The sequence below is a fragment of the Quercus robur genome, chromosome 2 (genome assembly GCF_932294415.1).
Source record: "Quercus robur chromosome 2, dhQueRobu3.1, whole genome shotgun sequence".
Taxonomy (NCBI): domain Eukaryota; kingdom Viridiplantae; phylum Streptophyta; class Magnoliopsida; order Fagales; family Fagaceae; genus Quercus; species Quercus robur.
The window spans coordinates 85,507,801-85,579,889 of NC_065535.1; the positions used below are offsets into that span (position 1 = coordinate 85,507,801).

The 72,089-nt window shown below is 33.8% G+C and overlaps 5 protein-coding genes across 6 annotated transcripts; 2 read left to right on the top strand and 3 right to left on the bottom strand.

The window, feature by feature from the left end:
* Positions 1-1,267: 1,267 nt before the first annotated feature.
* Positions 1,268-6,839, bottom strand: LOC126715508 (uncharacterized methyltransferase At2g41040, chloroplastic). Of its 2 annotated transcripts, XM_050416136.1 has the most exons (9): positions 6,515-6,839; positions 4,671-4,771; positions 4,414-4,554; positions 3,697-3,778; positions 3,114-3,307; positions 2,866-2,977; positions 2,214-2,318; positions 1,491-1,625; positions 1,268-1,390 (listed from the first exon to the last, which is right to left on the bottom strand). In XM_050416136.1, the coding sequence occupies exons 1-8, from the start codon at positions 6,680-6,682 to the stop codon at positions 1,497-1,499; spliced, it is 1,032 nt and encodes a 343-aa protein (XP_050272093.1). In that variant the 5' UTR covers positions 6,683-6,839; the 3' UTR covers positions 1,268-1,390; positions 1,491-1,496. The 2 variants fall into 2 exon arrangements, with proteins under 2 accessions (XP_050272093.1, XP_050272092.1); XM_050416135.1 differs by having other exon boundaries at positions 1,268-1,625; positions 6,515-6,837.
* A 4,030-nt stretch (positions 6,840-10,869) lies between these two features.
* Positions 10,870-15,357, bottom strand: LOC126715509 (probable flavin-containing monooxygenase 1). Its single transcript, XM_050416137.1, has 6 exons — positions 15,136-15,357; positions 13,973-14,470; positions 12,789-13,026; positions 12,239-12,414; positions 11,805-12,163; positions 10,870-11,365 (listed from the first exon to the last, which is right to left on the bottom strand). Exons 2-6 carry the CDS (start codon positions 14,408-14,410, stop codon positions 10,987-10,989), a joined length of 1,590 nt encoding a protein of 529 aa, XP_050272094.1. The 5' UTR covers positions 14,411-14,470; positions 15,136-15,357; the 3' UTR covers positions 10,870-10,986.
* Positions 15,358-28,964: 13,607 nt separating this feature from the next.
* Positions 28,965-32,256, bottom strand: LOC126715510 (probable flavin-containing monooxygenase 1). Its single transcript, XM_050416138.1, has 5 exons — positions 31,717-32,256; positions 31,001-31,238; positions 30,445-30,620; positions 30,001-30,359; positions 28,965-29,535 (listed from the first exon to the last, which is right to left on the bottom strand). The coding sequence occupies exons 1-5, from the start codon at positions 31,942-31,944 to the stop codon at positions 29,157-29,159; spliced, it is 1,380 nt and encodes a 459-aa protein (XP_050272095.1). The 5' UTR covers positions 31,945-32,256; the 3' UTR covers positions 28,965-29,156.
* A 4,567-nt stretch (positions 32,257-36,823) lies between these two features.
* On the top strand, positions 36,824-39,606 carry LOC126715511 (protein CHLORORESPIRATORY REDUCTION 6, chloroplastic). Its single transcript, XM_050416139.1, has 4 exons — positions 36,824-37,148; positions 38,443-38,574; positions 38,659-38,867; positions 38,949-39,606. Exons 1-4 carry the CDS (start codon positions 36,935-36,937, stop codon positions 39,153-39,155), a joined length of 762 nt encoding a protein of 253 aa, XP_050272096.1. The 5' UTR covers positions 36,824-36,934; the 3' UTR covers positions 39,156-39,606.
* Positions 39,607-52,318: 12,712 nt separating this feature from the next.
* On the top strand, positions 52,319-54,156 carry LOC126715512 (uncharacterized). Its single transcript, XM_050416140.1, has 5 exons — positions 52,319-52,541; positions 52,647-52,699; positions 52,806-52,884; positions 53,358-53,422; positions 53,653-54,156. The coding sequence occupies exons 1-5, from the start codon at positions 52,481-52,483 to the stop codon at positions 53,863-53,865; spliced, it is 471 nt and encodes a 156-aa protein (XP_050272097.1). The 5' UTR covers positions 52,319-52,480; the 3' UTR covers positions 53,866-54,156.
* The last annotated feature ends 17,933 nt before the right edge of the window (positions 54,157-72,089 follow it).

Sequence of the window (72,089 nt, forward strand, 5' to 3'; positions counted from 1 at the left end):
AAAGAGAAGCTGAAGAAAAGGGAAGATTAAACAATATTTTGATTTAGCAAAAGGGTCCAGACAGAACTTTACCATTGTTGCACCATAGCAGGAGCCTACCACCATGCTTGAGTCTACCACCATGTCTCTGTAGTGAATTGAAGAAAGAACAGAGACATGTGACTTAGAGAGAAGAGAAAGGCATGGCCATGGTCCATGGGACTCAGAGAACGAAAAGAAAAGAAAAGAATGAGGCGGCTGGACTAAGAAGGGCAGAGACCAGAGAGAAAATTGGGGAAGGAACGAAGGGTAGAGAGAAAAAATTGAAACGAGAAAGGAAGAGACAAACAGAGAAAAAATTGAGAGAAAAAAATGGGGAGAGCGGCGGCTGAAGAAAGAAAAGAGAAGCTGAAGAAAAGGGAAGATTAAACAGGGGTATTTCGGTATTTATGCTACTACTAGGGTTTTAAAAAATTAAATAGCAAAAAATACAAACGTTCCGCGCGAAGGCTCGAACCTGGGATCAGTTAGCTAAATCATAAGGAGCATACCATTAAGGCCACTGATCAGTTATGTATTAATATTACATAAATATATATATATTCGGTTTGTTCGGTTCGGTTTCGGGTGAAAAAATCCAACACCGAAACTGAAACCGAAAATTTCGGTTTTTAAAAAATGAAACCGAAACCGAACTGAACCGAAACCGAACCGAAAATTTAGCAACAGTTCGGTCGGTTTGTTCGGTTCGTCGGTTTTTTGCACACCCCTATAGACAAGACACTGAGCTCATTGGACTTTATCACATCCAACTGTTATCATTTTGGGAAATCTTCGCATTATTTTGTTAAGAATGATCTTGCACTATTCAATAAATTCTTCATGGACCTGATCTGGAATTCATCACAGAAATATGTCCGATAATCTTATCATACCCCAAAGTTATAAATAAATAAATAAAATTTTCTTTAGTAGCCAATGCAGGAACCATTTCAACTTCAAACATCATAGATTATGCAGAAATACTTGATCCAAGTATATTGGGCAAGATCCAATATCACAAAACTAGATATACTTTTGAAATCATGAATTTGGTAGAAAAATTGGGTTCGTTTAGTCTTCTTATCAACACAAAAATGAACCGAATTTTCCAATCCACCCTCGGTTTTACAACAGGTATGAGATTATATCGTTTTACCAACATTGAGCACCTCAGGTTCATCACTTTTCACACCATAACCAACACAAACTACCGCTTGAAAGGCTGTTGATCACTATAGACCTCTACTCAGACCATTACCACAGTTATTTTATTTTATTTTTTCTAAATTACACACTTAACTATACTTTTCACCAATTGTAATACTGTACATCTGCCCCATGTCATCAGCACCTTTTCAGGCTAGTTTATCTACAACGTAATGGGCAGATTATATACATTGTACAAAAATATCAACAAAGGAACAAAATAAAGACGGGTATGGATAAATGATATTACAAATAGATCAAACCTAATGTCATGGCTTCTGAGCAGAAAACATGATGAAATATTGCTGAACTTTGCTTGAGTAGTTTGTAAGACCACATGATGTGCACACGTCCTTGATCTCTTCCTCTGTCAAGTAGATATAGTTCTGCCGAGAACTCTGCACATAAGTGGAGTCATGCAAAATACTCTTCATAAGTCTCAGATCCTATGACCACATGCAATACACTGAAAAGACTTACTGCTAATGTTATAGGTACACTATCATGATACTCTATGGGACAAATAATTAAGAACAGCATTAGATTTAAGATGGACTTTTAACAGACAAATAGATCAGACCCCACAGACCTAGTTAAATTTCTTATTAGCTAATGGAGTATCATGGCCAGTTTAGGAATATATTGCTATTGCATATCAATTAATTTTTGGGGGTAAAGTGGGGATCCAATTTATTAAATGAAAATGTTTCTGATTTTTTGGGTAACTTCATTCAATGGCATGAAAAAATTTCAGTCAAGAACCCTTCACATTTATTAGAAAAGACACAATCTAACTCTCGACAAGGATAATAAGTTTCACCTTTTGAACTGATCAAATAGGAAGAGTAGTGTGACATTTACAGATTCTCAGTCAAATAGAAAAGTCACAATGCAAATGAGCTCATTCCAGAAAAGTTTAATAAATTCACCCTGGTGGGATTATATCTATCATTTATCAGACTCAGAAATCATTGAACGAGTATTACCTCCCTCAAAGTACGTATTATCCAAGGAGTAGATGAATTGTATCGCAGAAAAGTGGTTCCTACAAAGACACCACCACTTCGCAATATGCGAGTGATTTCCGCAATCTGACAAATATATGCATTGTTATTAGTTCAAGAAGCACCTTAAAAATATTGACACATCCATTTAAATGGAGCAAAGAGAACTGTCAAACTACAGTGACAATCACAATCTTTTTTTTCCTGGTATCTACGTGGATAGTGGGCAGGAATACTGATAAATCCGGTTTTTTCCTGGTATAAACCATGACAAAGTAACCTTTTCTGACAAGGTATCCAGGGTTATCTGAAAATTCGACTTATCTCCAGACAGATGTAGTCATCCCTTCCACACATGCTAGGTAATTATGAAAGAAAACCCTTATGGCCACCAAAGTGGTTGTAGTAGGATTCATGAGGCAACGTTTCCTGAGGTTTTGTGCATCCAAGTCAAGGAGCCAGTCAGATCAACCCAGCTCAAGAATAGTGTGGAAACCTCAGTATAGGCTTGGAGTAGAAGAAGGGTTGTGTTATTTCAGATAGTCAGATCCATATTTTGGGTTGTCCAAACCCAATCATTATGGAAAATCTGGAAAATTTTTAGAAGAAAATCAGAGAAAGAAACAAAACTTACAGCATTCGAAGGAGATGGCCAGCAATGCAAGGCTGCACCAGCATGAACAGCATCAACTGAACCTGATGAGAAGGGAAGTCTAGAAACATCTGCCCTTACAAGAGCAAGATTACTGCACATTCTCCAATAAAATGTGAATCAGGATAGCAATGTCTTTTCTTATACAATAATTACAGAAAACATAATTATTGAATGCAATCATGTCATAGAGGCTGTAACTTAATTGCCTACAGAATAGTCTAACTTACGTAGTTAAAAGAGTATCATCACTCTTAATGAAATCATAACATTGGCGAAGCATATTTTCAGAAAAATCAAGTGCGATAACTCTAGAATAGGTCCCAGATTTGGCAAACTTTCTGGAAAACAAACCACTCCCACAGCTAACATCTACCAGAAGACCTCCTTCAGCAGACTTAAAGTAATCTTGAGCCATATTGAACTGCACTTGATATCAAAGGTAATGTGATTAATATAGTATCACTGGCGTATGGAATTCGTAAACAATCTCACAAGGATAGATGATGATACAATCTAAACGAAAGATTATCTTCCCAAGATCATGAAGAGTCTCCACAAACCAATGCAAAACAATCTTGCTTCCACTGCAGGCTCATTCTTTTTAATTCAGATTTCAGAATCACCCCCATGAGGCATTTTACAAATACTGATAATTAATAGATACAACAATTGGAGGAGGGGGGTTTAATTTGAACCCTGGATTTCTCTGTTGAAAACACTAGGAAGTTCCAGTTGAACTACAAGACTCTTGGCAGCATTTTATAAAAATTGATGCATTTGAACCAACACTAAAAGCCAAGGAAGACATACCTCTTCATCAGGCCCAGGGAAACCACTTTGGTTAAAATTCTGACGCCAGCCTCTTTCATACAAGAATGACACAAGTGGACTCCTAACAAAGGTGCAAGCACCAAAGGTAAACATACCCAAACAATTAGCTATCTTATGAAAGCTCAAATATAATTTCAAAGCATTGTCTGATTTTTTCAGTTTGTAATATCTTGACCAAAATCCAGGATGAACTTAACCAATATGGGACACCCCTTAATCAACAGAAAACAAGATTTGGAAGAAGTATCTAAAGGAGGGTCTCATGTACCAATCCTGGGTTCATGCGTATCTAGATCTATAAAAAAGTGTAAAATGAAAGCCTTTGACTTTTTGTTGACTTCTTCTAATATTGCCACATAAACTTTTGAAAGGCCACATATTTAAGCATCATTCTTCTAGTATATATTTTTTTAATTTGCTAGTTAAAGTTACAAATAGTGCTAAACTATGTTAGTTTAAACTTTTTGGATAAATCAACCCAATACTAAACAAATTCTAATTAAATTAGAAAATTTTTTTTCTACAAATTTGTTTTCAAACTTGCCCGTGCATTACACAGGTTGAATATCTGAATTGACAGATTCTATTCATCAATTATACATCTAAAGATGAATATAAGTGCCAATTTGACAAACAACAATATTCATGAAGTTCCATGCATGCAATTGTCTGGAGAGAAAAGTAGTTCATACATACCGGAATAGCTCAGTCCCAGTTGGTTTGACTTCAGAGTACTCCCTCAAACCAGCAGTAATCGTGAGATCCAGATATATGTCTTTGCTGGAGTATGATTTATTGCATCGTTTACACTTGAAGCCAGACCTGTAGATTGCTGGCCTGCGGGTTTCACAGTTATCAAGTCCGACCTCAGGCTAACAATTAAGTAAAATCATAACCGGATAAATGAAATAAATAATATGTACCTGCAAGTATTATTATGTATTGTAACTTACAAGTTAAAACCTGGAGGGCCTTTTCTTATCAGTGGTTCATAACATACAGGGCAAGCAAACAAATCTACTTCTAATTTCTGATTCTGCAGTGTGCCTAAATCCTGAAAGCAAATATTTTTGTTAATCTCTATACACTACTGAAAAAGGGAACCAGACATTTGATAACAAAAAATAGTGTTGAAGTTCTTGCATTTTTTATTATTTATAATTTCCTCAATTATTATGAAGACAAAAAAAAAAAAAAAAAAAAAAAAAAAAAAAAAAAAATCTGCATTAAGAAATTTATACATAATAAGGAACAAACTGCAATACTTGTGCACTGCAAAATTAAGTTGCTGTGATCCTCAACCATATGTTAAGCTATTAAAGGTCAATTACAAACTTTTATTTAATGAAAAAAAAAAGGTCAATTTCAACCATTTACAACCTATATAGAAATGCTATTTTAATATAACTATAAAGTATAAACTCATCTCTGTGAAGTGCACATTGAAACATCTCATTCATAAGACAGTCAATCCATGTCTCTGTTTCTCAATAAGGCCTTTCTGCTCTACACATGGCTTAACATCAGGATTAGGAATAAGCATCAAGTCAACAATCACAAACATCTTTCAGTGACATGAAGAAGAGGGAAGATTTCTCACTCATCGAGCATATTGCCCAATATTTGGCTATTTCTTTCCAGAAATGAATTAAAATACATTAGTTGATGAGTCATGGAAACCAAAATCTTCCATTTTAAATCAGCAAAAAAATATCAGCATTTATGGCCTGTTTGGATTGGGGGGGGGGGGGGGTGGGGGAGTGGGGTAGTGTTTTTTAAAAATAAGCTAATTTTATGCTAAATCTACTTTACTCTACTCTACTCTCCCCCCCTCCCCCTCAATCCAAACGGACCATTAGGGAAGTAATGCACATATAAGCATATATATGCAGTCTATGGTCTATACATCTAGCAGCAGAAGGGGTCTTGTGACTTTATTTGTGCTATTCATATTTCACCCCTTAAGTATGCCTAACCTCCTAGCATATTCAAAGTAAAAGCTCAGGATGGAATATTATTATGTTTCAAATATCTGTTAGAGATAGTAGCTCATATTTTGAATAATAAAGTAAAACAGGTCTCTAGTTTAATGGTATATTGGGAAATTCAACATACCAGGTCAGGCGTTTTTAACAAGGGCAGACAGGAAGTATAAATGTGTTGCAACCCCTAAAATTTTCATATAATGAAATGATTAGCTGCGCCCTCACCGTGGACACAGGCACATTGCTGAACCATGTAAATCTATATTGACGTCTCCCTATTTATCACTAAAAATTGCGTAAACAGAAATCTTCAACAAAATTTCTCCATAAACCCCAAAGGCAGCACAATCAACTGGGGATTGCACCTCATAAAGTGGTGATCACTAATTCAAATCTCGCCTTCCCCCTTATAAATTTTTCTAACTAAAATTTTCAAGCATTATACTTAAATTTTAGCTTTCTGCCCAGCCTTGGTTTTTCATGACCCAATACTAATAGGACTGACCTCACAGCAATTACCAAATAGTTACAATAAACTGAGCACAGTTTTATCATTTTCTTGCATTGCAAGTAATGAAAATTTGCGACTTCTTACAAAATTTCTTCTTAGCAGTCAAACATAGTCTTACTTCCAAGGCCAATTAAAAATAAAATAAAAATAAAAACATAAAAACAAAGACTTGTAAAGTTATGATGCTAAGCAACACAGTGTCCTGTCGTTTTGGGTAAACGACATGTGTTACGGTCGTTTAAGCTAAAAGTAGAAAATAATGAAATAGAGAGAGAGAGAGAGGGAGTGATTGGGTATTTACCGGTTCTACGGCAACCGCTGCGGTGGCACGAATGGCGGAGGAGGAGAGGCGGAGAGAGGAAAAGTGGAGGCGGGGACGAAATCGGGAATAATGAGAAAAGTTGGGGCATTTAGGGAATGAAGAAGATTGGTGAAGAGGGCGAAGGGATGAGGTGGAGACTATGGCCATCGAGCTCAATGATGAGCTCCGATAAGACACGACACGACACTTCAATCTTGGAGTTGAAGTTGGAGTTGTACTTCTTTGTCTTGGTCTAGTTCTTTTGTGATTTGCTTTTGTTGTCGATGTTCTAACTAGTGTTCTACTTCTAATAATCGCGGGGCTACGTTGGTGTGTTGTTTCGTGCTGATAGGACAAACTAAGTGTACAAACGTCCTCCTCATATTATTACCGAACCAAATATATATATATATATATATATATATATAAAATAAAACAACTCATGTTTTGAGTTTTGACTAAGGGATCAGATTTAATAATAATCACGTTTTTGTTTTTGTTTTTTCTCTTAAGTTGCATGATTTAATAATAATTTAAAACAAATTTAATTTCTATTCAAACTAAAAGTATATTATAAAAATTTTCTAAACTTAAATCTCACACAACCCACGCATTTGTTTTTTGCTTTTTTTTTTTCTTCAAGTTGCATCTTTTTAAATTAATATTTTATTAAGCTATAAAGCTTTTGACTAAGGGATAAAATTTAACAATATTTTAATTTAGATGAAGTTTTATTATCTAAGTTTTAGAAATTTAAATTCTACTCCAACTAAAAGTCTATTATCAGGATTTTCAGAATTTATATATATATATATATATATATTCAACCATGACTTTTCGATATAATCCTTCTTAACCTAGTCATCCCTATAATGAATTCCACACAATACACTCCATGTTGTTGTATTTTTTTTTTTTTTAAATGCAACTTACATTTATGTTTTAATCTAATAAATCCATCTTACTTATTGTTCTTTGCTTCTGAATTTGCGTGCAAGATATTATACTAAAGGAAGTTTACTATAAAGAAGCAAAATAATGGATACACATTTAAGTTATTGGTTCTCTTATGTACGTTTTTTTTTAATTCTCAATTTTTGAACTTTTTTGTGTATGTTTTGATTTTTGGTTTTGGTTATTGTATTTAATTTGTGAGTTTGTTGATTTTTTTCAATTAGACTATCACTAGGAAAAAAATTGGTATTAAGAAACTATTTGTTTATTATTGTTTGTGCTAGTTAGGACATAGATTAAATATGACTCAAATAGGAATGATCAAACTCATTACATATCTCATATTAAGAAATTAACACAAAGCATAAAGAGAAATTTAAAATATAAAAATAGATAAATACTGATAAAATCTAAACTCTAAACCATCAGAACTTAAGGTAATTTTTTTTATTAAAATTATTTACTTATTTTATAATTTATTGTCACTATTTATTTAATAATTTAGTTTTAATTATTTTAAAAATTTTGAGCTTACATATGAGTCTTTATCAAGCTGTGCATCACACGAAAATAATACTAATATATATAAAATAAAAAATAAAAAATAAGGATTAAAATAAAACATTTAGAGCTCTCACAAAATAGCACTAAAATAAACATTTCATGTGAATAGTAACATGTCTACTATAGCAACAATGTAAATTTACACACTTTTAGATTGATTAATATAGGTGATTTGAATTATTGAATTATTAGAAATACTAAAAAGTGTCAATTGAATTACAAGACTCTTAGCAAACTATGTAATTAAGCTACAAGACTATTCAATCAATTTGGGTATATTTCAAACTGACTTTTTGTACTACTATTTAAACTTGACAAAATGGGATTTGGACCTGTTCACTCATATGACCTTAAGGATAAAACGGAGAAATGATTTTTTTTGTTTTTGTTTTTGTTTTTTGCTTATTAAAAGAAAACGGGTTAATCTAAAGCCAACTCATTAAAACTGAAAGCTTGAATTTGTGCTAAAAACACAAATTGTTTTTACTCTTACTTAATCAAAGTGCGGAACAGGTGTAATTGTGTGCAATGAACCAATACTACTTTAGTGCATAAATATGAACAACAAACAATAAAAGTAAAATACAAGAGTAAGGGAAGAGAGATGCAAACACAAGATAACATCAAGACGTGTTATTGAAGAGGAAACTGAAGAACTCGGTGAAAAACCTCTTTGCGACCCTCCAAGTCAAAATCGAACCACTAGAGAATAAAGTTGGAGTACACGAATAACAAAAGACCCTTCAAGCCTAGTTTACCCAATGTTCTTGAGCCCTCCAAGCTCTTGCTATGAACAAACTTCTCGGAATCATGTCTTCTCTAGCTTTCCGGATTCCGCAATATGCTCAATTGCATCCACCAAGCCTCATCGGCTTCTTTTGGCAATTTCTCAAAGCTTCCCAAGCTCCAACACACTCTTTACACTCTGAAAAGGTGTGGGTTGTGTTTGGGTATAAATCTCCTCTCAAGATTTGACAATGGGAGAGGGAATGAGAAGGGGCTAGAATGATTTCTCACTAAGGATGAGTAGCTCTCTCTCTCTCTAAAAGATGGGTGTGTGTGTTGTAGAAAATCTAATTAGGGTTTTTCTCTCTGAATGACATCTCATATTTTTGTGGGTAACGAGGGTATATATAGTATGGGTGAAGGGTAAGAAAGTCACACTTAAAATCCTCTAGCCTAGAGAGTTTCATGGGTATCTCGCAAGAAGGCCTTACCCACGAGACACTCGCAAAATCCTCCAAGCTAGCACTCTTCAACTTCCAACATGTGCTTCTCACGTGCCCTTTTTGCTGGAACCCTTTTCGTGAGCTATTCGCGAGCCAATCAGGAAACTGCACTGATTCTTCATTTCATGCTCGATTCTTCACCAACTTAATACTAAACCCAATACAATAAAATCCCACAAAATACAAGAAAATAAAATTAAAGCAAATACAAAACTTTTTGTCATGGAATAAAACCAACATAAAACATAGTTGTAAATCACAACTTTACAAAAACAATAGGTTGCGTCGGCTTGGCCTATCTCTTTTTCTCATTTGTTTATGGATTTATTTATTTATATATAATTTGAGATAGGTACATAGTAGGGGAGGAAGAGTTGGAGTTTAAACCACATATATAAAACACCACAAACTAACCATTAGACTAACACTCAAACCTGTTTATGGCTTTGTTAATTTTACAATTTCATACTCTCAAAATTTTCTCTCTTACTCTGACTTTCTTAATGTTTGTTTGTTTGTTTTTTTTTTTTTTTTTTTTTTTTTTTTTTTTTTTTTTTGTGGGTATTCTTCCCTTTTTGGGCTTTCCAATCTTTCAATTTCTTTGATTCAAATGAGTGTCACTCTCCCTCTATTAGCATTACAACTCATTTTTGCCTCTTTAATTTTTCACCCTCCCTTAGCACCAATTGATCTAAAGATATTTGCTTTCCGTTTGTTAGCTTGCCAGCTAGCGACTATTAATCTATCATTGGCCATTGCATTAAACCATTAACGCGCGTGCTCAAAAGCTCTTCTATTTTTGTTGGGTAAATGTTAATAATTTGCATCCATTATAATTTAAAAATGTATATTTTTTATTTTTCAAACAAATAAAAAGGATAAACTTTAGAGATAAGCGGTAACTATAATTTTTTTTTGAACGGAAAAAAGTCCTAAATTTTAGGAGTTCTCTTTTTGAATTCAAAATGAAATTTGTTATTTGACATTTATGACTCTATTTCTAAATAAAGTTTCCCTTTATTAATGAGGATATTTTTGAATACATAAAAGTCCAGTTGAAAGAGGGGAATCCTCTTATATGTAGTACAGATAATGATAATTTTTTTCCATTAAAAACATTTACAAATTTGAATTTGTTTCTCCTTAATTTTTTTTTTCAAATTATTTTTTAACTTTGCTTACAAAAAGAAGGAAAATTATTTTTCATATCATATTTTGTTTAGTCATCTATATTATATAAAAATCGCTAGAAATTATTATGTGAATTTACTATTTATAAAACGTGCACACACACACACACACACACACATATATATATATATATATATATATATTAAATACGATTAAGACTAAGATATGATTTTGTTTTTGGTAATAACTTTATTTAGTGCTTAAGTGATTTTCTGAATTGCAGTAAAAATTTATCTACATATATATTTTAAGTGTAAAACGTATATATTTATCTACTATGAAGTCTATGATATATGGAATAGAGTTACACCAGATGTAACTTGAATTCATCTCATATATATATATATATATATATTTTTATATAATTAGGTGCATTCCATTTCCAGAAATACACTAAACTTCGCATTGTTCAGGATCTTTAAAAAGGAAAAAGAGTAGCTGCTTTGCAATAATGTCTGTGTTTTTTCTGATATTATTTGAAGAATGGGGAGAGAGAGCAAGACTCAATAAACAAACTTGTGCAATCATTTCCAGTTAGTCGATCTTCATTCCTCGCTGTTGGTCCAAACTGGTGAGACCTGCATAATCTGTTGGTCCATATGGTTGAAAATACTCTGCAAATATTCCCTTCTTTCTTTTATGCTTAGTTCCCATGTCTTTGCACAATTGATCATTGTACCAAATATTTACGTTCCCAATACATGACCTCTGGAAATACCTTCCAGCATATTGCTTCATGTTATTTTCCCACATTATGACATCCTTTTCCATCTCTCTTATACTAGGCAATTCAAAGTTCCCATCAAGCAAATGTGCTAGCCATTGACATCTAATTTCAGAGGTACACAAATTGGAGAAACCCTCTGCATATCCTATTATGGCTAGTTGTGGAATTCGAGGATGAATAATCTGTCTGCAGTTTTATAAAGAAAGCATATTATAAAATGAATCAGAATGATGCAACGCTGAATGGACTAAGGTAAGCTTTGATCTGTCAAGAACATTATAAAGATAGCTACCTTTGACCATTATTTTAAAATCGTTCGTATATTTTAAATTATTTCAAAAGGGTCCTTATCGTCATCTACTTGATAGAAAATGTTGACATAGCAAACAGAATTCATGATATCAAGATCATTTTGGTGGCATAGACCTATGACATGGCATAAATTTCATTTTTCACGTCATCATTTTCCATCCAACAAATGACGATAAGGATCTCGTTGAAACAATTTTAGAAGGATAGGAGATTATGGGGAAATATTTTAAAGTACAAAGATGATTTTTGAGATAAAGATTAGAGATTGAGAACAAAATATGCAATTTAACCTAACTTTAATAAGCTGACAAACCTGTAGAGGGGAACTATTGAGCTTGCTGAACCGACAATGTACTTCTGGAAGATTTGAGATTTGAACATTTTCTTAAGCTTTTGGTCACCTTTGTATCCTGTGGCTAGAATTACAAGATCTGCTTTTAGTGGCTGAGGTTCTCCATTAATGATCAGACCATCTTTACAGAAGCTAAAGCTCTGTGATTTCTTTAAAACAATGCTTCCTCCTTCCACTTTGTCATAAAAATTTTCGGGCAAAAATCCAACCCGACATGAAGAGAGATCTTGAAGAAAGCTTTGTTTTGGTATCAGTCCATGTTTCTTCAATGGGAGTTTCCATCTAAGATAGCTCTCAGCAAATTTTGAGACTCCCCATCTCTGAAAATAAAACTTCAGCATCATACACATATTGGTTTAAAAACATGCACATTCAAAGGATAAGAAAAAGAATACCAGGGGTGAAAGCATGGTAGCCAAAAACTTGAGTAGGAATGGTTCACCAGGCTTATGAACCAGAAGCTCCGAAAAACGATTGCAGTACAAGAAGCCAAGGCTTACTCCCCAGAAAGTGCTACTGGGGAGTAACCAATGTGCAGTCCTTAGAATCATTGTGCAAGGGTACTGAACTCCTATATTAAAAGAGCTAAGATATCTATGAGCAGGCTTAACAGCGACTTTTCAAAGTATAGCTTTTTTAACTTCACTTAGGTACAACTTTTCTAACAACCTCACTTTCAAAAAGTTGAACAATAAGTTATACCAAGCAGACACCTAATCAGAAAGTGAAAATTAGAGGCCAATGTGAAAAAAGAATGTTGAGAATCATTAGCATTTTTGAGAGACAACTACTGGAGTATTCTGAACTTCACATCAAAACTATAGAATCAAAACATCTACTTTGTGCTGGTATTCAAATGATAAGCTCAATTAAAAATTTTGAGCTGGGGAGTCCTTATTCCTTGAAGTTGCCTCTACATGATATTCTTATATAAATTTTCCTTACCATTTGCATTTGCACATTCTGCTGCAATGTCCACCGCAGATTTCAGTGAACCAATGATTACAATTCTCTTTCTTCTGATCAATTCTGCTGCACTGGCACTGCCCATTTCAGAGTAGTCCATGGAATGGATCACCTTACCTTCGAACATTTCAGGGCCTTGATCTGGAGGGAACTCGGGTATGTTTGGAACACCACTGAATCGTCCAATACAAAGAACCACAAACTCAACTTGGTGAACCTGGCCGAATAAAACATAAGCTCAGAGTCTATGTATTCAAGAATGAATTCTTTCTTACCTTTTGGTTAGTATTTGGTCCTGATCAATTCTATTGAAACTAAAATTAGGATTATGCATCATTTTGAGTATGATTCTGCATTAGGTGTGTTATTGACCATGGCAATGGAGCATGCCATTAGTATCAAACTGCAAACTGCATAATACATATAAAGATTGAATGAAGTGGGCAAATATAGTTAGCTTACATTTCTTGAAAAGAACTGTAATTGGTTTTGAGAAGACAAGTTGTTTGCCTGTGTTCTGAGATCTCTTAGATGAATTACTTCCTACATGGATAGGTCTGATAAATGATCACGTCTTAAGACTTGTGGTACATCATAGCTAGGGAATAGGGGATTAAATCCTAAATATCTCCGTTGGAAACACTGCACAAAGAAGGCGTTTGGATTGCGTCTGCGTTTTCACGTAAACACGTTTCAGCTTTTTTTTTAACCAGCGCCTATTGCATTGTTCATGGAATATGAACAGTATAAATAGGCAAATAAACAATGTTTTTGATGTGGACAGTAATTCAAAATTTTTTTTTTATTATTTTCAGTTTTTAGCAAAATAAGTGGTATTCAATAAGTTTTTTTTTTTTTAATCATAATTATAACACTCTCCCTCTCATATAAATGGGTTCCAACACATCTTGTACACTCTCCCTCACATTTTTAATCATAATTAATCATTTGGGTAAGGTCTCTTTTACACATTTTGTTGGCACACCATACGCAAATTATTTTTTGAACTGAAATCGTGACTTCAAGACATGATTTCATTTCAAAAACTAAATCGTGTACTTTATGTGTAATAGACGCTGCACTAATAATTTAACCATAACTCTAACAAATAACAATGCCTTACACGGTACTAAACAGCAAATACCGACATAAATGATAACTACCTCTGTGGAGCAACATTTAGTATCTTGCACGACAATGTGCCATTTCCCTTTAGAGCAAAAAGGCTTGCTAGTTCCTCCCCATAGATCCCATGACTCCATCTCTTCAGAAGGCTCTCCAACATAGTCTATATCAATGACTTTGGAGTTGAATTTGATGTAAGGAATGATGCCAAAGTGCTGAGCATAGGATTTAAGATACTCCAGCACTTGAGTGTGAGTAGGACACACTTCTTGCACTGAAGCAGGCCATGGGAAATCTGTAAATTGGTAAGATTCTTTGGAATTTTGGAGTTTGGTGGACTCTATAGTATGATTCCATAGTCCTCCTACGCCCTCTTTAGCTTCAAAAACAATGGGATTAAAGCCCTTCTCCAATATGTACTTGCAAGCAAGAAGGCCACTCGTTCCTGCCCCAATGATCGCCACCCGTTTCTCCATTATTCAATTTCTCCGTCTAGAAGTTTACAGAGAGAGTTTGTGTGGCTTTCAGCACTGAGCCTGCTTTACATAAAGTGTATGAGAAGCACATGAGCTATTTTTTGAAGCAGAAGAAGCACATGAGCTAATTTTGAGGATATATTTATTGGGAAAAAAACAAATGAGTGATCACTACTTGATTTATTCAATGTTCCACATCCAAAAGAAATAATAAACAAATTGGGTGATCCTTACATGAAATCCACTTTCAAGATTGTGTGATCTTAGCAGCTGGATGTGGGTGAAAATCGCCAAATACTATGTTTTGGCAAAATTTATGACAAACTAGCACTGTTTCGGAAATATTTAGTAATCTACTACTTTTTTAGTACTCGAGTTTCACAAAATCGAGTTCTAAATAGTACTCGAGTTCAGTGAACTCGAGTTTTTAGGTGAGTCGCCAACATGGCATTGTTGACCTGGAATCTGTGTGACTAAAAAAGTAATGCGGTACTCGATATTATGGAAATCAAGTACTTCTTTATAGTACTCGATCCTAAAAGAAGTCGAGTACCTTGTTTTTTTTTTTCATAGTAGAAGACTGGTTCCCACCAACTCTACTAAAACTTCCAAAGAAGTGATAAAATGTAAATGTAAATGAAAAAGAAGATTTTTCAAAAAAAAAAAAAAATGAAAAAGAAAAAAAGAAAAGAAATGGAAGTTGGAAGAACTGGGTTTTGAAATACCTGTTTCAACGGAAGAGCTGAATAGTAGTAGTGGGTAGTAGGGAGCTTCAAACAAACAAACAAAAAGACAGCAAGTTCTCTAACTCTCTCTTAGACAAAGTAAAATTGGATTTTGGTTCTAAAAATGGAAACGCTAAGACAGAAAATATATATTAAAAAAAAATGGAGCAATGGCCATTTTTAAGCTCAAGGTGACTTAAAAATGAAGTCGTTGACTGCAATGTAAAGAAAGAGAAAAGAAAAAAGAGTTTTTAATAATTCTAATAATGACTTTGAAAAGTTAGTTGTCGTGTGAGTGTGGTATGGAAGGATAAAAAGGCAAAAAGAAAGTAGGGGCGGCGCCACCTTATGGCCAAGGTGATCCCAGGATCACCTTGACCTAAAAAAAAAAAAATTATACATAATAAGTTAAAATTTTATATTCATCTACCTTTAAAAAAAAATTTGGGAACACCTTGAATTTTTTTTATGCCAATAAAATTAAATTTTGGTCCATAATTTGAGCAACTTAACAATATATTAAGGTCTTTCAAGCAAAAAGAACCACATACTTTTTTATTATTCATTTAAGTCTATACTACGACTTTACTTTTAGTTTTTGCTTTACTTGATACATTGTCATTGTACGACTACTTTTCCTCAAAAACATTATAATATATATTATACAACTAATTGGTCAAATTCACGTAAATTTAGATTTTTTTCATTGGACAACTAATTTTCTTTTTTCTTTTTTCGATAATTTTGATTAAGAAAAAAATAGTAATTTTAGTTAATTAAGTTAATAAACTTAAAAAGTTACTTCATTTTTATATAACATCAATTAATTCATTATATATATTGTAGGGATAAGGGATCCAAGAAGGTGTGTTTTGTCATTCAGAGTAACATTTCAAGAAATTCTATTGATAAGAATATGCATTATGAACATACAGGACAAATGGGAGCTGTGAAATATCTAAGAGAAAGCTGCTACCACTGCATTGAATGCTCTATAGTTAACTCTTTGGCCGCATTAATGAGAAAATGATATTTGAACAGTACTTTTCAGCCTTACAGCTACTCCCAAAGATTTCAAGAAGGTGTTAATGGGACAAGGATCAACACTAGCAATCTAATGTACACGTGGAGAGTGGAGATGAAAAAAAGAAGAGAGTATAAATTAGAAAGAAGACCTAGATGGGAGGAGATCGGAAAATTAAGAGAAAAACACTGTAACAATAAGAATTGTACTTGTAATCAAATTCAAAGAATATATACAAGAATCGATCTCCTCGGATTGTGCTGAGGACGATTTTCTTTAGATAAAACTAGTCTATTTTTGCTTTTTTGTCATTTGGGCCAATTATAATTGTAGTTTAACTCATTAGAGCCTAGTTTTCCAATCCACTCTCTATAAATTCATTATATTGGGCTCTTTGGGCCTAGATCCTTTTACCTCTTGGGCCTGGGATTTAAATTGGGTCTTTACATATATATAAAATAAACTTTTTATTTTTATGATTATAATTAAACATGTGATTGTCCATTCTAAGGAAATTTGATTAAATTTACATGAAAAGTGTCACTAAGATTATGTTTTTACATTTTTCTATCATGTTATTAGTAATAAACGTATTATATTTTTATTTATATAATTTAAAATTTTATTAATTATATTATTTATGACGTCACTGGTTTGATCATTGGGCAGATCTCAGTTCGACCAAAAAACCAGTAACCAATCCCTTTTCCAATTTCACCATACTGGTTTATAAAACCATGGAAAAAACCCCCAAAAAAAAAAGAATGAAAATATGGAAAAAGGAAATTATAATAAAACCACTAACAAGGCCCAAACCAAATGCCAATAGAAAAGCCTAGTACAAGATCAATCTCATCTCAGACTAAGACTATCACTACTCCAACACCAACATGATTACGTTTTTAATTCAACAAATATTATTTAAAAAAAAAAAAAAAAAAAAAAAAAAAACCTCACTGCCTCAGTGCCTCGCGGATTCACAAATCATTAAACAATTTAAACTAAAACTAAATCAAACCTAAAGGCTAAAAAGAAATAAGAAACTCACTTACTCTCCCTAGCCATCGTCGTCCATCCCTGTTTAGCAACACTAACAACAACCACAATTGAACTCCACAAGTTTTATGTTGTAAAACTTTACGTATTTGCGTGTTTTTTTTATTGTTGTTGTTGTTGTTGTCAATATATAAAATTTTCTTTTTATTGGATTGTATAATTTATGCTTCTTGAGGAACACCTTGGAAAAAATTCTTGGAGCCACCACTGAAAGAAAGGGTTTGCTGTTTGTTTACATTTACATTTCATCACTTGCTTGGAAGTTTCAGCAGAGTTGGTGGGAACCACTCTTCCATTATGAAACAAAAAGTAGAAACGAAAAAAGAAAAAAAAAAAAAACAAGGTACTCGATGTTAGTAAGATCGAGTACTGTAAAGAAGTACTCGATTTCCATATTATCGAGTACCACATTACTTTTTTAATTATATAAATTCCAGGTCAGCAGTGCCACGCTAGTGACTCACCTAGGAACTCAAGTTCATTGAACTTGAGTACTATTTATAACTCATTTTTTTGAAACTCGAGTACTAAAAAAGTGGTAGATTGCTAAATATTTCCGAAACAGTGTTAATTTGCCACAAATTTTGCCAAAAAGTGGTATTTGGCTATTTTCGCCACTGGATGTGATCAGTAAGGTTGTGTAGTGTATAAAGAAAGAGGTTTCTAGAAATTGGAAGAGAGAGCTTTTGAGAGAAAAGAAAAATTCTCATTCATCAATTTCAGAAAATGTACAAAAGTGCCTAATTAGATAAGCCCCTGTTCTATATATACAATAACAGAGGAGTTAAGAATAAAATAGAAAATTAACTAACTCCCTAATCTGACGGAAATACATCTCCACCATTAGATGCGTGCCAAGTGTACTTCCTATACAACTAATTGGAACTTAAGTTACTCTGACATGCTATGCACGTGATTTCATTAATTCACACTTTGTCGTTTTGTTCTTTAGCTTGTTCTGTTCTTTTAATCACACGCATGTCATTTTTCCTTGCACTTGACAATTGGTTTTGTCGTTTTCATTTAACTCAATACCAACTTCAATACTCCCCCTCAAGTCTTGAATTTTAAGTTCTGAGACTTGACCTTCTTGATCTGAAACTTGATCTATGATTTGTGCCTTTACATCCCTGAGAACAAAAATGTCCTTCAAACCCAATTTTCTAGAAAGCCTTGTAAAAGCTGAGAAACCCAATGCTTTGGTAAAGATATCAGCCACTTGTGAATTACTAGCAATATGGAATGTTTTAATCATACCCTCCATGATCTTATCCCTTACCAAATGACAATCTACATCGATATGTTTTGTCCTCTCATGGAAAATTGGATTTGTAGTTATATGCAAGGCTGCTTGATTATCACAAAACAACATAGCTGGCTTGCATGATTCACCTTTAAATCCTTAAGTATTTGCAGCACCCAAGTGATCTCACACGCCATACTTGCCATAGCTCTGTACTCAGCCTCAGTTGAGGGCCTTGAAACAACACCTTGCTTCTTAGACCTCCAAGAAATTAATGATTCCCCTAAGAAAACAGCATAACCAGTTAAGGACCTCCAAGTGTCAGGGCATCCAGCCAAATCTGCATCACAAAAGGACTTAATATGTAGATCAGATTGGCAAGAAAATGCCTCTTCCTGGTGAGCCTTTTATATATTGAAGTAGTATGTTGGCAGCTAGTAAATGGGGCTCTCTTGGCTGTGATACAAACTAGCTCAACCTATGCACAACATATGTGATATTTGGCCTTGTCAGAGTGAGGTACAAGAGTCTCCCAATAAGCCTTCTAAACTGAGCAGAATCTCTCAATGGCTTTCCCTCATATTTGGACAGCTTTAAGTTCTACTCCGTGGAGAACTTGACTGGTTTGGAACCTAGAAGACTTGTATCCTCCAAAATTTCCAAGGCATACTTCCGTTGGTTCAAACTTATACCTACATCAGTTCTAGCCACTTCAAGTCCTAAGAAATACCTTAAAGATCCCCGGTCCTTTAAACCAAATCTGTCATCAAGAACCTTCTTCAAATGTTGGACACAAGTTGGATTATTACCAGTCAACAATATATTATCTACATAAACCAAAAGCACTGTAAATGAAGATCCTTGTGTGTGTGTAAACAAAGAATAATCAGATTTTGATTGAATGAAGCCCATTTGCAGAATGGTGGATGAAAACTTCTCAAACCATTTTCTAGAACCTTGTTTCAGTCCATAAAGGCTCTTATTCAATTTACATACCAAATGCTCCCCCTTGCTGTGAAAACCAGGTGGTAAACACATGTAAACATCCTCAACGAACTCACCATGGAGAAAGGCATTATTCACATCCATTTGGTGAAGAAACCACCCATTCATAGCAGCCAAAGACAAGACAATCCAGATTGAAACTGACTTAGCAACAGGACTAAAAGTTTTTGAATAATCCAAACCAAGCTTTTGGGTAAAACCCTTAGCTACCAAACGAGCTTTGTACCTTTATATAGAATCATTTGAGTAATACTTAACCCTATACACCCATTTACAACCAATGGGAGACTTACCTGCAGGTAAAAGGGTTAGTGTCCAAGTATTATTGAACTCCAAAGCTTCAATTTCCTTGTCCATGGCAACTCTACACTCAGGAAACTTAACTGCCTGAGAAAATGAAACAGGTTCTGATGGGACAGAACTAACAACCATGACAAAGGAGGCAAACTGAGGCCCAAGATGTGAGTAACTAATAACCTTTGAAATGTTATAAGGCGAGCCAAAAGCAGGCTTGGTACTAACTACTTTACAAGAATAATCAGATAGGTAAGCAGGTGGGTGATGAGGCTTGGTTGATCTCCCTAAGGCAGGTAAAGAAGATGAGGAAATAGGTAGAGAGTGATCAATGGAAGGTGGTGAGGGAGGAACAACAGAATCCAAAACTAAAGGTAAATGCACATTAGGGTGGGAATCACATTGGGAAGAATTAGAATCAAATGGAGTAGGAGCAATGGTTGAATCAGGTTGGGAAATGGCCAAGCTTGATTCAACCAAATGAGGGTTAGGAGGATTAGAAACATAAGGTGTATTAGGAACATGAGATGCACCAGAAACACAATGTGGGGACACAGATGAATCAAGATAAGAAGTGGAAGGGTGATTTGATTTGAAAAAAGGAAAAATATGTTTATAGAAGATGATATCTCTTGAAATATGAATAGGATTGGTGTAACGACCCAAGGAAAAGCGTTAGCCATATCTGCGCTATATCTCAAAAGGACTAGTCACAATTGAGACTCCTTGTAGTTGTTAATAAAGCCCAGATCTACCTAGTAAATACCCAATGTGGGACTCATCACACACCCATACACATCACACAATCAATCAAATTAGGGCATCACAATTGGATTCAAGGTCAAGAACCTTGTAATCTTTAATGCCATGAGGATAGCCAAAGAAAACACGTTTTTTGTCCCTAGGTGCAAATTTGTGCCTATTATGTGGTAAAGTGGATATGAAACCCAAACAAGCAAAACACTTTAAATGATTATAAGGTGGAGAAGACTTGAAAAGCAATTCATAGGGACTTTTGTTGTGTAGAGATTTGGAAGACAGTTTATTAATAAGATAGATAGCAGTAAGAATGCAATCACCCCATAAGCACAAAGGCAAATTGGATTGAAATTTTAGTGCTCTTGCAACATTGAAAATGTGATGATGCTTCCTCTCAACAATGGCATTTTGTTGAGGAGTATCAACACATGACAATTGATGCAAGATGCCTTTGAATGAAAGAATTCCCTCAAGAAAAATTTTGTACCATTGTCACTCCTAATAGTCTTAACAGAAGCGTGAAATTGAGTATGAACCATGTTAACAAAATTAGGAATGAAAAACTGAGTATCAAATTTATTCTTAAGAAGATAAACCCAAGTACAATGAGAGAAGTCATCAACAATTGTTAAAAAGTACCTAAAACCTTCAACAGTACAAGTGAAAAAAGGACCCCACAAGTCACAATGAACAAGTTCAAAAGGCTAAATAGATACATGACTCCTAGAAGGAAAAGGTAACCTTTTTTGCTTAGAAAAATGACAAACCTCACAACAATTTGACTTATTGAAAGCTTCAGAACCTACAAGTTTATTCAACAAAGAAATCTTTGAAAAGGAAGGATGTCCCAATTTGCTGTGCCATAAAGTGGAAGAAGATTGGCTAGTAGAAGCAACCAAGGTAGTAGGAGCAATTTGAGAAGCAGGAGCTTGCAGCAGATATAACTCTTGACATTCTTTACCCAAACCAATCATGCTCCATTGAGCAAGGTCCTAGATAAAACACCAATGTCCAAGAAAAATAAGGCAATAGGAAGATTGTTGTGTAAGTTTGCTTATGGAAATGAGGTTAAAACTAAAAGTAGGAACACACAAAACATTGGTAAGTGTTAAAGTGGGTGAAATCTGCATAATGCCTATATGTGTTACTAAAGTCTGATCCCCATTTGGCAAGAAAACATAAGAATGGACAGTAGAAGTGATGACAGTAAGTTGTGACATTGAGTGGACCATATGGTCAGTAGTACTAGTGTCCAAAATCAAATCATTAGACTTAAAAATAGGTCTATCAACAATATGGGCAGAAAAAACAGAATGTGTGAAATTTGGGGGAATCCAAAATGGATTAACTGAAAAATTTGAAGCATCAGCAGTAGAAGAGGAAGCTGAGTTAGGTGTTAAGGCAAGTTGAATAACAGGAGCAGATGCCATGACAGTGGCAACTTGATGAGTAGTAGAAGTACCAATGCCTAAACCAGAAACTGTGACTGCTTTCAAATAGTTAAGAAGCTGTTTACATTGAACTTGAGAGATGGGACACTGAGGCTGAGAACCTTGGACAAAAGTCTGTGGAGAAGCAAATGTAGCACCAAAAGAAGGCTGTGGAGGAAGACCAGCTTCAGAGTGAAAGCTGTGATTAGAGAAGCCAGCATTATATTGGATCAAATTTTGATTAGCCAATGCAAAACCATCCAAATTGCCAAAATTTCCAGAAAGCAAAAATGCTGAAACTTGATTAGCCATAGCTTGATTGCTTCCCTTATGCATGTAGCTTGGAGGATACCCATGTAACTTATAACACTTGTCTGCAATATGACCACTAAGGCCACAGTAAGTACAAATGGGTTTATCCTTCTTAAAATGACCTTTATTACCACGATTGCCTTGGTTCTATCCTTGATTGCCATTAAAACCCTTAGCATGAGTAGCAAACATAGCAGTAGCCCCAGTAGGATAGACTACATTAACTCCATGTCCAAAGCTCCTTCTCTTTTCCTCTTGCAAGATCAAAGAACGAACCTTGCTAATAGATGGAAAAGGCTCAAGCAATAAGACCTGGCCTATAATGTTCCCATAACTATCATTTAATCCCATCAAGAAACGAAAAACATGCTTCTTATGCTGTGCTTCCAATTGAGAAGCCTTAGAACCACATGTGCAAGCACAATTGCATACAGTGAAAGGTTAAAAATTGATAAACTCATCCCACAGTGTCTTAAACCTAGTGAAGTATGAACTTACTGTGAGTGTACCTTGAGAAAGACGAGCAATTTCCTTTTGTAGCTCAAATTGCCTTGGAGTATTGCCCTGTGAAAGTCTATCTTTGAGATCAATCCATAAATCCCTTGCGGTGTTGATATACATCACAATTGCCTTAAGATCCATGCTGAGAGAGTTGGTTAGCCATGAAAGCACAATGGTATTACAACTACTCCAAGAATTGTACAGTGGAGAGGCAAGATCTGGTTGTGGAATCGAACCATTCAAATTTGTTTTGTGAACTTAGAGCCAAGAACATTGATCTCGCCGAACTCAAATAGTTCTCTAGTCCAGTTGAAGGCTACGAAGTAAGAACTATTCCTGGACTCTTAGTGGCTGGAAGAAAATAAGGATTGTTAGCAGATTCATCTGCCATTGTTGTGCTTGTAGAAGGCACAGATTGATTGGAAGACTGTGCTTGATTGGTTGTTGAATCAGAAGCCATGAAAGACTAGAACTTCAAGCAAAATGAGAAGAAAAGAAAGAAATTTCGAAGACTAAAATCTATTTGGCAACAATGAAAATGAAAGAAAATCTTGCTCTGATACCATATAAAGAAAGAGGTTTCTAGAAATTGCAAGAGAGAGCTTTTGAGAGAAAAGAAAATTTCTCATTCATCAATTTCAAAAAATGTACAAAGGTGCCTAATTAGATAAGCCCCTGTTCTATATATACAATAACAAAGGAGTTAAGACTAAAATAGAAAATTAACTAACTCCCTAATCTAACGAAAAATACATCTCCACCATTAGATGCATGCCAAGTGTACTTCCTATACAACTAATTGGAACTTAAGTTACTCTCACATGCTATGCACGTGATTTCATTAATTCGTACTCTGCCATTTTGTTCTTCAGCTTGTTCTGTTCTTTTAATCTCACGCGTGTTGTTTTGCCTTGCACTTGACAATTGGTTTTGCCGTTTTCATTTAACTCAGTTCCAACTTCAATATAGTGAGGTGCTGGCTTTGGTTGAGTTTTGGATGAGAGATTTTATTTTGGTGTGGGCTATTGTTGGCCAGTTTTGGTGCATGACCGGATTTTGTGTGAAGGTTTGTAGCTACGGCCAATGGGAGCTGTGGTGATATAGACTATAGAGTGGAGAGGAAGAAGAACTGGAGAAGATAGAGAGGTTAGGGAAGGTAAAATGCATTTTTTTGGTTCATCAAATTTAGGGACATTCAATATTAAACCCTCAATTTCAAAACATTTGATTTTGGTCCTTCAAATATTTTTTAAGCTCCACTCTCCATTTGGGTAGTTGTTTTTAAAAGTGCCTTTTGATTCTTTGAAAGCATTATTATAAAAATCACATTTAAGGTCCGTTTGGTTGAAGTGAAAATTGGAGGAATATAAAATGGGGAGAGAGAAAGGTTTTTATAAGTTGTTTGGTTGGAAAGCAAAATTAGAGCATCTCCAATAGATTAGCTAAATCTATATTTTGAAGAGTAAGCCCAAAAAACTAGCTTCAACTGATTCTCTATATGCAAAACTTTTCCAAAATTTTTTTGAAGTTGCTACAGTAGTTCTCTTGATCTAGAGAACACTGTAGCAACTCCAAATGAAATTTTCTATTTAAAAAATTCATACATCTCAATAAATAAATAAAAACAATTCTTTCTCTCTCCTCTCATAGCTACAAACACAACGACTACAAACATAACAATCTTTCTCTCAAACATCTCTAAACTCAAGCATAATCAGATTATCAGAATACAAACTCAAAAATACAACTTTAAAATTAATCAAATCATAACAACAAAAGCAAAAAAAAAAGAAAAAAAGAAAAGAAAAAGAAGAAGACAGAAGACAGAAGCCATCTAACCCATTTGGACTGTGTTGGAGACAAAGATGAGCGACAGCACAGTGACCCATCTCTCTTGTTCTTTCTCTCTATACATCTTTTCTTTCTTTTCTTATCATAGAAAGAGCTAGTGAATGTTTTGGAATCAAGTTAAAAAAAGAAAAGAAAAAGAAAGAGCTGGAGAAAGAAAGAGAGAATGAGAGCTAGATTCGTTGGAATGTTCTTGAATGAGGGAGAAAATGAAGATAAAAGAAGGGGGGGGGCGGGGGAATAGAGATAGGACACTGGACACATGTGTGGAAGAGAAAAACAAGAAAAAAAAAATGAAACGTATGGATGAAAATGAAATGAAAGAAAGGAAAAATAATATAAAGAATAAAAAAATCCTAATTGAGAAATATTGCGAAAAATGTTGTAGACATAATATTTCTCATTGAAAAATATAGTTATTAAAAAAAGAAGAAATAATATTTAAATGAGATAGAGAAAGGACAAAGAATCTATTGGAAGATTTATTTTTTAGAAAAAAGGTAGGTAAAAGTTAAATGACACTATTCACTGTCCAAACAGTACAAAAATATAGAAAAATGGTTGGAAATGTCCTTAGAAAGATTTTGGTAAGATCCAAGCAAGGTTGTCAAAATCGAGATCCTACGTAGCATCGTGAGAGGTAGGTGAAATCGTAGATCGTAGGATCGAATCGTGGATCGTAAAATCCTACATTATTTGAGAAAAAAACAAAAAATACACATTGGTATGTTAAATAATCATTTACATTATATATTCATTGATATAATTACCATGTATCACTACATTAATTGGTAAGCATCATTTAAAGAAGCCAAAAACCTCAAAATTGTGACACTCTATTGAGATATTTTTTATTTGGATCCAACTGACACTCTCTCTATATTAGAGTGGAAAAACTTGGTCTATTGAGATTTTATTTTTTATTTAGGTCCAACTGAGCCTGCTGTTAAGTTAAAGAAAATTACAAGAAACCAAGGTTATTTGGGATCGTCAAAATCATATGATCCTCCTGATCCTGAACGACCACAAAAATCCTTGAAATATTTGAATCGTTTTGGGCAGGTAGGATCGTAAAATTGTAGGATTGTAGAATCCAAATCGAGATTTTGACAACCATGAATCCAAGTAGGACCCACTAAAATGCAATTTCTCCAAAATGAAAAGAAAATGAGCAAAAGCTCATGGGTGGAGGGTGTGGACGAAAAAGTCCTACCAACAATATTTTTTCTCTTTTTCTTCTTTGCCATTTTGTCTTTTTCCTCTTTGCATTTTCTCTTTTTCTTAAGTTCTGATTCGGTGTTTTTTTTTTTTTTTTTTTACTCATTTGTTTTGGGGTTTTCTTGTCCTCATCCTTTTCTTTTCCTTTTTTACATACACAAATTTCAATAAAAATATAATGTCATTACCTTTTGTTTCATCTAATAGGGATATAATAGTAAATTTATACAAATTACATTTTTTTTATTCTCTCATTTTTCTTCTCAATCAAATAAAGGAGTTTTACATCCTTCTATTTTTCCACCCCCACCCCAACACACTAAGGAAAAACTAAAATTTCTTATATTTCCCTACTTTTCAATTATCTCCCTATTTTCTGTCACACCACTTTTCCACCCCAACTAATTGGACCCTTAACATTGTTAAAACATGTATTAAAAAAAAGTGTTGTTTCCGTCAAGTATCCATTTGGGTAAAATTATTCTAAAATTTATATTTGGAGTTTAAATTACCAAAAGGGGCATAATTATATTGTTATGGTTCTTTTGTCATCTTCTAAGACATATAATAATATATTTTTTAACAGTGCAATATCTTGGTATAAATAACAAGAAAAAGTAAATTTCCACTTTATTAATGTTTTATATTTAATAATATTTTTTTGCCCAAGTCTATCTCTTATCACATTCCTTTATTTCACTGTTTTCCTCCCTTAATTATTTTGCATGTCCCCCAAAGTCTCACCCTCTACCGAAAATATTTTTCTTTTACTTCAATTTTTAGATAAAAATTGTAGTGTAACTAAGATTGTCGTTTTATCAAGAAAATGAAAAGAAAAAACAAACAAAGTGTATAAAGGTACTCCTCATATTATTAAGGGACAGAAAAGAAAAGAAAAAAAAAAAAAAATATATATATATATATATATATAGAAAAAGAAGAAGGACTAAAATAAAATCTTGAGTAATTAAACAAAGACTAAAAACGATCCCTTTTTATTAAAACTTGTAGGACACAAAGCAAAAAAACTTGGATTTTAAATTTTTAATTATTCTTTATATTTTTTGAAGTTTTTATATACTAAATTGATCCTAGAACTAACTTCCATTAATTCTTATGGTTCATTTGAATTGAGGGAAAGGGAGGGAGAGTAGAGTGGTCCAAAATTAGTCTATTTTCAGAAAACTCTATTTTACTCTCCTTCACTCCCCCTCCCTCCCCCCTCAATCCAAACAGGCCCTTATGAGCAAATGAAGTGTAAAACTTACTCCTTATATTATTACAGGATGGAAACAAAATAATAATAATAATAACCACACCAAAAAGTTGGAATAAAATAAAATCTTTATTAACTAAACAAAATCTAAAAAAAGATCCCTTTTTATTAAAAGTAGGGAGACCATGCAAAAGGTCAAAATGCTAAGACACCTCCTTTTGGATTTTAAATTTTTAATAATTCTTTATATCTTTTTGAGGTTTTCATATAACTAAATTGATCCCAAAACCAAATTTTGTTAACTCTTATGGACAAAAAATCACATGATCATCATGTGACCATATTAAGAAATCTCACCAAGGTGATAATTAATAAATCATGTGATAATTACATGTTTTTATTCATAAGACCTAACAGAAGTTAGTCCTATGGACAGGGACGGAGCTAGGACTTGGAATTAGAGGGCGGCTTTGCTACTAAGTGCGTCTTGCAGTTTTGGCCTCTAGATTTGCTGTTTAGCCGTGATGGTTTTTTTCTTTTTTTCTTTTTTTTTTTTATAATGTCTTTGATGTGTACTGCTGGGTAAAGACAAAATTAGTTTGTTTAGAAAAAAAAAAAAAAAAATTTAAAGGGCCAAGTTGTTTGTTTTGAGTAAAATTGATTGATTGGGCGTTTTTTTTTTTTTTTTTTTTTTTTGCTATTGGTAATTTTAATTGCTGGGCTAATTTTCTAGGCTTGTATATTTTGTTTTAGATTTTAGATCTATAAATTTTTATAGCCTTTAAAATGATGAAAATGCTAGAATTACAAATATTTTTATAAATTGTTGATGTGGTTAGTAGTTACTGTTATATAAAAAAATTATGTAAGTGGTAGTCCTATATGTGAACTAGTAAGAATTTGCTACCTTAACAGTTTGTAAAAATATTGTAGAAAAGTTTGTTACTACAGTATTACTCTCAAAAAAATTAATGATATTGATAAAAGGGGCAAAGTGTAATTTTATAGAATAAAATTTCTAAAATTAAAATCTACATGTATACTAATAATTTTTTTAAAAAAAAATATTAGGAGGAGGGGGGGGGGGGGGGGTGGGGGGGGGGGTCATTGCCCTCTAAAGTCCAAGAGTGGGCCTATGGATCAATTTGGCATATATGGAAACATTAGGTGATTATAAGGAATAATTGAAACCTAGGGATGTTCTTTCAACTAACCCAAATCTCACAAGGAATTTTTGCATCTAAGCCTAATGCAAAAAGTATCTCTCAGTTTGGGAATTTTTTATATTTTTTTCTAAGTCAATTGTTAGGTTAAGTAGGGAGGAGGATTTAACCTAGTTTCAAACAATGTTAGTTACAATGGGGTGAGGAATATGAACCATTGACGATTCCATTGGAATGGAAACACCAAGATGTGTTAATTGAGCTACAAAGCTTTTAAGAAATAATATCGTTAAGTTACAAAACTATTGATCAATTTGGATATATTTCAAGCTAACTTTTCATAGTACTATATAAACTTGAAAAAAAAAAAAAAAACCGGGGATTTGGATTTGTTAACTCATATGAACTTGAAGGATAAAAATAAAAATTGGTAATTTTTTTTACTTACTAAAAAAATTAGGTTAATCTGAAGCTGGCCCATTAAAATTATAGGTTGCATCGAATTAGCGTACAATTTCACCCTTTTCACTCTTTCTATTCCTTTGTTAGCATTGCAGCTCATTTCGCCCCCTTTGTCTTTCATACTCGCTTAGCAACAATTGATATATCGATATCTAATTTCCTTTTGTTTGTTCACCACCTAGCAACCATTGATCTGCCCTTGCATTTGACCACTGAGCTTAATAATATATATTTTTTCCATTCAAAACATTCCTAATCTGTAAATTTGTTTCTACAAAATTGCATTCCTATTGTTGTAATTATCAAATTATTTATAATTAGGTGCATTCCATTTCCAGAAATACAGTAAACTTGGCATTATTCAATAAACATCTTTAAAAAAGAAAAAGACTAGCTCCTTAGCAAACATGTCTGTGTTTTTTCTGATTATATTTGAAGAATGGGAGGAGAGAACAATACTCAATAAATAAACTTGTGCAATCATTTCTAGTTAGTTGATCTTCATTCCTCGCTGTTGGTCCAAACGGGTGAGACCTGCATAATCTGTTGGTCCATATGGTTGAAAATACTCTGCAAATATTCCCTTCTTTCTTTTATGCTTAGTTCCCATGTCTTTGCACAATTGATCATTGTACCAAATATTAACGTTCCCAATACATAACCTCTGGAAATACCTTCCAGCATATTGCTTCATGTTATTTTCCCACAGTATGACATCCTTTTCCATCTCTCTTATACTAGGTAATTCAAAGTTCCCATCAAGCAAATGTGCTAGCCATTGACATCTTATTTCAGAGGTACTCAAATTGGAGAAACCCTCTGCATATCCTACTATTGCAAGTTGTGGAATCCGAGGATGAATAATCTGTCTGCAGTTTTATATAGAAAGCATATTATAAAATGAATCAGAATGATGCGACGTTGAATGGTCTAAGGTAAGCTTTAATCTGTCAAGAACATTATAAAGATTACAGGTTAGATTGTATATTTGGTCATCTACCTTTGACCATTATTTGAAAATCATTCTTATATTTTAAATTACTTCAAAAGGGTTCTTATAATCATCTAATTGATGGAAAATGTTGACATAGCAAATAGAATTCATGAAATTAAAGCTAGTTTGGCAGCGTAAATCTTATGACATAGCATAAATTCCATTTGTCATGTCATCATTTTCCATCCATCATAGTACCATAAGGATCTTTTTGAAACAATTTTAAAATGATAGGGGATTAAGGGGAAATCTTTTAAAGTATATGGATGATTTTGGAGATAAAGATTAATGATTGAGAAGGAAATATGCCATTTAACCTAACTTTAATAAGCTGACAAACCTGTAGAGGGGAACTATTGAGCTTGCTGAACCGACAATGTACTTCTGAAAGATTTGAGACTTGAACATTTTCATAAGCTTTTGGTCACCTTTGTATCCTGTGGCTAGAATTACAAGATCTGCTTTTAGCGGCTGAGTTTCTCCATTAATGATCAGACCTTCTTTACAAAAACTAAAGCTTTGTGATTTCTTTAAAACAATGCTTCCTTCTTCCACTTTGTCATAAAAATTTTCGGGCAGAAGTCCAATCTGACATGAAGAGATATCTAGAAGAAAGCTGTGTTTAGGTATCGTTCCATATTTCTTCAAAGGGAGTTTCCATCTAAGATAGCTCTCAGCAAATTTTGAGATTCCCCATCTCTGGAAAAAAAAAAAAAAAAAACCTTCAGCATCATACACATTTGTTTTAAAAACATGCACATTCAAAGGATAAGAAAAAGAATACCAGGGGTGAAAGTATGGTTGCCAATAACTTAAGTAGGAATGGTTCACCAGGCTTATGAACCAGAAGCTCCGAAAAGCGATTGAAGAATAAGAAGCCAAGGTTTACTCCCCAGAAAGAGAAACTGGGGATCAACCAATGAGCAGTCCTTTGAATCATTGTGTAAGGGTACTGAACTCCTATATCAAAAAGATAAGATACGCATCAGCAGGCTTATGGCTGCAACTTTTTAAAGTACAGTTTTTTTGAACTTCACTTAGGTACGGCTTTTTAAACCAGCTTATTTTCAAAAAGTTGAAAAATAAGTTATACCAAGCAGACACGTAATGAGATAGTGAAAATTACTGGCCAAAAGTGAAAAAAAAAGAAGACATTATGAGAATCATTAGCATTTTGGAGAGACATCTACTCAGTATTCTGTACTACACATTTGGAAACTATAGAATCAAGAACTGTGTGCTGGTATTCAAATGATAAGCTCAACAAAAAATTCTGAACTAGGGAGTCCTTATTCCTTGAAGCTGCCTGTACATGATATTCTTATATAAATTTTACTTACCATTTGCATTTGCGCATTCTGCTGCAATGTCCACTGCAGATTTCAGTGAACCAACGATTACGACTCTCTTTCTTCTGATTAATTCTGCAGCACTGGCCCTGCCCATTTCAGAGTAGTCCATGGAATGGATCACCTTACCATCGAACATTTCAGGACCTTGATCTGGAGGGAACTTGGGTATGTTTGGTACACCACTGAATCGTCCAATACAAAGAACCACAAACTCAACTTGGTGAACCTGGCTGAATAAAACATAAGCTCAGGGTCTATGTGTTCAAGAAAGAATGCTTCCTTACCTTTTAGTTAGTATTTGGTCCCGATCAATTCCATCGAAACTAAAACTAGGACAATAGATTTTATGTATGTTTTTGGATTAGGCGTGTTACCGCGACAATGGACCATGCCGTTAGTAACTAAAACTAGGACAATAGATTTTACGTATGTTTTTGGATTAGGCGTGTTACCGTGACAATGGACCATGCCATTAGTATCAAACTCTATAATAAATGTAAAGATTGAATGAAGCTGGTTAGAAGGAAACATTTTCCTTGACATGGAAAGATTGTGGAATTGGATTTAAGAAGACAAGTAGTTTGCATGTGTTCTAAGATGTCTTAGATGAAAAATTAATCATTTAACTATAGTTCTAACCATTGCCTTTCACATCAGTACTAGATAGTAGATACTAACCAAATACCAACATAAATGATAATTACCTCTATGGTGCAACATTTGGTGTCTTGCACGACAATGTGCCATTTCCCTTTAGAGCCAAAAGGCTTGCTAGTTACTCCCCATAAATCCCATGACTCCATCTCTTCAAAAGGCTCTCCAACATAGTCTATATAAGTGACTTTGGAGTTGAATTTGATGTAAGGAATGATGCCAAAGTGCTGAGCATAGGATTTGAGATACGCCAGCACTTGAGTGTGAGTAGGATACATATCTTGCACTGAAGCAGGCCATGGGAAATCTGTAAATTGGTAAGTTTCTTTGGAATTTTGGAGCTTGGTGGACTCTATTGTATGATTCCATAGTCCTCCTACGCCCTCTTTGGCTTCAAAAACAATGGGATTAAAGCCCTACTCCAATATGTACTTGCAAGCAAGAAGGCCACTCGTTCCGGCCCCAATGATTGCCACCCGTTTCTCCATTGTTCAAATTCTCCGTCCAGAAGCTTACAGAGAGGGCTTGGCTTTGACTTTCAGCAATACTGAGATGAGGAGCACATGGAGCTAAATTTGAGGGGGAAAAAATTAATCACTACTTGGTTTAATCAATGTTACTCAGGACAATAAACAAATTGTTTTTATCATTCTAATTATATTTCACATTGTTTATTCAGAAGTGTATGTAAGGCCTTTCTATTTTAGCATTTTGCATTTGTCGACTAGCTACCAAATGATACATATCCTGCTTTTTTATTAGACTTTTTTAGTATTTGTGGATCCCATATGGAACAGAATCTCATTACCTAACTTCACTAGCATATTTTTTTACAAGGGCAAATAATTTTTTGATCAAAAAGCTGCATCAGGTATTGTTTGGATGTGCATTTCATGTTTTTTCTTCACCTTTATTACTACAGTACTAGCAAAAAACCAATCAACATTTTATTTATTTTTAACTTTTATATGTAATAATTTCAATATTTCTCAAAAAAAAAAAAAAAAACACTTTTATATGTAATACTTTCAATAAATAAGCTTTCCTAAAAAAGTAAGATAAGTCGTTTTTAAATGGATAAGTATTTGGAAATCTTAGCAATCAAGTTGTCTTGTGAGGTGCTGGCTTTGGTTAAGTTTCTGGATGAGAGATTTGATTTCGTATGGTGAGGCAGGGGAGAGGTAGAAGAACTGAAGAAGATAAAATGGTGGGGGAGGAAAAATGCATTTTTTTGGTTCATCAAATTTAGGATAATTCAATTTTGATCCCTCAATTTTAAAACATTTGATTTTGGTCGTTCAAATATTTTTTAATCTATACTCTCCATCTGGGTTAGTTATTTCGAAAATTGTTTTGATCCTTTGAAAACATTATTTTAAAAATCACACTTAAGCAGTGGTAAAACCTATGAAAAAAATATGCTGTTTCTATCAAGTAAGCGTTTGGAATATTTGAATCAAGTGGATCTAAATATTCTATTTTGGATGTAAATTTCTAAAACGGACATAACTATGTTGTTGTGGTTCTGTTGTCATCTTCTAATACGGGTGTCAATGTTGGACCTAATCCGCAAACAAGACACGAACCCAATATGGGTTTTTGCGGGTTAGGATTGGGACTTAGCGGGTTTGGATTATAAATGGATTGACCCGAACACAACACAAAAAGAAACGTGCTATCAATGGGTCAATCCGTTTGACCCGTAATAGACATGTTTGACACGTCAATTTATTCATATCAACCCGAAATGACACATTTAACATAACTCATTCAACTCATATAACAAATAAATATTCATTTTATTTTAGATTTGTCAAATAATTTTTATATCCAACCTATATCTTAAACTTAAAAAGAAAAGTAAGTAATTACAAAAATTTACAAGGGATATAATTGGAAATTGAAATAGGTTGAAGACTTGAAGTGTATACACTACTTTTAGGATGTAAAAAAAATTGTTCCTAGATAGATATTATAATTAATATTAAGCAGGTTGAAATGGGTTGTGTCACATTCGCATCAACCCAACACAACCCATTTATTAAATGTGTCAAGTGGGTTGAGTCAGATCAACCCGCCTTATTAACAGATTGAGTTAAGGTTGAAGGATCATGACACGATTATTAAATGGGTCGGGTTTGGGTTGAGCTATTTAGTCGAATGCCCCTACCTCAACACAACATAAACCTGACACACTAACCCGAATTGACATCCTTATCTTCTAAGACATAATATCTATAATTTATTTATTTAATAGTGCAATATCTTGTTATGATAATAAGAAAATGACAAACTTTAGCAACAAAGTTAGTTGTAACCTAAAACTACAACCTTACTCAATAAAATAAAAATTACTTCATATTTTGAAAATCCAACATTTGAATTGCATGTTCTTTACACTCTTAATACGCACGTCAAATTCTGTGTCAATCAAATATTATTTACTATATGATCTATAAGATTATATTTTATTCATTAAAAAAAAAAAAAAAAAAAAAAAAAAAACCTTGCAATTTAACAATTTATTGATGAAATAGTTATTAATCTTTAATTTTCTAGAAATTTTGCTAGCATGAAGGATAAAATAAGAAGATGTAATCCAATAGTAGATTTGTCAAAATTTACCTCTAATAAAAAGATATTGAGTAAAGTTATAATCTAAGGCTACAACTAATTTTGTAGCTAAACTTTGTCCATAAGAAAAAGTACACTCTCACTTTATTAATGTTTTATATTTAATAATATTTTTGCCCATGCCTATCTCTTTAAGTCTTACCACATTCCTTTCTTCCACTATTTTTTTGTTTTATGAAATCTTATTTTGCATGTCCCCCACCCCCTACTGAAATTATCCTTCTTTCACTCCAATTTTCACATCTACCTAGAAGATTCAAGTTATAAAAAAGGCTAGGGACATGATTTGTTCAATTTTAAGACGAAAATTGTAGTATAACTAAGGTTGTCATTTCACCAAGAAATGGAAAAGAAGAATATGCCAAAAACACCAATAATATATAGAAAATATGATTAAAACTAGCATAATGAAAGTTCGGTAAAATTCAAATTAAAGTCACTAGCATGTCAGGATTTTCCCACCAATATCATTAAGCATCCACTAGCAATCCGCTTTTAGGACACAATTGGGTAAGTAAACACATAAATTATCTTATTGGAAGATTTAGAGATAAGCTTAATAAGTAGAATTCTCTTTGATTGATTCTATTCATCAACTGTTTCAACTATTTAGTCTAGAAAAGAATAATTTTGTTAGAAAAACTCAAAAACATCGCATACCCTTAGGCAAATGCTATGACAAAAATAATATCTAAAAAAATTATCATGTTTTGCTAGAAAGATTATAAAATCTTATTCTAAGAAAAAGAATATGTCAAAATATATTTATGAATTAATTGGGAACTAAACATCAACCTAACAAACTGATTATGAAAAGAGAACAATTTATTTCAATAATCAAAACTTTAGAATTATGCTTGGATTGATAAGTGGATAACTTACAATATTGAGGATCCACTCCTAACCCTAACTTAGGTTCTTAAACTTCCATAGAAAAGAAAAACTTTGAAAATAAACATATAAAAAACGTTTTTCAACACAAGAAAATCATGGTTGCTCTTCTATTCTCCCCATATCTATAAATTTGACGTAGATAATTTGTTTACGAATGAGAAAAACCACCGAAACAAAACCCCACCGGATGAATTTAAGATCACCACTCCCGAAAATCCACTATTATCAAACACAAGCGATTACAAATATAAGGAATCTTACTAAACCCTTTGGCCTATCTTGAAATACCAATCTACAGTTGAACCCTTACCCTAATACTCAATTAGACTTGTATTGTAATAGTAATCTCTCCATTTAATGCACGAATCCCAATATGTGACTAACCAATGATGCATGGATCCCAGTATGTGACTAACTCCACCAACTTAAAGAAGATGTTGACTACAGAGTTTTTCAGTTCATCAACAATGAAAATCAGAAAGCTCCTTAATACAAAACCCTTGGCGTAAAGATGCAGTAGCTCCTTCAGAGAGAATAATGAACTAGAGCAATTTCTATCTCCGGTCACACAATGCATGCACGACGGCCTTTAAAATAATCCTTATATATGTCTAGAGTTGTGAAAAAAGAAACCCTACACAAATACATAAGCATTGGCTGAAAATCAGACCTGGAATTTCTGATTTCGTAATTCTCGACAGATACAACTTGTATTGAGCTTCTATTGAGTTTTAATATTAAATCTCGATAGAAGTCTTTCTGTCGAAATTGTTGTCAAGTTTTAATGAATAGCTTTTCTTCACTTGTTTCTTAGTCAGATCTTCATGGTTTTAACACTTGACTTGAACAACATATTTCTTGAAGTTTTAAATCCATTCTAGATCTATCCAATTACAAGTGAAGTGCATTTTGTTAAAGGATTAGCCAATTATATAAAGTATGTCCCTAACAATGATGCTGTGGAAAAATATGAAGCTTTAAAAGACTATGCAACAACATTCAAAGAAATTATATTTTATTTTATATGATGTAATACTCGGTCTGTATTAAAGACAAGCCACTTAATAAATTACACAAGTGAATTTTTTTAGAAAAAAGTTTAGTATTAGGTTGCTAGTTTTTTTACTGATTTGGAAGACCATATTAGTGGCACCAACCCGACTTGACAATCCTTATTTGCACGGAGTAATACTAGGAATATTATTAAAAAAAAAAAAAAAGCATAATATATCAATTTTTAAACACAACACAAAAAAAAAAATAGTATGCAAGAAATTTATTAATTATGATGTTAATGTGACACAAACTTTATTCTTTATCACATTAGTTAATAATTTTTTTTATTAAAATTGATAGAAATTTTAGCATTTTGTTATTTATACCACCCCGGGTTTTACATTGAAGGCAAGTTGGAGAATAATTATATAATACTACATAATACTAACAATTTATAATTATCTACTCTCTTCTCCCACTATCTCACATAATAGTTCTGAATCTCACTAATTAAATTAAAGGTAAGATTTATTTATTATTAATTTATTGTCCTCCCCGAATTTTGTATAATTTTTCTAAATTTGATAATAAGGGTAAGGTTTATGCTATAAAAGCCCAAACCGGATATGAGCATTCAAAACACAAGGCCAAGAGAAAATGTAGATAAATTGAAACAAAAAAGAAGGCAACCGTATAGTCTCAGCTCTCAGGCCATATCACACGAATACCCAGCTGAAACCTCCAATGGCTACAACCATCAAGCCTATTCTTCCACTTTATCATTCACATAAACAAACAGTTTCCTCTCCTACTCCATGCATTTCCTGCAAACCCATCTCGGATCCCATGGCTTCTTTGCAAATTTCGCATTCAACTCGGCCACGCGGACAAGTGGCAGTCTCAGTTGCTTTCAATCCTTCAGGGAAATTCGACTTCTCTTTAACTGACGATGAAGAGGGTAACACCTTAAACTTACATGAAGTACATATCAGTTACCAGCCTATATGTCTTCTTTTTTAGAAAAATGACATGCTTTTTAAACTGTGAAGTGCATTTTAAGTTTCAACTTGATTTTCTTATAGTTTTTGGTCAATCTTGAAAAACCCACTTGAATTTATGAGCACAAATAATGGCGTTTAAGTTGAGCTGTTGCTTTAAGTTGAGGATAGCCAATAATATATAGTTTTGAAGATAAAGGAATAGCCACAAGAATAGTTTCAAGTTATCAGGATATTGTTATCTCTTTAACTCGAACATATACGACTTGTAGTTTTGCATAGTTTCCCTCAATAAGAAATTTCCTTGTTAGCAAATGTCCATGACTAGTCGTCTTACTAGTTACTGCTTTCGCTTAATGAGGTTATGGAGAGATTAATCATAACTTTAAGCAATGATGTGTGAGGCTGCAGCTATTGACACTGATGACAGTGCCGAGTGTGGCTGCAGTTGAATGTACTAAGGCTGCAATTTTGCACTAAAGCTTCAATGATTTAGATCATCTTCTCATAGTTTGGTCAAAAAGATCTGATCAACTTATTGTATGCTTTTATGGATTATGGCAAATTGAATAAACTCATCAAAATATTTTCACCCATTCATTATTATTAGAAATATTATGGCCTAAAAGGATCAAATTTGCTGCAGACCTAGTACAGTAATACTTGTATACTTGTAGAACAAGCAAAGTAACACTACAAGTAGAATTGGAATCACTTTGGTTGTTCGACAAGTACATGGGTGATGAGCCTACAATATACTTGGGCCTTTTAGGCCATAATATCTCTGATAATTTCCTAGAAACGAGGGAAGTGACCAACTCTAGCGCACCTGAGTAGAGATAAGAACATTATATCTGATGTTTTCTTGCTTTTTAATTTTTTACCCACTTGATTTTCTGAAGAGTTTCTGGGCTTGGATGGTTGGACCCTATGCTATGTGCAAGTTAACTTCAACCAATCAGCCTTTTAAATTTACCCTTCTAGTCTTCTCCCAAAAACAAGGTTCACCTTGTTCAAATGGAAGCATGAAACAGTCAGCAGAGCTACAATCCCACATGTGCATAGCAGCATAGGTGAAAGAAGTTTATTATATTGAAGAAAAGGAGAATTATTAGAATTTGTCTAAATGACTATTAGAAGTTGTAATTCTTTGAATTTTCCTCAAGAAATCCATACATTTTAGACAAACAACAGTAATTGTTTTGCTGTGCCCAAGATTACTTTTGATAGATTTTTTGAACTATACTTTGACAGATACATCAAAGGTGGCACCTCCAATGCCACCTAGTGAAGACCGATTTGACGTGGTTATTGATAATGATATCATTAGCCGTCTTGACTTATCCCCATTTCAAGCCACAACAGGGATTACCTCACCATTATCTGGTAAGTATTTTTGTGAAGAATTCAACTGCTTTTGGACATAAGTGGATACTGATTCATATGATCCTTCTGCTGGTATTGTTACAGTTGAGCCAAAAGAGTTTCTTGAACGTACAATTGGTTTTACCATCAACTATACAAGAGAAGATCAATATGATCCTAGAGAATTAACAGAATTTCCTGATATAAGACTCTGGTTTGTAAGACTTGATGCTGCTTATCCATGGCTGCCTGTCTTATTAGACTGGCGAGCAGGAGAGCTAGCTCGTTATGCAGCCATGTTGGTCCCTCATCAGGTAATTAATAAATGAAGAGTATGAGAGGGAAAGAGAGATTATGCTTCAATGTGTTCTAAGTCTTGAAATTTTCTGTGGCAGATGAATATGAGAATGGGTGTTGTTTTTAATCCTGAGGCACTGGAACTGTTCGTTATGAAGAAAGTTTTTATTGTCTATTCTTGGTTGAAGCAACATGATATTCCTAAGCCTAGATTGAAGACAAGTGACATGGCCAGGATGCTTGGATTTGGAATTGGAGATGAACTATTCGACTTGATCGAAAAGCACCCACTTGATCTATCCTAAACAATTAAAGAAGCCTGCAACTCTAATTGTACTCCACTTGAATCCAAGATCTCAGTTCAAGATTCAAAATACATTTTCAAAGACCCCATATAATGATAATGACCATGATAGAACATCTAAAAGTAGTTTCCCCCTCATACGATGAGATTCACCAGAGCTGAAGTGTATCATTTTGTCCAAAAGCGATGCTATTCACAATTTTGTACTTTGTGGGGTACTTGGTGAAGATCTGACATCTGTTTCTCCAAAACTGTAGTTCTTTGTATCTCTTAACATACATTTGTGTTTCTGATCGTTACATTTTGAATCCCAGCCAAACGAAAAAGACATATTGGGTGAATTTGCTGTAAAAGTTTTTTGTCAAGAATGCATCAAGGCATTTTCAAATGGAACAAAAATGGTATCTGTACATATATAATATATTATTATAGTCACAGAATTTAGTGCGAGAGTGTTGCAGCCATGACCCTGCAAATTTTGTGAAGCTCTTGCCATAGACCTTCCAATATTTCTTTTGTTCCTTCTTTTGTTCTTTTTTGTGTTGAATTCCCATATCTGCATTATTCGAATAATTTAGCACTGACACTGTCTACAGAGAAATATGAACCATCTGCTGAAGTTCTTAATCAGACCCAACTTAGCCTTTTTTTAATGAGAAAACAGCTCATAGGACATGTTACCGCATCAAGACACGTCTCCATGATACTCTAGCATTTCAGTTACACAGAACAGTGATGACCAATGAGAACACTGGTTTATGATGTAGATGATGCTTTCAACAACAACAATCCTAATAGTTAGAGGAGGCGACAGCAATCTATGGCAAAAATCATAGAGAAAAATTAGAAAGCCAACATTATTTTCTTCTTATTTTTCTATTTGAACTTGAACTTTAAATTATATTATTTAGATTTATTTTCTTTCCTAATTTATCTTTATCACTATTGTTTGTTTTCCAAGTTAGGTTAGGAGTCTTAGTTTGACTAATTTCACACACAAATCTCACATGACAAAATAAATAGTTGAGAATAGACATAAGTGAAATTTGTGGGGAATAAATGGCACACCGTGTATACTTTTAGCACGCTAAAATGTGTGCACTAGTCATATACAAAGGGTATAAAGGGCTTTGAAAAACAATAGTTCACTTTTATCTTGATCAAAACCTTTTAGATTTCAGAATTCCTTTTCCACCGTTATTTTTTCTCTTCTTCCATAAACATGGACAAACAACTCGCTAATAGGAGATGAATTGCACTATTAAACAATGATAATGATATCTATGGCGAATAGCATGCCTAGCTGATAGAGGTGTTGTCCACAAGGAGGGAGGCTCATCGTCATGATAACCAAGCGAATGACATGGAAGATTTACGAAGGCATGTTCAATAGTTTTTGGAGCGTTTAGCACTCTACAAAACTCAAGGTTGTGATGTTGATGATTTCGACTTTGAGGATGTCAACCCTTTTAATTTTTGCGATCATGGGGCAAGGTGAAAATTAAAGGAGTTTGTTTATTGGCCTAATAAAATTTGGCAGCCTCGTGATGTTTATTTGAAGGCCAACATTCCAAAGTTTTAAGGGAAAATTAGCGATTAGGAGTGTCTGATTGATTGGAAGGAGCGTTTTTCCACCACATTGGTGGATGTGGCTAAATGGGCTTAGTCTGGCCTTAGCTGAAAGAAAAAAAGACACACTTCAATTTTTTGGAGGCCCACTATATTCCCTGCAATGAAAATGGGCTTGAACTAGACTTAGCAAGAACAAGCCCACTATATTCTCTAGAATTTGCTTTTCAATTAAAAATAAAATTCCTATTCTATCAAATTGGTAATGATAAGACTATAAAACTAGCTAGGATAGCCATTGAAAATTACCATTCATTAAAAATAAGCAGACTATTTTGATAAAGTCTTAAGACTTTAAGATTAGTCTACTCCGATCTCCAAATGATTCGGTAAATGGTAGAGAATTAGTAAGATTTTCATTCTTTACTCTCTCTTTGTTCTACATTTTTCTTTTAAATTGATCAAAGTAAATACTGCTTGATAACAATCTTAGTTTTTAATTATAAGCTAAATTTCAAAACAAAACAATCATCCTAAATCTGAGTTGACCCCATGAATTGTTGTTTGCATCCCAACTTGAGCAAGCCTTGTCATTCAAATGAGGCCCCTGTCAAAAATGGTCGGATCTTTCCACATATGCGTCATTATCATGATATCGTGACCTAATTAAGTTGAGACTCTCGATCCCTTTAGGTTTGCTACCAATATTAGAACACTGGTCACTTGGAATAAATGATAAGAAATGATAATTAAGTTTTTTCTCTAATCTGTAACCACAAACAATTTTCTCAACCAGGTTGGTGAAAAACTAATACTTGGAGTTATTGAGATTATATCTCTCAACATATATATATATATATATATATCAACTTTGAAACCCTCTTCTCAAAAAAAAAATTTTTTTGAAACCCTTAACAACGCCCAAAATCAAGGAATTAAATCCTATTTTAGAAATTTCTCAAAAATGATAAAAAATTAAAATAAAATTCTTCCCATATATGATATGTGCACATTTTACTCACATGCTTGTACATTTTTTTCAGTGATGGTCATGTCTATTCAAAAAGGGGGCCTCATACACGGGCGTTGAATTCAACAAGTTGGAGGACACATCTGAATTCTAGAGACCAAGTGACCAACAGTGTCAAGGATGGGCTAATACATGGTTGGCTAGCTAGCTAGGGCGGGGCTCACATCCATGTGCTAATAGTCCAGTGAACATGTGACAGTTATAACACAGGTATGGGGAGGGGAGGCAAAGCAAGTTATAGCAAAAGGAAATGGAGACCAACAAATATATTTATGAACCAATAAAATATATATATAATTTATAACAAATGTTAGCAATTGAGTTGCAATGTAACATTCATGGAGGACAAGCTCACAAAAATTCAATGCCTAGTACATGCATGACTCAGTAATTGTTTGTTTTTGTGTGAAGACGATGGGTTCCTAATCTGGTTGACAATCTTTTTTATTTTGTGAGATTTGTGGGGTCTGTACCAGTTGATACTGCCCAGTTTATACTTGGATTTATTTCCAAATTCATGGAACCAAAATATAAATTGATGCACTTTGCATATGTGATAGGACATAATTTTATCCAAAGATGAGTGGAAAAATATGACTTATTGACTTCCTTCAGAGATTGACCATGTCTCTGCACATGAATAAGGAGAAAAAGTTGTTTGAATATTCAAACTGTTCTTTTCTTTTCTGCTGAATAGCCATAGAGTCACACGACATATTTTCTGTATGTTGTACTTGTACTTTCCCACACTATGCATTTAACACAAATTGAAAAGCAATGGTAGAAAGAAAATGGTATGCAATGAGACTTAACGTCATTCTTAGAATGGGTATAATTCTTGCTTAGACTTTTTGCATGAATGACTTTATTAGGAGTCTAATCTTGTTTTCCTCAATTTGATTTATCCATGTCTTTTAGAGGTCCTATCAGGCTGTGCTTAAACACAATATCAAAAGCCTTGTGATTGATTCTCTTTTCACTATTTTTTGTTTCCTCCTTTTTATTGTAGTTCGCTTCTAGACGCATATTCTGAGTCTGAGCAAAAATGTACTTCAATCTTTTGTATAGTGATGAATTTTAATGCATTTACCTAACCTTGTTACAGGTTTACAGATAAGGATACTTTTATCCCTTTAACGGTAAAAACAAAAGAGCCATGAACCGCATTTGATTATCTCTCGAGTATCTTCCATGTTCTTCTCAAAAAAAAAAAAAAAAAAAAAAAAAAAAAAGTCTCTTCCATACCATGAAATCTATGGCATTGAATGGACACTAGCTGAACTGATTTATTATCTAACCTAACCCAGCATTTACTAGTGCACCGAAATGTCCCTTTTCAGACGGCAATCATCCATGCGTTAGATTTTTTTGTGCCGATACGGACCAACATTTCATATTCTTTGTCGGAAGCTCAAAATTTAAAAATAATTATTCCAATTAGCTCAATTAATAAATTTTCCTGTAATAAAGTAAGAGATATGAGATTCAAATATCACCTACACAAAAAATCAATTGACATTTTAGTTCAATGATAAAAAACAATTATTATGAAACCTACAACATTGGTTGAAATTTCATCATATTTATCAAAAGAAATATTAACTTACAAACCCATCACTTTTTGTGACAATCTTTCATGATTTTTCAAATTTGAGGCAGCACAATATACACAATATATTTTGAGACGTAAGTTAGAATTATCTTTGTTTAAAAATCATTCTTCTTGCTTTATAAGATGCAAAATTAATAATTAAGGTTTTGTATTTGGCACACTTAAAAAAAATGGTTAAACAATTTAGGGTTTCAATTGGGTTAGATTTCTATTAGCTCAATATTTTGGGGATCTTTTTAGATGTGGTAAAAAGGATGCAAAACCCACCTATATTTTTTTCTATTTAAAAAATCAATTATATCATCCTACCATTTTTGGGAGCTTTTGTACATTTTTGCCTCTTTGGTTTGTAACGGAGCGCTTTAGGAGCCCTTTATAAATTTTTGGACTATGGATAACCTCACGCCTCGAGCCAATCCTGTTTCATATCCTTATTCTTTTTTGTGAGAAGAAAAAAAAAATGAAACGTGGAAATTAAGATATATTTGGTTCAAAGGTTGTAATTAAATCTAAAAACAAAGTTACAGGAATTCACATATTAAGTGCGAAACTGTATTTATAATATGACATACTAGAAATGATGGATGGATAGAGGAATGACAAGCAAGCTTGTTCATGCTCCTTAGTTCGGCTTTAAAAGCACCCAAAGCCTAATTGAGGAGACTGTGATCCAAGCTAATCTTAGCAATTAATCCAAGAGAAATCCCTCGAGTTTCAAGATTGAATCCCTGAGATCGATCCTATATATTTCCGAGAATTCCTCCTTAATTTGAATCCTAAACCACTTCCAAATGCATAGGGATTTGATTGACCCTAAGGACTATATTACCCATTCTACGTAAGGGTTGCAATTGCATTGATGTCATTTTAAGGTATGCACAATCAAGAGACCCTAGCATCTGCCTTGTAGCCTACCACAAATTTGTTTTGTTGACTTTTGGAGAGTCTCCCACCGACGTACCGATGACTTACTTCTTGTCATTTCCATCTCCAGTGAAGATGCACATGGATCCTAGATCAAGGTGTGCAATCAATTTCACATGCTATTCAAATTTTCTTTTTTAATTGGCACATGTCATACTTGGTAGCCGTTTGGATATGGATAAAAAGGTTAGCGTCTGCGTTTACCTTTTTTTTTTTTTTTTTTTATGAGAAGCATGTTTCAGTGGCTTTTATGATTTTTCAGTGGGTCCTATGCACTCTTCACGGGACCCACAAACCCTTTTTTTTTACAAAACTTTCATTAAAAATGAGCCGCATGATACTATTCACATATTTAAAAATTATTTTACTATAATGTTTTCAGTTTTCAACCAAATAAGCGGTATCCAAATACACCATTGGTATCATTTCGGATGACATCAATTTTTAGCGAAATTATGGTAAAATTTATAAAAGTGATGTTGGGGATATTACAAATTTTACTACATAAATCTTACAAACTGATATATCATCAATCACATAAAATTAATTCAAAAATTAATTTATTATGTTGTTTAAATCGAATCAATTATATTCTTATCACATTAGTTTTGTAATTTTTTTTTTTTGTAAACTTTGCAATAGCTTTTAGTATTTTCCAAACTTATTTTTACAAATTTATTTTACTATTTAATTTGTTTTTGTTACTATTCATGAGTCTCACTACATTTTTTATACTATTCATGGGTTTTACTATACTATTTCAACTAACTTTTACCTTTATCACTTTCAGTAAAAAGTTTTCAGTTTCAACAAAATAGACAGATCCCAAACGGACCCATAATACACTTATTGTATCATGAAATTAATGGCCATAAATTCAGCATGTTGAGGAGCAGGTGTTAGGAATGTGCAGAGCAACAAAATAAATCCTAGGAGACAAAAACATTTTTATAGAAAAGCATGAGACACGTTATGTGGATGGATTGCTGCTTATTACAGTACTCAGGGAGTGCTGTCTATTGGTTAATTAAGGCGTTGTCGTGCATTTATGATTTTCATATTCTCTTCACGTAGAAGTTCGAAATCAATGCAACAAAACTTTGTCATTTTTTAATGGAAAAACACTAAAAAGAACTCATCTGACAGAGATTTTTAACCTCAATTTGATACCATGCAGGGACCCAATAACAACCTCGACAACAAATGCACAGATATAAAGAATACTTGCCAATGATTCTTACATAAATGAAATGCAGTGGTGAAGTTTGACATCAAAAGCAAATCCCAATGCCCTACGTGCAATGTAATTCCTTAATTTCCTCTACCTTCTAACTTGGTCCCTGCTTATTTTGGACCCTATTTTAATATTAGTCTCTTATATATTAATTAATGGAATCCCCATTGTACCTTTACGGCACCACAAAAGAATATAGAACTATTATCACCTGGAAGTAGTAAACCTGAGTATTTGAAACTCTTAATCTAATGGAAACCAACACATAAAGGTGTATTGTTTCATTGTTTTGTTCTGAGTAGTGACCAGACATAAATCATAAAACATTACCCCAGAACACAAAAAAAGGGGCTTATTTATTTCTTTGTTTGTTGGTTTTCCTGTAGCTAGAAGTGGACCAACTTGTTCTGCTAAGTCTTAAAAAAAAAATCATCTATTGTCTCTTTGTCGGCCGAAAGTTCTTAACTCTTTAATTTTTGGTATCTTGGACTCATTCGATCATTATGTTTCGTTGATCCCATAAGTCAAATTCCTCGGTCGTTTTATACATGGTTTCATTCAAAAAAGAAGTTTCACAGAGAAAATATGTCCTATAAGTCTATAACTAATTAGTCCCCAAATAGTACTGGAACTAGTTTCAAGAAACCAATTGTCGGTTCTCCAATTTAAAATAGAGTAAGGGTATGTTTGGGCGTAGAGCTTAGTTTTTGTTTAATCCGGATTATGATCCATATAAAAGTACCATAATTTTTTAATGGGAAAATTTTTGAGACTTAATTCATGGAACAGCACATTTTTAACTTGTTGTGGATCTTCTGTGTAGGATATATATAAACATTGTTATTTCATATTAGGGTTGATTGTGTTGTTGAGAGAGAAACGTTATATTGCCAGATTTTGTATATTTTCCTTAAAATAGTGAAATTATTACAACTCCATAAATATAGGCAAATTGCCGAATCACGCATCTTCTTTTGTCATGTGATTGTTTTGCATGTTATTTTTCTTTATTTCTTTCACATCTTAGAGCACTAGCATTGGAGGGTGTATAACCCCCAGTTGCTATTTTAGCAACCAACAAGGCCAAATCGACCCACATCCAGGGGTGGGTTTTTTTTTTTTTTTTTTACCAACTGTTCACAAGGATGTAAAACAAAATTATTATTTTAATGAGAAAAGAGAAACAAAAAGGTAGGGAGATGGAAGAGAAGAGAGAGAAACCAAATTTTTATACTATTTGTTGGTATAGTTTATATTATTTTAATGAGTTATATGTAAAAATAGAAATTAGGATATTGGATGAGTTGTAAAATAAGATAGTAAAATAGATAAAGTACGTTTTGAGGATGTAAAATAGACAATTTTTTTTTGCATCCCCGAATTCTAGTGCTCTTACAGATCTAGGAACTTGTATATATTTCCAATATGTTAGATATACAATATATTGTATATATACAATATCTAGGAATTTGTATATATTTCCAATATGATAGATATACAATATTTTCCGCAACAAATTTAACAAGTGTTGAGTTATCACCACCCGATGTAGACAAAGCCAAGCAACTCACCATGTCTTGCATGGTTTCACATGCCATCATAATACCAATTGGGCTGATATCATGGCACTTTTAATCAAATTGGGATGTTTGCATGTAACTTTTAAGACTTTTTTTTTTTTAATGTGCACAATCAAATGACACATCAGCATTTTGTGTAATAAGATTCACACAAACAAATGCCCTTAGAAGTTAGAACAATGGTTAACAATCTATTTTAAGAAAGTTTTGACATCACTTTTATGAAAAATAAAAAAAAATTGTTAAAACATTAATTGTTTTTTTTTTTCCCATAAAAACTTTTTTTAAATGGATTGTTAACTATTACTCTAAGGGCATCTGTTTGCATTTTCTATTGTATAAAGATTAAATTGGATCCATTTGCATTTTTTTGAGGATTTAATTACTATATTCAAAACTTTAGTGATGAAATTGGAAAATTGAGTAAACTTTAATGATAAAAATGTAAATTTTGCCAAAAATTTATTACTAACAACTTCTTATCTAGTTTCAATGTACTTTTGAATTCATCTTTTGCACTGCCATGTTACTATTTAAGGACTTCGTTTAGGTCCAATGCATCCAATGCACTGGACCCGATCAGATGATGACACATGTTTAGAAGTGAACACATGTCATCATCTCAACGGGTCTAGTACTACTGGACACTAGACGTATGTCTAACCCACTATTTAAAAGGGGGAAAAAACATCTTTCTTATAAATCTTTAAATTCATTCCTTAAAAAAAATAAAATAATAATAATAATAATAATAATAATAATAACTTTGAGTTGCAAAGTCAAATACCCTTTTTTTTAAAAAAAATTCGGTGGGACAAACTCAATGACCTTATTTGAGCATTATTTTCTCTATAGTCGAAAGACTCGAAACGCCTCGGGTAAATGCAAAATCAAATATATATATATATATATATATAAAATTACAAACCTAAACTTATTCTCAACTTTTAACATTTAAAAGCTGTTACTCATTCACCAATAGTGCTAAATAAAGTATACAATAATTCAAAAGAAATGTTTCTAAAGTGATATCATCCTTGCTAAAATTCATTCTGTATGTTACACATTATACAGGAAACAAAACATGCACAGCAAACCTTTGTTTGCATGATATACTAATCATGACATTCCCCTTTCCTTTTCGCACTTTATAAAGTCATTAAGTACTTAAGTACATTAAGAGAGTACTTCACACTAAACTTAATTTATAGTACCTTTTCAAGTGAGATCATCAACTCTTTTTTTTCCTTTTCGTTTCTTTCTTTGCCCGCCTATATAAAGAGGTAAAACAAGCAACATCCACAAAAATAGTGACCAATAAGTCTTCTCTTGTGCATGAGCACCTAGGTCTAAAAAAATAGTAATAAAATAATGCCCATGCGCAAGTTTAGTAGGGTTTAGGCTCAAAATAAAAGTTTAGGCACAAATTGTGTCCTAGTGGAAAAAGGCATACCTACTAATTTAAGATTAAATTTGGACAAAATCTTAGCCACTCTTGTTCCAAATCAATTCTCAAAAGTCCTTTCCAATGGATATTCATGATGTAATTGATTGCCTTTACAAAAGAAGTTACATCTATTTTGTATAAGTAGAAAGAAGTTCATTCATTGACAAGCATTTCCAAGGATATATAGATAGCTCTTATTTTGATGTTAATTAACACATATAGGAAAGAGTATAAGACAACAAAAAAATAATGATTTTATACAATTCAACGTGGATCTTATAACTAAGAAGAAGAAGAAGAAGAAAAAAAACATTATGAATTTAATCAAATTATTAGTTGAAATTGAAAATCACACATATCACATACCACTGTCCGACAATATTGCCATGAGGATGTCGTATTGCTTGTTAAAGAGCGAACAAACAGTGTGAATAGGAGGTGCCCACGTGGCCAAATTACTGCCACGTCATGTCTTGTGGGCCCCTAGATATTGACGTCCACGTGGATTGGCCGCCCCATTGGGCAACTAGCTACATACATATGCCACGTAACCCAACGGCAATTAATTTTTGATGCAAAATAGTGTTTCAAGCATTGTCTGTCTGTCACCGTCATATTAATTTTCTTTTGTTTTTTATGACACGTGCACTATGTCCCACAGTGTTCTATCTTTTTTTTTGGTTAAAACCCACAGTGTTCTATCAAATGATGATATGGCAGTCTTTAATCTAATGAAGACAAATACAACTGTAAAATCATTCCACTACCAAATTCGTGGTGCTTATTGGTTTTTAGCAACTCAACTTAAACATTCACCATGTTTATCAATTTTAATGGGACTTATATGTGATGCTTAAAATGTGTTTGAATATCTCTCAATCTCATACCATCAAAAATCGAATACTCTCTTTCATATATTGTTGATAGGTTTTGTTACAATTTGGTTATAACTTATAAAACGAATGATGACTATATTTGTTGTCATTCTATAAGTGTCACTCAATTTTTTTTTTTTTTTTTTTTGATGCAGATATGGCAGTATACATTGCACTTTAAGTTTTTTTACATATAACATGTTTGATTGTGATACAACTAAGATAAGGTTCTCAATAAACTTTTTCCACATATTAGTAAAGTCTCTTTGATGTGTTGTATGGGAGAAAAAGGAGAAACGGATCCCACAATATGATGATTGGAAGGGCAAGAAACGCTAACTAAAGAAGGAAAGCAATAATTTTGTAGAATACAATTTTTAAATTGCATTTGCCCATATGAGAGAGAGAGAGAGAGAGAGAGAGAGAGTTTTTATAATTGTGTATAACATTTTTTTTCTAATTTAGATATGTGGATCTGAATCGTCTTATAACTTAAATTCATCATATGAACAATCTTTAAATTTATATGTGTTAATGTATGTACGTATATGTATGTATGTGTCTAATGTCTATATTTATACCTTAAAATAAAAGGAAGAAAATGAAAGATTTAAAGAGAAAAGGAGATTTCTACCAAAAGAAAAAGAGAAAAGGAGAGAGTGAAAGCAAGAGTTTACATGGTTCAAAGTCTCTTATAATGGTTACACTTTTACTAATTTGAAGTGTGCATTAAACCCAATTTAAAAAATAAATACACACAGTGGTTGACTTATAAGGCCATCAATTATAACTTGATTTACGACATAATAAACAACATGACTAAGGTACGTATACAATAAAGTTTATAGAGGACACATACATTAAGCCATACAAAACATGTGCACATATTAACCTCCCTCCTTGAACCCAAAGTTGAATTTTGAATTCTAAATTGTAATCTCATAAAGGAAACCATGACCACAAGTGATTGATTTGGATTTAGAATAGACTAAGCCTAATGTGGAATGAACTGTGCAAAGTAAATGCTGGCAATGGTAGCTAGCAAACAGCAATGATTAGTACTCGGTGAACAACTACATCAATGAGACAATGACCAAAAAGTGGCGACTATGTCCAGAACATGGCTACAATGGTAGCCTAAGAAATATAGGCAAAGGAGAACATCGTGGTGAAGCACGTAAATGAGTTGGTAGATGTCGCATATTTGCATGGAAATAGTAATTTTCTAATTCTTGAATCTTCAATTTTTCGGTGTATGCAAGTATACAACATTAAAACTTAATTTTTTGTTCAGTGATAAAAAATATAAACAAACAAACAAACTTAACTAAATTAATTTACACTGGTAGTCTACACTTCTCTGAAATAATAGCAACACGTCGAACATATGTGCCACTTAGGTATAAAAACTTAGATCTCTTTTTCTTTTTTTTCTTTTTTTTGTTTTCTCTTTCTTTTTTTGCTAAAAGATGGTCTCCCTTGTAGACTTGTCTACCCCACGGCATGTGGTGATAATGGATAATACCATGTGTACCACCGAGACCTTCGAACATCGATCTGTGCATGCCACTTAGGCATAAAAACTTAAATCTCTTTTTCTTTTTTGCTAAATGAAAAAAGAGGTCTTCGGTATAGACTCATCTATCCCACGTTATGTGAGAGTAATGAGTAATACTACGTGTACCACCGAAATCTTGATGGGACTATCATCATGGGTACAACTCATTTGTTGAAACGTCATAGGCCTCATGGCTTGGACCGCTCAACTCCTGCTAAGCATCACGTGAAGCAATATGAATACTCCTACCACCAAGCCATACTCCACGGTGATATAAAAACATAGATCTTAAATTACGAATTACAATCCTTGCCTTACCCTATAGAGTGCGCATTCTTGATTTTTCTTTTGTTTTTGTTTGTAGAAGTCATGAGCTGGCCGGTTGTCTACCTCTTGCTGGATTAAATTACAATATTATATTCTTATTTTCCTAAGAAAAAAGATTTAAGGAATTACCTCAAAGCCTTGAATTTCGCTTGGGAAGTTGGATAAGATTTATCAGGGTGTCCCATCCCTTTACCCAATCTTCCATACCATGTAATTGACATTCCACTATAAAGAGACAGCATGAATTATGACCTCAACCGTCTGATTTAATTAGTTACTCAATAAGGAAATTCCTTATAGTGAAAGCCATTTGATCTAATTAATCATTTAAATGTAAAAGTGGTTGACTAGCCAAAAGATGAGGAAGTTTATTGATGATGATAATGGTACAAGATATACAATCGATCAATTTTGGCATTAGGCAAATCAAACTGTCAAATCCTAGGAGGAGACCTAGTATGATTGGGTGAAAGGAAATGAGACAAAGCATGAAAGCTAGCTAACTTTCCGGAGGTGTGCAAACATGGTTGCATGAAATTGAGAGAGTACAAGGTGTGGACAATAGGGCAAAATCTAAAAAAGATTTCTGAAAATCCTCATTACACACCCCATGAACAATGGAGTTAAAAGCAAATGTACTTTGTCATACGCTCTTTGTCATTGCCATTATTTTTCTCCTAATTTTTCTTTCTTTCACTTCATCTGAGCACTCATAGTTTGTACAACATGAAGTGCCCCATCCATCGAATAGACAATTCCTGGTCCACCATAAATATTGCTTTTGAGTTGAACTTGAATTTGATCAAGACCCCCATATTATTGAATTATTATATGAAGTGCCTTGATGGGTATATAGTCAATTAGTCACTTCTTTTGAAAAATAATTGAACTTTACTGAGGGAACACAAAAGAAAAGAAAAAAAGAAAGTTGAAGAAAACTCCATTTTAAGTTTATGTTTGAGAACTTAGTGTGGGCCCTATGACCATCTATATATTTAAGCAAGCACTCCCCATGCTATAGCAACCAGTCACAAGCTACACATTCAAACTATTCAGGAGAAAAAGAAAGAGATACCCCTAATTCTCTTCCTGACCATAGCTATTTCAAATCTGCATCACTTCCCATTTTTTACTCAGATTTCAGATTTCTTCTTCGAAAGCTTATCTCCTATGAGGCCCTATCTAGCAGTATCACTTTTGCTTTTGTCCCTTCTTCTTTCTGAGGTTCAAGGTATGCAAAAATCTATATATCCTTCTTATGAGCATTAGAATAATTAGGTTCTGTTTTGGCATCACATAAGCTCTGGTTGTAATATATTTTGTTAATTTTGTGAAGGGATCCGCTTGGATAAAAGTTTCATGTCATCAGTTGCGCAACATAAAGTAGATGTGAGTATTATACAAACATTTCAATTTGTTTTTCATTTTATTGAGATGGATTTTCTTCATTTATCTCTTCCTATTTTGATGGTGAAATTTCTGTGAATGAATGCAGGAAGAAAAAAGTGCTTTGACAAAAATACATGACAGTGCTGTTCAAGAGGTCATTCTGTGCAAAGATGGGCACTGTACAGGTACCATGAAGAAAAGAGTTTCTAGAGTTTCCAAGAAATCACACCACTGGTTACCAAGCATTCATGAAGATTACTATGGACCTAGGAGTCACAGACCTAAGCACCATTAGTTTCTTTTCTCCCTCTAGATAGAGTTTTTTCTTCTTCTTCTTTTTTTCCCAATTTTCAGACACTAGCTAGTGATCTTTATAAAGAGTTGGGGTTTCAGAAGATTCATACCCATGACCATGTACTACTCTACAAAGAAAATCATGTCCAAGAGAAGCTTCTCTTAATTATTATTCTTTATAAGTTACCTAGAGCAAGATATTGATTAGTATGGGTACTAGTCTATATATGGCTTAAATGCTGTAGTAGACCCACAAAGGTTTATTGAATAAGCAACTTGTAGAGAAAGTAAGAACTTGCATTGATTGTGAGCACAGAAGTTCCATGTCGTATCTAAATTGGTTTCCTCATGTGTATTGTTGCAGGAAAGAATAGAAAACTTATTACCACAACAACCACTTCTACTACTAGCACCACCACCACATCAAAGGTTGGTTCTTTGTCCAGGCAACTAAAGTTCCATTGATAAGTATCACAATACTTTTCATAATTATTGACATAGCATGTTATGGTTGGTGTATAATAAAAATAGTATAAACATAACTACAAGTCATGTCAGCTAATATGAAAAAGTTGGGTTCTTAGCATTTATGAATGTCCTCTTTCTTCATTCTTCTTCTATATATATGATTATATAATAGATATATATTTCATGTACAGAATGAGAAGAATGGAGAGAATAAAGCTGACACCAATTCAAAAGGAAAATCGGGTAGTGGGGAACTTGGTGAGCAAGAGACTTTCATGGTTAAAGGAAGGCCTACTTCAGAGGTTTCCCAATCCCATGACCACCACGAGCAGTTTCCGGACATCATTGACCTAGCTGAGATGGACTATTCTCCAGCAAAGAGAAAACCTCCAATACACAACTGAGTGTTAGGAATATTAAAAAAAAAAAAACTAAAAATAGAATGTAGTACTGTTTAGGATAATAAAAGTGGGGAATACAATGTTATTGGACAATGGTGACTGGACAGCATTACAGAAATGCTGCAGTTTTTTTAGGGTTAGGATCGATTTTGTACATGAGATAGAATATTCTATTATTATTGTTAATCTTAAACTACTATCATTTTGATGATTGAATCATAAGCACTTTTGGAGGGGCATTTGTTACAATCAAAAGTGGAAAGAAATTAATAAATAATTTCAGTTATATGCGTATACACAGTGGCGGCTTTTGTTTCTGCTTGTGCATCGTACACATAAGGTAGAACAAATTTGAGACAAAAATACCAAAAGTTTCCCTCTTTTCCTCTCCGGAAAAACCCATGAAGAGCATATTCAATTATTCATTCTTCATGGTTTTGACATTAGAGCTACTTACAATCGCGGCAAGTTTTTATTGACTTGTTACGTATATAGATTCATTCAATAATTTTATTTACAACTTGTTATCTCGACTTGTCATGTATTATTGAGATTTTATTATTTGTAAATCACATGTCACTGTATATAAATTTTGTAATATTTAATTTGAATCATTCAATGAATGATTGAATTCTAATACTATATTACTGTTAGAGACTTGGAGGTCTTTTTGCGCTTTGCTAAAGGACATCAGAAATTTAGAGCCTCTCAAAAGATCAAAAAGTGTTTGCCAAAATATCAATCAAATGGGCTTTGTTTAATGCAGCATTAAAGACATATGCTGAATGGAAAGTAAAAAACAAATTTTGCTACATTCAAATGGGGCCATGGATAATTAAAGAAACTGGACATAAGAAACTAGAAAGGAGCAGTGTTTGATGAAGTAGGTGGCTGCATTATGTGACCAAGACCCATTTGTCTTTCTTTTCTGATGCAATGGACCCACCACAGATTTTTGGTCTGGGCCCATTTTCACATATTATTTGTATTATATGCCCGCCGGTATGAATGGTCACTCTTTACAAGTGGGCTCACATGTTCTTTGTTGGGTCATGTATGTTGTGGCCCGTAGAGCCGAATTTGCGGTGGACCACAAAAATTTGGGGCATGGTGCCTGGAAATTAAGATAACAGGCACAGCGCATTCGTACATTGTTATTGGAAAATGAAAATGAATTATTACCAACCACGGTGTTAATGCTCCATTGGTTTCCCTATAAAATATTTTCAAGAAAACTTTTTAGTTAGAAAAAAAAAAACAACTTGGTAAAACATTTTACAAATATATATAATGGTTTTTCCTCCATTTGATGGTTGGGCTACTAGTCCAGTGGCCGGGGCTGTTGACAGTGGTTGCCTGGTTGGGAGGCATTGGTTTTAGTGATTTGTGCTTGAAATTTTTTTTTTTATTTTTTTTTTTTTTTTAGAAGAGCTTGAAAATTTTACTGAAAACATTTTACAGTGAAACAAACAAAGCATTAGTCCTCCAGGTTCCGATTATTTAGTGGTACACTAATATTTTTCTATGTAAAGGTGAAAGTTTAAGCAAAGAAATAAAAAAATTCAACCATCAAACTAAAAGAAAAAAAAAATAGTCTTCTTAAATTGCTTTAAAGTCAACAGGCTAAGTAAAGAAGATGAATAAGAAAGGTGACCCAACTACAAGAAGTCACAGAACCGCATATTTGTTAAAAGAATGGTTCAATGATCCATAAGAAGTGAGTGTGCGACAATAAAATATGATGACCTTGAAATCTGATTTTGAAATGTTTCTACAACTTTTGATCATCAGGGCCAAGCTCCTCGACGCCATGTAAGTGTGATAGCATAAATCATGATGGGGTTGAATTGGTACTGAATGTAACAAGAATATATAAACATCTACCACTTAAATTATGTGAGATGGATGTGATATATCCTTGGTACACAAAATAAAAATTATTGTTGTGGCCCTTGTCCGAGGCTATGAACCATTTGTTAGCATGCTGAAAAAATAAAATGATCCCTCAACTTTTATCAGCATAGACTAAAATTATAGCTTGTATTTAATTTCTTTGATGTCTTCTTTCTTTTTTCTTTTAAATCCCTCTTTTTTATGGTCTTATTCTTTTTATATTTTGGTCATGAACTCAGTTATCAAGGCCTCGTTTGATACACGAGTTCAAATACATATTTTCAGTTTTTAAACAATATTACACGTATTTTCATATACTTTTTCACTCACACGTATTTTAAAAAAAAAACTGAAAACTGTTGTTTAAACACACGTACAAACGGCCCCAAAATTTTGTAATAGTCAATTTTCAATTGTAAAAGGTGATCTCAACAGCATGGCCCATAGACTAGCTTATTGGGCTGAGACCCTCCCCCATCTCCAGATTTCATGACCCAAAATAAATAATTAATTCTGTTAACCCTTCCCGTGCTGGCTAAGCCGAGTGAAACTCAGCCCAACAAAAATCATAATGGGCCAATCCAACAAAATTCAATTGAATGAGCTTCAATTGGAACCGACGCTCAGTTTGGGAGACTGCCAAGCCCAACAATAGCCGAAGCCTTGGTGCATGAACATGTTCATTCTTCTTTTCCTTTTTTTCATGAAAATGTGCATGGAAATTTCATACATAAACTAATTATTAATATATAAATAGGTTCTTTTCTTTTATTTTCTTCATATTCTAGTGTTGAACAAGAGAAAAGGAATCAAATGATGTCAATATACATTAAGATAGTGCTCTAGTTAGAACGAATAGTGATGGTATCAATCACTACTTTGAAAATGAGTTTTTTTTTTTTTGGAATAACTAGGAACAGTAATTAGATTCAAGCCTGGGTTATGAAGATGGACCTAAACTCACAATTTTATACTTGAATACACCTTTCTATTGGAACTACCAAAATTCCCAGACATCATTCTACAAATTCCTTTCAAATTTTGAATGAGAGTTCAAAATTTTGCTACCATGGTATATTCGGCAGCGATACCATCTCCTATAGCATGAAAGTGCAAAAATGTGAGGAGTGAAGCATTTTTACTTTACCCCCTCAAATGATGAAGAGGACTCAGTGAGAGCGAAATAGAAATTTCCAATACACACCTGAAATTGAACTTCAAAAATACACCTGACCTTTCAAAGCAACTAAACAATACAAGATAAGTTTTTATAAGCATGTATAGTAATTGGAATAAGAGATTGATAGATTGACAAGAATCTTGCATGACACTCAATGGCGTTATTTGTGGAACAATTGACAATTCTACAGGTTGTAACTGGAAGAAGAAGAATTTACTAGTTGAGCCAATTACAGTGCTCTATCTATGATACTTCCTATAACTTATCCCCTAATAGATTAGTGTACGTTGTCACCTTTCATTCATTCCAACTTTATACAATATCATTATATACTACCAATAGAAGGTGACATTGTCGCATCAATGTGAATTCGTATGGGAATAGGAATTATTGTCAAGGAAAAAAATGAATTTCTTTTTTGGTCAAGTATTAGATAGAGGAATCAAATCTAAAAAAAAAAAAAAAAAAAACCCAAGTAAAGCCATTAGTAATTAGACCATTGGAAATGAATACACAAGCATGTGTATATAGAGAATACGAAAAAATAACAGCTAGATTCCCAGGTGTAAGGATGGAGTAATAAATACAGCTACCAGGTGATATTTTAAATTTCATGCAACTCCGGACATTCAAATCCAAATTCTGTTTAAAAGACTACTAATTTCAATATTTCGAGCTTAGAGATTCATCAAAAAAGAAACTTAGCGAGAGGACAATATAATTCAAATCCAAAACCCCACTACAAGGGGTTTTAAAATTTATATTGAAAAAATAAAAGGTACAAATATAGGTGTTAATTGTTTCAATTAATAAAGCATTTTATCATCATCAAACAAGAGATATGTGATTGAATTTGGCTTCGACCTGCCTAGGTATTGGTTTGGAATACTTAAATTTCATGACTCATGCAAATCATTGGTTTTAGTATGTTTTTTTTTTTTTTGAAAGGGTTGGTTTTAGCATGTGTGTGTATATATATATCTCTTTTTGTGTGCATCCACCTTCGCTCTGTTTAATTAGGGTGAAAGAGAGAGAATTGAAAATGGGAGAAAGAAAAGAGAGAGGAAAACATGATTTTCTACTATTTGGTTGGAGTGAAAAGGGAGAGGAAATAAAATAGGGTGGATAGAGTTTTTCACTAGAGCTCACCTTTTTTTCTCTCTCTCCAAATTGGGGAGAAAAGATGAGAGAAAATGAAAATGAGTTTAAAAGTACAAAACTACCTCCACTATGTTATCATTTTTCTTTTAATAATAAGGGTATAATAGTAATTTACTCTTTATATTTATACTTTTCCCTCCTTTCTACCAAACACATGTGATGAAAAATACAAATAATTTCTACCCACCTATTTTCTATCTTTTCACCCTTTTTTTTCCTTTCAACCATACAGCCAAAGAGTAAATTTAGGGATTAACCTATTAGAATAATGCTAGACATACTACCACTTTGACAATAAGTTCACACTCACAAGCAATCTCACAATTGTCTAGGTGGTAAGTTGTCATTAATAAGTAAAAAATTAGATCAGTGGTGGATCCGTATAAGAACCAATAAAAACTTATCAATTTAACTGTTATGAAAATTGTTGTATTCAATAAAAAAAATTACTTTGTGTGTATGAGAGAGAGAGAGAGAGAGAGAGAGAGAGAGAGAGAGAGAGAGAGAGAGAGAGAGAGCCACTGGACAAGAGAGCAAGACCAAACTCTAATCCTCTTCCTTGCCCTCATTTAGTATTGGATTTGGAAATTCTATTAGGTGTGAAGGGTACAATGGTTGAAGTGAGTTCATACTCCCTCCCCTAGCCTTGACGACATATTCCATTATTTCACTTCCCATCAATGAATTATTTTGTCCTTCTATGTGCTCACCAAAAAAAAAAAACACATCTTAATTGAACTTAATAGTCAAAATTGTGTGCGTTTTAGCTAACTCGACTAGTGAAGTCTCTTATTTTTGAATGAGAAATCTAAGGTTTGAACTCTACTTATCTTAAAAATTTATTGGTATCTTACCTTGATGATAAATAGTAGCCATCATAAAATAAATACCATAAGTTGAAATTTTATCATAAATATGAAAAAATTAAATTTTTAAATGTCCAAATTGACTCTCATGAGCTTGAACTTTTTGGCATAAATGTATAATAAAGAGCTCCTTAGTCCTTACATGACTTCAAGCTTTACCAGGCCTTTATCCATTTGAACAAGGAATTTTTGTTTAGTTTTTGCTCCATTACCAGTGATGGAAACTATGAAATGTCTTAATGACTTTCACCAATTAGTCCATTCATGATCAAATTTGTCAAACCTTTTACACTTTCTTACAACGCAACTATTCCTCTCTGATGTCGCAGAAACTTGAAGAAAGCACACACGATGCTCTCTTTGATAAACAGAAACTAAACCGTTAATTTCTAGGTAGTAAACCTCAAATCCACAAGGGGTTCGTTGAATCCACAAGATGATAAACTGGAATCCACTAGAGAAAGAATTCGACAAAAGTCTGTATTTTATTAATGATAATCTGACAATATACCAAAATTTACCAAAAGTGGCAAGATTGAGTTAAATACAAAATCATAAACTACTGACCTTAAGGGTCATCTCAAAACAAGCAGAACCTTATTTTGACTTTTGAGCAAAAATTTATTAAGGAAACAAAAATTACTATAAACAGCAAAATCGCAATTTTTGGGGGCTAAACAAAGGAATTCGCCAATTTCAGGGGGTACCTTGTGGCAAAGCAACAACTATTGCTCAGAAGGCCATTTTGTTTTAGCCTACCAAATTTCATGCAATTCCGACTCCGAGACTCATAATTTCTACTAGTGCCTTTTTGCCTTGCATGATGATTTCAGGCGCGCGTGAGAGTTTAAAAAGATCGTGGTAGTCTATTCTACACCACTCTCTTTCTCATTATTGTTCGTCCTCAACGTTTTTTCTTGTTTCATTAGCTCCTTAATCACTAGAGAAAACTCAAACATCTTGCAATCTTCGTCAATAATTTTTTTTTTAAAAAAAAAAAAAAAAAAACATGTTTCCATATCCACTATCGATTTCTTTTTGCCTTTAGAAACCAGACCCAAACCCACCTACTCCAATTCATTAACACAGAGTCTCATGAGTACCTAAAAACCTTCTCATTCTATTTTACATTTTCTCTCTCTTTAATGCTACAAAAAACCTAAAAAACTTCAAAGAATGACATGAGCTCAAGTGATGGAACTTGAATAAGGCCTTGAAGACTAGGCTTCATAAGATTGGGTTGTTGTGAGAAATGAATGTTAAGTTCTCAACCCTTGATGTAATCTTCACGATTTTCTTTACCAAGGAAAAGCAATGGGGAACCATATATATTTCTTGCCAGCATCCATCAATCTCGTAGCTTAGATGGATCATACAATTTTTTTTTCAACACAATAATTAACAAAATAATGACGTGGCATTTTGACATTAAGTTGATCATGTGGAAATTTATATATCAAGTAGTTTATGAGGCATTATCCAACTAAAATGTCACGTCAATTTCTAGAATTTGTGTAGTGAAAGTTGTCTTACTCCAAACAACAATAAGAGTATGTGCAAATTGAGGGGTTTTTATCATTTATGAAAACATATATATATATATATAGAGAGAGAGAGAGAGAAATGTGTCTCCTACACTTTAAGAAATTGCAATTCTGTTAACTCTTTTCTCACGTACTTTTTTGTTTCTCATATCATATCTCTATATAATATTTAAAAACTGAAGTAAGCATTTATTATTATTTCACTCCTATTGAGTGGCTTGAGCCATATCAGCGTAGCATTTCAGTCAATTTCGGTCCATTGCAATCCACTTTAGTCCACTTTGGTTCACCTTGGTGATGTTTTGGAAGAAGAGGTTTTTGTAGAAAGAGGAACTGCTTCATTGACAATTATGTCACACTTAGTGTAATCATGTTAATAGGTTCTTGATAAAATTAAAATTTCTTATGTTATTAAATTTTTTTTTTTCTAATATCAGTGATGAATTCACTTATATTTGCTTTCTCTTTAGGTGATTCAAAACATATAGAGAATGAACCATTTGTAAGGAGCATTAAAAAAATTCCAACCATGCATTACATTGTTTACAAAATATCTCTCCTTGTATAATAATTGAATGTAAAATGCATTATGTTTACTTTTAAAAAAAACTTACAAAATTTAAAACACTTCAAATAACAATTATAGATAACTCAATTTAGAAAATCTAATACATTGTATCAACTATACGTTATTAGAAAATAATCGCATCATTTTAAAAAGGGTTTGAGATTAAAACTTATAAGTTTCATCTATTATTTAATTTTTCACTTAACAAAATAGAAAATTGTCAAATTTTTTCTTGCATCGCACAATTCTATGACTAGTTGGAAATAAAAGCAAATGAAGAAATCAAGTAATACTAAAAATAACACTATGTTTGGGATTTTTAACGAGTAGACTACAAATAAATGCAATAGAAAGGAATATGGTGTCTTTTCTCAAATGTATTTGGGGATTTATAAAGAAAAATTAGATTGCTAAAACAAAATTACAATGTTACCTTTGATAGACCAAAAATGAATTGACCCCTTATGATAAATTAACCAATTAATTTAGTCAAGTTAATTAATTAAGTTAAATAACATGCAAACATGTGGTAGCACAAACAAATCACCAATAAACTAAGTATGCAGCGGAAAATAAATAACACGGTGATTTGTTTACGAATGGGGAAAACCTAACAGCAAAAACCCCACCGGGTGATTTTCAGGTCACTACTCCTGAAATTCCACTATTATCACAACAAACGGTTACAAGTAAAGAAATCTCAGTACCTTATACCAACCTACAGTTGAACCCTTACCCCAATACCCAATTGGACTTGTTTTGTAGTGACAATTTCTTCTTTCAATGCACAGCTCCCAATTACGTGACTAACCAATAGCGCGGATCCCAGTACGTGACTTCAATCGCCAACTAAAGAAGGTTGTTGACTGCAAAGTTTTTCAGTTCATCCCAATGATGAAGATCAAGAAGATGCTTGGTCACAAAACCCTACGGTGCACATACACAGCAACTTCTTCAAGAACGATGAACTAAGAGCAAATTATGTCTCTGGTCACAATTTGCTTGAGCAAACTTTGCTCAACACTTGTGCAACTTGTGAACCCTTTAACGATCCTTAGAATAATCCTTTTATATGTCTAAAGTTAAGAGAAAAGAAGACCTAAAGACACATTCACGGATTCCAAGAAAACATATCAGAATTTTTGTTTCTTTCTTAAACCTCGACAGATAGGAGGTGTCGAGTAACTGTCGAGCAAGTGTCGAGCACATGGACTGAAACAGCTTTCTTAAGCTCAATAGATGCAGCTATCGAGTCAGCTGTCGAGTTTTAATGAATTTGCACTATTCAGCTTGTTTCTTGGACAGACTTGAATGACTTCAATACTTGATCTTGAAACCTTGTTTCTTGAAGTATTAAAAACACCTAGATCTACCCAATTACAAATAAAGTGAGTTTTGTCAAAAGATTAGCCAATTACATAAAATAGTGATATATGTTCCTAACAAGTGAATCACATATGTCCTAACAACCTTCTCGTTTGATATGTTTTTTTCTCATTTGATAAAATTAATATTTGACCTCCCTTTCATTAACACTTAGTTTGGTTGAATAAGTGGGAGATAAAATAAGAAAGAAGGTAGAGGAAAAGGAGGACAGGAGGGGGAGAAAAGGAAATGATGGTGTATTACATTTTTTAAGTGTTTTTGGAAAAAATGGAAAAGTAATAAAGAAAATGAAAAGAATAAATAATTATTTCATTTTTTTTTTTAAGAAAGATAATTAAAGATCAGTAATTATAGTCATTTGATTCTTATAAGTTCTAACTTCTATATATATACACACACACACATTCTTATAACTATCAAGGGTTATATTAAACTAGTCACAGATTCGCGCAATGCGTAGGAAAATTTGACGTCATATTCTTTTTTGCCAAGTAAAGAATGAGAATAGTATTTGAGAATTATAAGTAATAATCCCAAACTCATCACACAATAATGTGGTTACATTGTGATATATATATATATATATATAATATTTTATGCAAGTAAAGAAGTCTATATCTTGATTTTTTGTATAAATATATATTTTTTTGGCAAGGAAACATGTTGCATTTTACTTTCAATTATTATACATGACAATATTTGTAATACGTTTTATTATAGTGAGATATGCATCAAAACAAAACACAATTAAAAAATGGAAAATCTATAATGTATAATTTTTATTAGAACATAAAAATGAATCTTGAAGGTTTCATATGAAACAAACATTATTTTGCATTTTTTGAGAAGTTAATGAGAAATTTATTCAACCTTTGTTTCCACTTTATCCATAAGAACTATTAAAAAAAGTTATAACAATTTATATTTTGGGATAATCACAGTAAACCCACCTGTGGTATGACCCGTTTTCACTTTATCTACCTGTGGTTTAAAACTTTACACTTTGCCCACCTGAACTTCAATCCGTTACCCATCCGTACCCACCTCTGTTAAAATCAAGGGTAAAAATGTATTTTATCTTCACTTTTATGTCTCTCTCCTCTAAAAACAAAAAATAACAGAAAAAACTCAAACAAACAAGATCAAAGAGGGGGTTTGTAGCTTGGGTTCAAGAACACACTTCGTCTTGGTATGAACAGACTTGAGCCAATCAATCCAAATAAAATTTTCATATTCGCACAAATCCTAAAAAACATTTACAAAAATCCTACACTTGAAAGTGCTCTACTCTAATTTCACAAAAATCCTTTCAGACACCTTTAGTCATTCACAAAAATCATACACGACTTCACCTTAGTTCTCTCTCAAATCTCAAACCAAAACCAAAGCAAATCCCTCTTCAAAACCCAAACCCACCACACCTAACAACACAAACACAAACCCACAAGAACTGACACTCAAAACCAAAACCAACGGCGTCCTAATCTGAATCCCAACTCCAACCCCAACCCCAACCCTAACAACAAGAGCAAGAAGAAGAAAGGTGGACCCATTTCCATGGATCATGTGCTTCTAGCATTGCAGGAGACCAAGGATGAGAGGGATCTCAGAATCCGAGCTCTGTTTGATTTCTTCGATGCTGCCAACCTGGGATACTTGGATTATCCCTAGATCGAGACATATTGCTCGCTACTACTAATAAATTTGTTTTTTATTCTCTCCTCTTTTTCCTCTCCTCACTAAATCACTCTCTATTCTCACCTGACTCTGTCTCTCTCTCTCTCCCATATGCACTGATCAACATCAATAGGTGGTGGTGGTACTAAGTCTTGGTCGCGATCTGGTGGTAGTGGATGTCTAAATTGGTAGTGGCAAATCTGGGTGTCTGAAGGTTGATTTTTGTGGGTTTGTGTTTATATTTGTTTGCTTTGTCGGTGGGTGATGGGTTTAGTTTGATTTGTGAGATGGTTACTGGGTTTGTGATTATTTTTGGGTTGATTTTTGTGGTGGGTGTGGTGGTTTCCCAAGTGGGTGCGGTGGTTGCTGGTGCACGGTGGGTGGACATGCTTCGACATGTTCGCAAATCGGAATTTGTGGGTTGATTTTTTGGTCGATTTTTGTGGTCATTCTCGCATATCCAAATTTGTGGGTTGATTACTTGGTTTGGGTTAATTCTTTGGTTGATTTTTATGGGTTGATTTGTTTGGTTTGGATTGATTTTTGTGTAGTTGGGGTTGTGTTTGTTATGGGTTGAGGAATGTTTAAGGGAATTTCAATTAATCTAGGTTTAAATTTATTTTTTTTCTTTGGGATTGAATCTAGGTTTGTTGTTTGTTCCTCCAATTTGTTCTCATTAAAGTTCATGAGTAATGAAAAACCCTAACTTTTTTATTCTTGTTTTATTTGTTTTTGCCTAAAAATGTGTTTTTCTAACGGCAAACGGAGAGGTGGGTTACGGAAGGCTAATAGAAGTAACCTCAGGTGGACAAAGTGTAAAGTTTTAAACCACAGGTAGGCAAAGTGAAACCGGACCAAACCCCAAGTGGGTTTGCTGTAATTATCCCATATATCTTCATAATCACTAAACTCATATATGAGAATTAGCTATTACAAAAAATTTTATCCCCAAAACATATATTGATTTCTATTTTCGTTTCCATACAGTTTGAAAATTGTGAAAATTAAGGAAGCTAAATGTGTAGTTGACCTTAGTCAATCAATAAATAACATAAAAGGGGTAGGGGAAAGCTAACATATTCACAGTATAATTGTCTATATATGTCCATATTTGTTTTTGTATATATTAATACTCTTAAAATCTATAATTTTCATGTTGCAACTGTATCTTGTTTGATATCTCCCAAGTCTTTTGCTTTAGGCTAGCTCACAGCAAATAAACCAATGATCATAAAAAAGAACCTAGCAAGATGAAGTCAAACACAATTTCTAAATTTTAACAAATAGAAAATCAAGAATATAGAGAAATCAAAGAGAGAGAGGTACCTTTGATAGTAGATATCAAAAACAAACATATAGTGATAATTTAAAAAATTTCCATCACAAATACTATGCTTATTGGTTTTAAGATAGATTAAAAGAGAACATATATAAATATAAAAGTTACGTAGGGGAAGGGGAAAAGGTATATACAATACATAAGTGTTGAGGGAGGGAAAGGTTGGGGAAGAGGAAGAGACTTTGTATGTTTTGGTTGTAAAGGCACAATTTGGTTCCTAAACCCAAAAGGTAAAAGAATCTAGGCCCAAAGAGCCTAATACAATAAATTTGTAGAGAATAGGTTAGAAAATTAGGCTCTAAGGAGTTGGGTAACAATTATAATGGATCCAGATGACAATAAAGTAAAAATAAACTGATTTTATCTAAATAAAATCGTCCTCGGCACAATCCGTGGAGATCAATTCTTGTATATATCTCTTAAATTTGATTACAAGCACATTTTTTGTTGCTACAGTATTTTTCTCTTAATTCTCTAATCCCTTCACCTTAGGGTCTTTTTTCTATTTTATACTACCTTCCTCCTTTTATCTATACCCTCCTGTAGATTAGATTGCTGGTGTTGATCATTTTCCCATCAGCACATTCCTGAAATCTTTGAGGAGTAGCTGTAAGACTGAAAATTATTGTTCAGGTATCACTTCCTCATTAATGCGGCTAGAGAGTTAGCTACAGAGTATTTAATGCGGTGGTAGCAGTTTTCTCTTAGATATTATATGGCTTCCCTCTATCCTATGCTTTTAGGATGCTTATCCTTATTAATAGAACCTCCTGAAGCATTGCCTTGAATGGCAGACCACACATTCGTACCTCGGCTTTGCTTAGTCGAGGATTCATTCATCCTCGGACCACCTTCTTGGACTCTTATGACCAAACTTCACCTCTTCATTCACTAACACGAACTCCCATGACAGTATTTTACTTGTCCTCGAACTATTTAATGTCCTCGGATTGGGGCCCTAGCCCAATATATACATACATACATACTACTGGGCCTATCACCCCTACAATAACCCTTCAAAATTCTCCTTTTTGGCTCCTTAGGAAGAAAGGAGGATTTCGATGTCACTACAATTACCCCGCTTTTATCATGCATCATCCCTGTCTGCGCAGGTACCTTTTTAACTGCTCAACACACACTCCTAACGCTTCGGCATCCGAGACGCGCCTTCATTAAATTTTTGCGACTCCATGTTCCCCACGTTCTACAGTGCGATGTGGATCCTACAGCTGGGGTTTTTATTGGAACTCAAGCAGGAATTTTCCTGCTCGTTCACCTTTCTAATACAAATAGTGCTTGTACACTTCCTTCACTTCACTTTTGCTCTCATTCGCTGAACCTTTGCATTCATAAATATCAAGAGCTGGCCCGAGGAGAGTTCCTTTCTTTGCATAATCTTTTTAACCCTTTCTATTTATTTTTTCTTCTACTTTTCTTTACACAGAGTCCTCTTCTCCTCGGCCCTTTTAATTTCCTTTCACCTTCTTCTCTCCTTCACCTATCTTTGACAAAATGGGTAGATTTGCTTACTTGGCAGACTTCTTAGAGAGTATTGAGAGCTTTAAAGCTCAATACAAAATCCCGTCGGGAGTCTCCATTAGGTACTATAAGGAAAGGGATTGGTACACCGATAGGTAGAAAGGAGAAGTGGTAATCCCGATAATTGCCTTCATAGAGGGAGGGATAAGAATTCTCATGGGTACAGTCACTAGGGATCACCTAAGGGCTCATAGGTTAGCTCCCACCCAATGCGCCTCAAACATGTTTAGGATTTTAGGTAACGTAGACACCCTTAACGAGAGAATGGGCTTAAACCTTACCCACCACAATGTCAACTGGGTCTAAAATCTTCACCACTTAAAAAGACAGGGATATTACCTAAAAACTAGGTACCCCGAGGTTAGGCTTATCTCATACCTCCCTGACTCCAACAAAGGCATGAACAAAGACTTCCTAATCGTTTTAGGGAAGTGGCACGATGGCCTTCCCTGTTCGATGAGAGAAGGGACACCAGGTAAGGTTTTAGGTCTAGGTTGATTATTTTAAAGTTACTCCCTTCTCCATTTGACACACTCTATACTTGTTTTTCTCCGTTTATGTTGATAATTGATTTTTCCTTTGATTTGCGCCATTTCCTTTTCTGACGGTGTTTTTTGTTTGTTTTCTTAATGGGTTTGCAGATAAGCATGCTACTGTTCCAAAATTCAACCTTGTCAACAAGCCAAGCCTAGACAAGATTCTTAAAGCTGAGGTGTTCATCCATAGTGACGGTCAACTAAGAGCGGCTCACCTCATCCTTGGCTACAAACCTCTTTCATCCAGTATTCAGGCGCTGAAGTGTCAGATAAAGGTGAGGGATCCGCGCTTGCACTAGATAAGCATTGGTTCCCCTGGTTTCCTCACCACCAACCTTATTCCAGAAGGTGTACTTGAAGTAACCCTACCACCTCAGTATACAACTGGAGAAGCCATTCCTTCCCATCTCGCTATCAAAGAAGAAGAAGAAAAAGAAGAAGAAAAGGAAAAAGAAGAAGAAGAGGTGGTTGAAGCATCTGATTCCGAAGACGATTTCGAAGTCTTCAACCGACCTCAATCTCTAAAGGTTTTCACCGGTGACTTTAGTCATCTGCCTTCAACAGAAGTAAGCCAGACACAAGGAGACCTCTCTATTCCAGAAGCTATGGGGATATAGAGCAAGGCAAGGTCAAGTCTCCAAAAGCTGTTGGAGTCCCAAGCCGGGGGAAATGCACTGGGGAAGGCAACTCAGACTAAGCTTCCCACCCCACCATCCACCCAATCCTTCCGATCTAGTCCCACTAACCATAAGAGGAAAAGGGAGCAAAATTGCAAAGAGGTGGTGGAAGTAGGAAAAAGCCACTAAGCATTGCCTAGCCACGAACTAGCTCCCAACCAGCTCTTCGATATAATCCCCGGATGGATATTTCACTTTCAAATGAAGGGTGGAAGAAACAGCCTCAAGGTATGAAGTTAAGGTCTTGCTACAATGGCAGTATAGGGAAAATAAGCATCCACCACAATGAAGTTCACCTCTACCACCTCTGAATCTGCCTGCACGGGTAGTCTAATCTGGCCTTTTGAAACAACAACTTTTCCGTTAAAGCCTAACAAAGATGAATCATACGCTGTCAAATCCACAGGTTTCAGGTTTTGTCCCTTGTACAAATCAGGGTACATAATCTCTACCTCGCTGCCTTAATCCACCAACACCTTTTTCACATCATACCCCCTATCCCGAGAGTGACCACAGGGCATCATCATGTGGTTGTATGGTGCCAACCTTGTCCTCATCTGAGAAATTCAACGCTGGTCGAATTTCCATCCTAACCCTCTTTGGCTCAAAGTTGGGGTCCTCGGTAGGTGGCCGGGCTACAGACATCACCCTCGAGGGATGTGAATTAGTCCTCCCTAGAGCAGTAAAGATGACATTAATTGTGTCCAAAGGTGGCCTTGAAGAAGCATCTCTTCGAGGTCCCTAACCTGACTAACCCCCTTGCCCACTAGCCTGATGTAAAAATTGCTTTAACCTCCCTTCTCTAACCAACTATTCCAGATGATTCCACAAGGTTCTGCAATCTTCCGTGGTGTGTCCTCGCTCTTGGTGCTACTGGCAATGAAGGATTTGATTGCTCTTCATAGGGTCTCATTCCATCTTATTTGGTCATTTAAAGTCTAACTCAATCTTGATTTTTTCTAAAACTTGATACACCAACTCTCAAAATACTGTGTTAATCACCTGAGTAGCAGTAGGCCCAAATTGCCCAACAAAATCCCTTCGAGGCCGATTATTGTTGTACTTGTCCAACCTGAAATCCCTCATATCCTGAGAGATAACCTTAACCTTCCCTTTCCCTTGCTGCTAGTCCTCCTCGACCTGCTTATACTCGTCAATATGGTCCATGAGCCAATGCACACTCCTTACAGGCTTCTTGGTCAATGACTTTCTCGAATCATGCTTGCCAGGTAGGCTGACCTTGAAAGTCCTTATGGCCACATTATCAAACTCCCCATCGATCTCATTGAACATCGACCATTATCTTTCTAAGTACGTTTTCAGGGTCTCCCCTTCTCGCATGGCCATAGACAATAAGGAATCTAAAGGCCGAGGAATCCTACTACAAGTCACAAATTGGGACCCGAATGCCCTATTGAGCTCCTTAAAGGAGCTAATAGAGCCCTATGGATATTGTCGAGCATATTGTTAAGAAAGAGCTATGGTGTGAATCTTGTAGATATCTCTTTTATTATTCTTTCTACCAAGTATTTTCCCAGTTTGCTTTGATTTTCCATATCCAATTCTTTCTTAGCCCTCACCCTGTGGCCTGTCATTACAACATTGATTAAAGACCTTTTGATCTCTTATTTTGGTGTTTGATTACATTAGTAGAGAGAATTTCTGAAAATTGGACTTATGGGGTTAAGTTTTGAGAGAATTCTTTAGATTTCAGTTGTTCTACTTTTATTTGAATTTGCTGGTGGTTTGGAGTTAAATTGACTATTACACACACACTCAAGGACTTAGCTTTAGGTTGAAGTAAATGCTTAACTCTTGCTTGACAAATTGCAAAATTTTTTATTGATTTTCCTGCTATCTTTGATGTTAAAAGAGTAAGTTACTAGTGATGAAATCTAAATTCAGATCACGGCATGGTGAGTGGTGATATTTCTCTATGGGGTCTAGTTGATATTGTCCATAATTGTCTTTTGCTTTATTTTCTTTTTGTTTGAGGACAAACAAAGTTCTAAGTTTGGGGGTGTTTGATGACTTACATAATTTGGTATAATTTATCACTTCTCAACTTTAAACTTTAGTCTAATTTTATTTATTTTTATTGATTTTAGACTTTATTATTGTTAGTTAAATTTTATTGCAGATTTGAAGAAAATGAAGATTTATTTAAATAACAGAGACATGAAGCAGCTAGAAAAAATATTGGGTCTTGGATGAACAAAATTAAAGGAAGATTTTTTTTGGGCCTTAGAAGTTGGCATGAAAAGCTGAACACGTTTTGGGCTGAAAAGCTGAAAACATTTTGGGCTGAAAAGCTGAACACGTTGGGGCTGAATAGGGCAACACGCTTTTGCTTGAAAAAAAAAAAAGAGAGAGGCGCTGAATTAAAGGAGGAAAAATGCTGAAACAAAAGAAAAAGAAAAGGGAGGCGCTGAAGGGCTGAAACAGAAAAGAGAGAGGGCTGAAACTGAAAGGCAGAAGTGCTGAAACTGAAAGACAGAGGCTGAACTAGGAGGACTGAGACGAGATATATTTTCAGCATTTATTTTCCTTCGAATCTCCTCAGAAAAATGATGGTGAATTCGTTTATGTTGAATTTAATTTTTAGCATGAACTAAATTTTCTTTATTCTAGGAAAACGATGTAATCTAATTCCGAATTATACTTGCTTTTCTATGGTAATTTGAATTAATTCTCTTTATGTTTGTCTGATTTATTTTGAGCTTATTGCTTCTAATTAACTGGCTATTAATTAGATGATTTTGATCTTGTGATTTGCTGTCGAAAGAGAGAATTATAGGATAGATCTTGAATATTTCAGCATAGGTAAATATAGAGATCGAAAGACTTGTATGAACCTATGTAGTATTAAAATCGTTGGTCTTAATGCTTTCTTGCTTTATTAAATTGCATACTCTTGTGTAAAATGATGAACAAGAATGTTTCCAATTGATTGTCGAAAGAGGCTTTTGGAAGAGTTTGGAGATTGCTAACAAATAGAGAGAATTAAATTCAATTAGCTAGATGAGTAAAGCATAGTGAGGGATTAGGTGAAATTGATTTCCTAGAAGTTTCTTTCTCATTAAGTTGATTTTCAAGCAACATCTTTCTTTTCCTCTGCGTATCTTTTATTTAAATTGATTTTATTTTGAATTCCAATTACAAAAACCTTAGTGACTTCTCTAGATAAAATTGAGATTAGCATAATTTTGGTATTTGTCAAAAGTAAGTTACCAATCCCTGAGGACGATACCCTTCTCATCACTTTACTATAAAACTACGATACTGTGCACTTGCAGTTTTGCACCGATCAATATAGATTACAAGGTGATAGTTAATTAGTTTCGATGTAGGAAAATGAAAGTGATGAATATCCAAATAAGTATTTTTTATACACGTACCTTTTTATGGATTAGACTTGCAAATTAATAAGACCTATGCAAGTGTTCTACAAATGAAATATCATTGAAACTCGTATAGTGGTGTTCGTTACAAAAAGAAAACATACAACATCCGCAAACCTAAATGCTTTATTGTCTTTCTAAAAAAAAAAAAAAAGCTTTATTGTAGTTGATGAGGAAAAAAAAGGGAGAGGTGTTTGTTTGTGTTGTTATTTGCAACACCACTCAATAAAAGAATTGCCATTGTTTATACAAATGAGCCCTTTCCCCCTTTTTTTTCTTTAGAAACACACACACAAAGGAGAGAGGATGATGTTATTATAATACAAATGCATATTACAAACTTCACTAAAAAGCCATTGTAACTTTTTAAAGGAGGGTGAAACAAAAGCCCTTTCCCCTCTATAAAAACACGTATCCACCCCTTCATAAAATATCTCAATCCTCCTAAGAGCATCAATAT

Excerpts from the sequence above, each read along its gene's own strand:
- LOC126715508 (XM_050416136.1), bottom strand. The coding sequence starts at position 6,682 with ATGGCCATAGTCTCCACCTCATCCCTTCGCCCTCTTCACCAATCTTCT. Across the intron at positions 4,555-4,670 it reads GGCCCTCCAGGTTTTAACTT|GCCAGCAATCTACAGGTCTG; the intron begins GTAAGTTACAAT and ends TGAAACCCGCAG. Across the intron at positions 3,779-4,413 it reads ACTGGGACTGAGCTATTCCG|GAGTCCACTTGTGTCATTCT; the intron begins GTATGTATGAAC and ends CACCTTTGTTAG.
- LOC126715509 (XM_050416137.1), bottom strand. The coding sequence starts at position 14,410 with ATGGAGAAACGGGTGGCGATCATTGGGGCAGGAACGAGTGGCCTTCTT. Across the intron at positions 12,415-12,788 it reads AGAATGTGCAAATGCAAATG|GAGTTCAGTACCCTTGCACA; the intron begins GTAAGGAAAATT and ends CTTTTAATATAG. Across the intron at positions 11,366-11,804 it reads TCAATAGTTCCCCTCTACAG|ACAGATTATTCATCCTCGAA; the intron begins GTTTGTCAGCTT and ends ATAAAACTGCAG.
- LOC126715510 (XM_050416138.1), bottom strand. The coding sequence starts at position 31,944 with ATGTATCCTACTCACACTCAAGTGCTGGCGTATCTCAAATCCTATGCT. Across the intron at positions 31,239-31,716 it reads CCAAATGTTGCACCATAGAG|GTTCACCAAGTTGAGTTTGT; the intron begins GTAATTATCATT and ends TTATTCAGCCAG. Across the intron at positions 29,536-30,000 it reads TCAATAGTTCCCCTCTACAG|ACAGATTATTCATCCTCGGA; the intron begins GTTTGTCAGCTT and ends ATAAAACTGCAG.
- LOC126715511 (XM_050416139.1), top strand. The coding sequence starts at position 36,935 with ATGGCTACAACCATCAAGCCTATTCTTCCACTTTATCATTCACATAAA. Across the intron at positions 37,149-38,442 it reads TTTAACTGACGATGAAGAGG|ATACATCAAAGGTGGCACCT; the intron begins GTAACACCTTAA and ends ATACTTTGACAG. Across the intron at positions 38,868-38,948 it reads CCATGTTGGTCCCTCATCAG|ATGAATATGAGAATGGGTGT; the intron begins GTAATTAATAAA and ends TTTCTGTGGCAG.
- LOC126715512 (XM_050416140.1), top strand. The coding sequence starts at position 52,481 with ATGAGGCCCTATCTAGCAGTATCACTTTTGCTTTTGTCCCTTCTTCTT. Across the intron at positions 52,542-52,646 it reads TCTTCTTTCTGAGGTTCAAG|GGATCCGCTTGGATAAAAGT; the intron begins GTATGCAAAAAT and ends AATTTTGTGAAG. Across the intron at positions 52,885-53,357 it reads CAAAGATGGGCACTGTACAG|GAAAGAATAGAAAACTTATT; the intron begins GTACCATGAAGA and ends GTATTGTTGCAG.